This window comes from Trichosurus vulpecula, chromosome 4 (genome assembly GCF_011100635.1).
Source record: "Trichosurus vulpecula isolate mTriVul1 chromosome 4, mTriVul1.pri, whole genome shotgun sequence".
In the NCBI taxonomy this organism is placed as follows: Eukaryota; Metazoa; Chordata; class Mammalia; order Diprotodontia; family Phalangeridae; genus Trichosurus; species Trichosurus vulpecula.
Window position 1 is genome coordinate 354100472 of NC_050576.1, and position 72089 is coordinate 354172560.

A 72089-nucleotide genomic window follows, 5' to 3' on the forward strand; every position below is an offset into this window, starting at 1 on the left:
AAATTAGGATGCCAAATTAATGGAATCACGACCTTAGATTAGATATTGAATTATTTGGCCACTAATCAAGAATGTATGTAAACTGCCTTTAGAACAAAGCTTGGGGGAAAATATATGTGTATGTGTATACATATATGTGTGTGTGTGTATTTTCTATATGCATGTATAATTATATGTGCATGTATATTTTATATATGTGTGTACACACATATATATACACATATGTATTTATGTGTGAGTATATATGTGTATTTTGTGTATTTAGAGCTAATAGCGATAATAGATATAATTCAGTCCAACACCTTAATTTTATAGATAAGGAAATTAAGGCCCAAGGAAGCTGTGAATTACATAAGATTATACATTTCCTACTGACAAAGTCAGAATTCAAACCCAAATGCTCCAATTCCAAATCTAGTCTTTTTCCCCATTGTGCCACTCTACTTTTGAACTGATTATATAGATAGCAAATTTTATATGTAAATTTTGTTGTATTTGTATTATTAACCTGTATATGCATATATTGTAATACTGTATATTTATTTCCTGGCAGCTAGATGACACAGACCTGAGTTCAAATCCAGTCTCAGTCACTTACTATCTATGTGGTTCTGTAGAAATCACTTGAATTCTATTTGCCTCAGTTTCCTTTACTATAAAATTGGAATAATAATAGTACCTACCTTCAGGGTCATTATGAAGATCAAATGAGATTATATTTCTAAAGCACTTAGCACAATGTCTGGCACATATTAGGTAACTAAGAAATGCTTGTGTTCTTCCTTCTTTCCTTCTTTCCTTCCTCCCTTCCTTCTTCCCTCCCTTCCTCTCTTCATAGCAGTCATCATAATTACATAATTTAAAAATATTTTCCTTCCCCAACATTGATAATACATATATATGAATCTATATATATGTACATATACATATATATATATATATATGATATATATATATATATATATATATGATAGCATAAACACATGGAGCAACTTTGCAATTGAATATACATAGAGAGCTGAAATAATTTTAATACTATTGGTTACATCTTAAAAGACTTGATTATTTTCCTTCTGCAAAAGATCCATGCTTTTGTTGTTGTTCATCCTTCCTTCCTGAAGAAGACCAATAACATCACTGGTGACATCTTGACTTTACATGAATTGGATTTAAACTGAGGCAGAGTTGCACAAAGTCATCAGTCTTACCCTCTCCTTCTGAGTTACCAAAGCCCAGCAGCAGGATGGAAGTCAAGATGACTGGCAACAGTCCAAAATGCAGTAGATGACCTTAGTTTCTTAGATGTCTGACCAAGCTTTAAGCACTCCACAGCATCTGCTTCAATCACCTTCATGGCCTTGGAACAAAGTATCCTCATCCTCCCATTACACTAGGGAAAGTCTTCACATTCTTGGAGTAGACATCTCCCTATATCACTGATGGGTTTAATCCCTGTTGGTTACCTTCAACCTGATTTAGCCCATTTGCCAAGATGGTGTGTCAGGGAGTGGTCACTGCACATGCTATAGCTTCTTGGAGCCCTAGGTGAGAGCTGAGTTAAGGGGAACTGCAAAGGTGGATGAACAGTCTTGAAAAGGACTCAGAGAGCCCTTACACCAAAGATGCTGTCCTCCCTGAATACCCCACACAAAAGACAACATAAAAAAAACTAAGCAATATGACTCCTGTGACATCCTGTGGGTCCAATGAGAAGGAGGCTAGGTGGTCAAAAAGGAACTGTCAGTGATGAGAGGAAGATGATGAGTAACCAGTCAAAGGAAGCAAGAATGAAAAAAGGATAAAGGAGCCCAGAAGATGTTAGATTTTATAAATTTGACTGACCTGAGAATTTGGTACAGGAGAAAGGATATAATGAAGGATTTCTACTTCTCTTTGTCTATGTAAATGGATAGAATGAAAGTTCAAAGGAATTGTCATAATTAGTGGCAAAATGGTTATCAGTATGAGAGGAGATGATGATGATCATGATGATGATAAATAGCAGCTAACCTTGATATGTTCTCATTTGATCTTCACAACAACCCTGGGTGGTATAATCCCCACTTTATAGATGAGGAAACTGAAGCAAATCGCATTTAAATGACTTGTACAGATAGTAAGTCTCTGAGGCCAAATTTGAACTCAGGTCTTTCTGTCCCCGAGTATAGCACTCTATCCACTGGCATGAAGATTACCTATTAATTATCAATGAGGCTGTGTGAACAATAAAACACAACATCTCAGACTCCAGGAACAATCATAGATGAAGTAAGTTTCCTTACATTTGTAAAGTATTATTGGCTCATAGTTGACAAAGTTCACAACTTGTCATGTACTCTGGTAACGTGGAGATAAAGTTAGGGATCATACATCCTTTTCCTTTGTTTCATCAGAGTGCAATTACAGCTTAATTTAGAGTGAAATGAATTAATAAAGTAAGGGCTTCATTCAATGTAGGCAATGAAAGGCATTTAAAAATTAAATAGAATTATGTTTTACTAACTATTAATAGCTTTCAAATTGGTACAGTTTTAGAATGAAGTAAAGTAACTAATATTTGAAGAAAAACTAAATTTATCATAAAACAGAAAAGCTCTTAATATATAAAAATCATTCTAAAGTTTAACTTCCTTTTACTTAAGAAATGGAGCAGTTAGCATCATTTTCTGAATGAAAAAAATAGGAAGTTCTGTATTGACTAAAATGTTCGTTCTTTGCAGAAAATACCTGGATTTTTGGTATATATTCACTCTTCCCTTCATCACAGCCCACATAATTAGAGTGTTTGACCATTATTAAACAGGTACAAAGGTTTGTTGAGGTTTGTTTCTGAATAATGAATCAATCATAGAGTCATAAGATCATACAGACTTATAGAATAAGGGGACCTCAGAGCTCATTTATTTTGATCTCCTCTTTTAAGAGATGAAGAAACTGATCCTAACAGAGATTAATGGAAATCTTCAAAGCAACCCAGGAAGTAATTGAAAGGGTCAAGATTTAAACTTAAGTCTTTTGTCAATCAAAGAAGAAATTATTGGACTAAAATATTCACAAGCAGGAATGCGCAAACTGAATTATAGCCATCTGATTATGCTAAATATGCCTTTTGCCCTGCTTATAACACAAACATTTTGAAAGATAGTTTGTATTCCTTTTCCAATGATGTTAGTCCAATGGCCTACTTTCTACTATTGCCCCTTCATACATAGACTCCTCACCAACCACACAAACATCTTCCTTAGGTTGATGATAAGCATCCACATAAAATAATGATGTAATAAATATTTATAATATCATATCTAATGAGCTACTAAGTAGTTTCTGTTTACAGATTTTTCACCTCCCCAAAATTAAAAACAACCAACATGCATACACATTAGCTTTAAGGAAGAAATATATTTTTTTAAATTTCTGTACTTCTTTATAAATGTCTTTCTTTTTTGTCCTTTTTTATTTATTTAATATTTTTAGTTTTCAGCACTGATTTCCACAAAAATTTAAATTACAAATTTTCTCCCCATTTCTACCTGCCCCCCCTCCACTCCAGGATGGCATATATTCTGATTGCCCTGTTCCCCAGTCAGCCCTCCCTTCTGTCACCCCACTCCTCCCCATTCCCTTTTCCCTTCCTTTCTTGTAGGATCATATAGATTTCTAAGCCCCATTGCCTATGTATCTTATTTCCTAGCTGCATGCAAAAAACTATTTGTTGAACATCTGTTTTAAAACTTTGAGTTCCAAATTCTCTCCCCTCTTCCCTCCCCACACATCCTCCCTAAGAAGAAAAACAATTCAACATAGGCTATACATGTATCATTATGTAAAACACTTCCACAATACTCGTGTTGTGAAAGACTAACTATATTTTGCTCCATCCCATCCTGTCCCCCTTTACTCAATTTTCTCCCTTGACCCTGTCCCTTTTCAAAAGTGTTTGCTTTTGATTACCTCCTCCCCCTATCTACCTTCCCTTCTATCATGCCCCTTTTTTATTCCCTTCCTCCTTCTATCCTGTGGGTAAAGACACTCAATTGAGTGTGTATGTTACTCCCTCCTCAAGTCAAATCCAATGAGAGCAAGATTCACTCATTCCCCTTTACCTGCCACCTCATCCCTTCCAACAACTGCTTTTTCTCGCCACTTTCATGTGAGATAATTTACCCCAATCGATCTGTCCCTTTCTCCCTCTCTCAATATATTCCTCTCTCATCCCTTAATTTAATTTTTTTAGATGTCATCCTTTCATATTCAACTCACCCTGTGCCCTCTGTCTATATTTACACACACAAACACACACACATACATACATATGTTCCCTTCAGCTACCCTAATACTGAGGTCTCATGAATTAGACACATCACCTTTCCATGTAGGAATGTAAACAAAACAGTTCAACTTTAGTAAGTGCCTTATGATTTCTCTTTCTTGTGTACCTTTTCATGCTTCTCTTGAGACTTGTGTTGGAAAGTCAAATTTTCTATTCAGCTCTGGTTTTTCACTGAGAAAGCTTAAAAGTCCTCTATTTTATTGAAAATCCTTATTTTGCCTTGGAGCATGATACTCAGTTTTGCTGGGTAGGTGATTCTTGGTTTTAATGCTAGCTGCGTTGACCTCCAGAATATCATATTCCAAACCCTTCCATCCCTTAATGTAGAAGCTGCTAGACCTTGTGTTATCCTGATTATGTTTCCACAATACTCAAATTGTTTCTTTCTGGCTGCTTGCAATATTTTCTCCTTGGTCTGGGAGCTCTACAATTTGGTGACAATATTCCTAGGAGTTTTCTTTTTGGGATCTTTTTCAGGAGGTGATCAGTGGATTCTTTCAATTTCTGTTTTATCCTCTGGCTCTAGAATAACAAGGAAGATCTCCTTGATAATTTCTTGAAAGATGATATCTAGGCTCTTTTTTTGATCATGGCTTTCAGGTAGTCCAATAAATTTTAAATTATCTCTCCTGGATCTATTTTCCAGGTAAGTGGTTTGTCCAATGAGACACTCCATATTGTCTTCCATTTTTTCATTCCTTTGGTTCCATTTTATAATATCTTGATTTCTCATAAAGTCACTAGCTTCCACTTGCTCCAGTCTAATTTTTAAGGTAGTATTTTCTTCAGTGGTCTTTTGGACCTCCTTTTCCATTTGGCTAATTCTGCCTTTCAAGGCATTCTTCTCCTCATTGGCTTTTTGGAGCTCTTTTGCCATTTGAGTTAGTCTATTTTTAAAGTGTTATTTTCTTCAGTATTTTTTGGGTCTCCTTTAGCAAGTCATTGACTGCTTTTTCATGGTTTTCTAACATCACTCTCATTTCTCTTCCCAGTTTTTCCTCTACTTCTCTTACTTGCTCTTCCAAATCCTTTTTGAGCTCTTCTATGGCCTGATACCAATTCAATTTTTCTTGGAGGCTTTTGATGTAGGCTCTTTGACTTTGTTGACTTCATTTGGCTGTATGTTTTGGTCTTCTTTGTCCCCAAAGAAAGATTCCAAAATCTGAGTTTCAATTTGTGTCCATTTTCACTACCTGGCCATGTTCCCAGCCAACTTACTTGACCTTTGAGTTTTTCTTATGGGTATGGCTGCTTGTAGAGTAAAGAGTACTTTGTCCTAAGCTTGAGGGGCTGTGCTGCTATTTTCATAGCTACTTCTACACAGCAAGCTCTGCCACACCAGTGCTCCTTCTCCCCTAAGCACTGCCAACCAGGATTGTGGCCCCGATCCAGGCAGGACAAAGCAGGGTTTGCACACCCTCTGTAACCCACTGCTTAATTCCTCCCACCAGGTGGGCCTGGGGCCAGAGGCAACTACAGCTGTAGCTCTGGAAGCAGCCTCAGAGCTGTACCATTTCAACCACCCTGGGTAGGTGCCTCACTGCGAATTCCTTTCACTCTGTCCCAGCAGCTTTTCCTACTAACCTTCTCTGTTGTCTTTGGCATTTGTGGGTTGAGAATCTGGTAACTGCCACAATTCACTGATTCAGGGCACTATGCCTATTCTGCCCAGCTCCCAAACTGGTTGGTCCTGGTGCTGCCCATGCTGGGCTCTGCTCTGCTCCCAGCTCTGTGAGATAGACCCTTCCCAGCGACCATCCAGGCTGTCCTGGGCTGGAGCCCTGCTTCCCTTTGCTATGTCGTGGGTTCTGCAACTCTAGAATTTATTCAGAGCCATTTTTTATAGGTGTTTGGAGGGACCTGGGGCGGGAGCTTAAGCAAGTCCCTGCTTTCCAGCTGCCATCTTGGCTCTGCCTCCAAGAGGTATTTTATTAAACTCATAGGGAAAGGCAATAAGAATTGGCATGGAACATTATGCTCCACACAAAAGGTAGCCTACTCTCACACAGATTTTGATGATCCTTGTTGAAAGAAGACATATTCTTCATAAACGAGTATGCATGACTAGGTGTATGTAAGGAGGATTTTGTTATCCTTTTCAGAGTTCAATTTCTCAGGATGCATGGCCATGGCAATGTCTAGTTTCCAGGTATTAGATAATAAATCCCAGAATAGTTCCAATGATGCTAGATAGTAATTCCTAGAATCTTGTGACAGACAGTCCTATTGAGTTTGTGCTGTGAGATATGGGGTGGCATAATGTGATATTTACTACACTTGCGCAGAATTATATTATTGCTAAAGTTGACCTGCAAGCTTAATGTTAGAAGATGCCTTCTTTGTCTGTTGCCCTATACAGCAAGTGAGCACTGGTCAGTAAGTGGAGAATCCATGGGAAATACATAGGAGAATCTGTGTATACCTTGACCACCCACCATCAAAGCTTGAGGGGATTTAGGGGAGTACATGAGCCGTGCCTGTCTCGATTGACCCCACTGAGACATAGGGGTAGTTCTTCCTCTTCTCACCTGCCCCTGTGAGAAAGGTTGTTAAGGAATGCTGTAGGAGCTAGTGTTCCCATTATCAGCAACCTTTCTGAGAAGACTAGACTAGAATAAATTAAGATTATTAACCCTTCCAAAGGTGTCTGCCTGTCTGACCAGATCCAGAGTGAACCTGTTAAAGGCTGGAGTCCCAAAACTCCAGTGCCTCCTGTGTGTTATCTGTGAAATACTGTGTGTGTGTGTGTGTGTGTGTGTGTGTGTGTGTGTGTATATATGTATATGTATATATATGTATATATATGTATATATGTATATGTATATATATGTATATATATGTATGCATATGTATACACACACACACACACACATATAGTTGTATTCGAGTCGGATAGTGATTTGGTTCATACTAAGGGGGCATTGTCCTTGGCCCTGTGGAATCAGATCATCCATTAACTATCACTGTTGTTCTTTTTATATTTAAATCTACTTTTGGGCCACTCAGAACTTATTCTTTGCTTTAGACTAGAGTTTTCCTCCTGTTGTTTTTGTTTTAGACACCACAGAACACAGAAGTGAAGAAAGAAACTGAGGAAATATCAGAGCATTCCCACTGCAATGTGAGAGAAGCTGTCTCAGTAAGAGAAAGCCACAGTCCCACTGCAGTGAGTTCATTCTGGAGCTACTGTTGAGACAAACAGGGAGAACATATACCACCACTGCTGAGCACCACAGAATGCCAAAGACATTGGCCTAGGGAGGAAGAAGAGGAAAATGCAGAGAAAATAAAACAAAGGCCTGGCAGGGAGGGGAGAGAAGAGGGGTAGAAACTAGTCTATTGAAAGACAGAGTTGATGTTTAATTGTGCTGCTAAAGTCTGTTTCTGGTTATACCCTTTCTTGTCCTTTTTCTTCCCCTCCCTATTCTGTCCCTCCCATTTTCCCAAAGGAGATATTAATATTTTTCCAATCTTTTTTATTTGCTTTTAAGCTTTTTTCTTATTATTTTGTTTTTAAAGAAATCACTTTCTCTATGTTAATGTCATCATTCATTGCAGTGATTGTTTACATTTGTCCCTAGGGAGTAAAAATAGGGCTAAAAGAGAGGCTATAATTGGTTATGTGAAGGAGGAAGATTGGTATATACATACACACACATATATATAGATACACACATATATACATACATATACATACATATATACACACATACATATATGCATACATGCATATACATACATACATACATATACACGCACATTACTGCTGAGATGTACTTGTTGGCAAAAAATGAGGGCTCTGAGCAACAAAAGTGATTTTATTGATACATATATCATAGCTTACCAAAAGCATAGAAAACAGGAATCTGAATATTTCAACCCAATAGGTCTCAGGCACTTGTGGTAGGTTAAGGTTTATAAGTGAGGGGTAGTATTAGCTTTTCTATGCTAGCCGCTTAAGGCAGTTTTCTTTCATTTTGTTGTTCCCATTGCAGATTTGAAAGGTAAAAAGAAATCTCCAAAGGGCTTAACTGAGTGTTTGCCTGAGAGAAACATTGTACCTGCAAGAAAAGACCTGAGAACAAGTGGTGCTGAACATATAAGTATTGGGCCAGAACTAGCTCTCGTCCTTGACCAAAAAACTGTTTTCCTCTAAGCACTGCTAGACATGTGTAGATAAAACAACTGACATACTGATATTTCTGCACCAGCTAGGGTTCCTTTCATTCTCTAATTGGAAATCTCATTACAGAGCTCCTGAAATCTGCTATGGACTTCTCTGTTCCACTATTTGGCTATTCCTTCTACTTCATAAGTATCTTTGTGGTTGGCCTGCTGTCCCTGTAGTCCTCCTTCCATTTTCTATTGCCAATGGCTGATTTTCAGAATTTATGAAGTCTTTTGTCTGTTGTAGGCATGAACAGTTGCTTACAGGCTTTTGTTTATTCACTTGTTTTTTATTTTAAATTTCTAGGTTTCTTTCTAAGCTCCCACTTCTGGGCCTCTACCTCCTATTTGAATTAGAGAAGTGGTTCTTTGTCTTTTTTTTTTATTTTTCTGCCAAAGACCCATTTAAAATTCTGAAACCACAGAAATTCCCAAATGGAGATGGAAAACATCTTTACAGTATGACACACATTACAAAAAAGTTAAGAGGTATCTGTTAAGGTTAAAAGGTGCCAGAGATAGAGATAAACATTTTCTTAGAAGTCCATGGGCCCCAGGTTAACAACCTGTGACTTAAGGTAAGAAAATTCCTTTCAGCTCTTTTCTATTGGTAAGTCCAGGAAAATCACCCTGAGAACAAGAACAAAAGGATCTTTATTGAGCCAAGTGCCTCTGTCTTATTTTCTTATCAGTTTCAAAGTTTTTGTTTGACCTATACTTATCAGGAAAACAACCTATTTCCCATCTTCTCAACCCCCTTACCTTCTAGATGGTATTTTAGGTTCATTTTACTTATAAACAGATTTCAATATGCCTGTCTGCTTTTTAGGGAACTTAACATCCTCTACACAAAGACACAAGTCCCTGGCACCTCCTCCACTTAGAGAAAAATATAAAATTTTAGGATTTTTCATCTTATTTGCCATTTTCCTGTTTTATCCTTTTTGCAGCAGTATCTTGAGATTTCTTGCCTTTTACAACTAACAACAGCAGGCCTAATTTACACATAATGGATTAATCACATGATACAGGTCATATCCTGACTATTCCTAACTTATTCACTGTATTTTCCTATTGTTCCTTGTTTCTCCCTCCCTCCATTTCTTCCTTCCTTCCTCCCTGCCTCCCTCCATTTCTTCCTTTCTTCCTTCCTACCTTCCTACCTTCGTTCCTCCCTTCCTTCCTTCCCTCCTCCCTTCCTTCCTTCCTCCCAGTGTTTCCTGCATACTAGGTGGGAGGGGAACCAAGTCATGTATTTCCTACTTCTTCATATATGTGAGTGGGTACAATAGATTGTCTTTGTATTCTCTATCTCTACTATTAAACTAAGTTGCAAATTTAGCAACAGCAGTTTTATCTTCTCTCCCTAAGAAATCCCCAGGGATAGTTCTCTCTTCTCTGGTTTATAGAAAATATTCTTAAAAGCAACTTCTACATCTGGTGCCACATCATGTTTAGAATAGTGATGATCGTCGCTTGGCTTCTTCCCTTGAAAGGGCATTGAGTCCCTAGCAAAGGTGTTCCCTGCCTTTAACTTTTAAAATCATCATATCCACAAGAATGATGTAATACCATACTTTTTTCTGCTTTCTTTTTATTCTCAAACTGTATGAGCACTAGCATTCTCACACTTGCTAAATACTGAGGAGAGGTAAACATGAGAAGATGAGCCTAATTGCCAATGAACATCAGAATCCTTTTTCCTCCTTAATTCCTGATCCTGGGTACCCTTAAATAAATCATTTGTTTTCTAATTACAAGTCTCTACTGATTCCATCTTCTCTATGATTTGCAGGTAAGCACTGATCAATTTGTACATCAGGCTGCTACAAATTTAAGGTCTTCAAAGTGGACATCTCAGAGTTGAACTGAGTCTTGAATAAATATAATTATAATGATAATGATAACAGCCAACATTTATATAATGCCTATTACATTCCAGGCACTGCGTTAAGCACTTTACAAATGTTATTTCATTTGATCATTATACAATCCCTGAGAGGAGGTTGCTCTTATTATCTCCATTTTACAAATGAGAAAACTAAGGCAAGCAGAAGTAAAATGATCTTCCTAGGGTCACACAGCTAGTGAATGTCTAGGGATATATTTGAACACAGTTCTTTCTGATTCCAGGCCTCATTCTCTATCCACTGCACTACCTGGCTGCCTAAATAAAAATCCTGAAATGCAGACAAGAAAATTAAAAATAGACTTCATTCTAGACTTATAAAAATATAAGGAAGTAGGAAATACAATGTCAGGTTTGGACGAAATATGAAAAGTCAGTTTAGCTGAGACTTGGAATTCACAAAGAGGAATAATATTAATTAAATTTTGAAATAAATAGTGGATGAACTTACATGCCAGGCTAAGAAGTTGGCATTTTATTTTAGAGGAAGTAAGAGTTTTGAACAGAAGAATTAGTCAAATTTGTGTCTTTGGAAAATTATTTTGCTGAATAAATTAAAGACAAGCTAGAGTATATTGAGACAAGAAGCAGGGAGATAACTTAGGAGGCTATTATAATACCTCAGAAAAGAATGGAGAGAGTCTGAAATAGCATGTTCACTGTGCAAGTAAAGAGAAGGGGACAGATTATGGAAATATTGTGAAGGGGGAGAATTGGTAAGACTTAGTAATTTAAAAAGGGAGGGATAAGAGAGTCAAAGAATACTCAAAAGTTAAGAACCTGGGTGATTAGGAGATAGATGGTCCCCCTCAAGGGAAACAGGGAATTTAGAAGGAAGAGAAGATCCAACAAAATAAGAGACAAAGATAATTTGATTCTGAACATGTTGAATTCGAGATGCTGTTAAGATATCTGGGAGGTAAATGATAAATGAGTTCATGAGGTAGATCAGTCCTAAGTATATGAAATAGAGAATCATTTGCATAGGGATGATGATTGTACCCAAGGATGATGATGAGATCACCAAGGCAAATAGCTAGAAAGAAAAGTGAAGAGGGGCTGAGAATGGATTCTTAACAACTGTGTGTAGTTGGTAGAAGAAGAATAATGATTCACCAAAGGATGCTGAGGAGAAGTAGTATTTGAAGGACAGAATCAGGAGAGAGAAATGTCAGAAAACCAAGGGAGACATATTCAAGAGGAAAGAATAGTCAAAAAAATTGAAAGTTATAGGGTGTTCAGAAGATGCCTACTGATAAAAGGTTATCAGAATCAGAAGATAAGATTTTTTTTTATCATCCCATGGAAATAAGTTTAGACCATCACCACTACCACCACTACAATGATGACTACGACTACTATTAATAATAACAGCTTATATTTACATAGTACTTTAAGGTTTTCAAAGCACTTTAGAAATATAATCCCATTTTATTCTTATGACTATTGGAAGCAGGTATTATTCTTATTCTTGTTCTCATTTCACAAATTACAAAACTGAGGCAAATTGTGGTCAACTGACTTGCTTAGGTCAATCATCTATGTAATTCATTGAGACCAGATTTGCACTCAAGTTTTCATGACTTCAGGCCAATTATTGCATCCACCATCCTCCCAACTACTACAACTTTAATCATCTAGATCCCTTTATTTATTCATTGTTCCAAATATTCTTATTATCCAAGTCCAGAGAAATCTCACATCTCTCATCTTGGATTTGGGAAGAATGTTGCTTGACTCCTGCTTGCCTGATTACCTCTTCTTACTGAGGCTTTCTAATTAACATCCTTATCTCAACATTATGGTCACACTTGTTTGCTACCCCTTACCAAAAACACTTCTTATTTAGCTAAACTTGCCAGATATTTGATTGAATTAAACCATCTAATAAGGGGAAAACATTGAAACTGAGTAGTATTACCTGGGTAAATAAAAAGCATCCCTCTCAAGGACCTGTCTTGTTCCATTATCCCAGTCAAATGGCTACTAAAATGAAAAAAAAATGGGGTGGTAACTTATTGATGTAGTAATTCCTCTAGCCTCTTTTCCCTGTTAATTTGAGGGGGCAATCATTCAAGAATCTTTGGGTTGAAGTTACTTTATCTTGAGCCAATTATACATGATTCAAAGTAGATAAGTGCATTACACTTTTGAAATAAATTCTTTAATAGTTTCAGTTTTCAGGGACCAGTAGTGGGGTCATCAAAATGACATATAAATAGCAACAAGCAAAAGGGATTTGGGACAATATTACTGTGGGCAAGGGCAACAAAGGAATAAAGAATCTATCTACTGACAAACTGGAACTCTTATTAGATCCAGTTTTCATCAAGTATCCTTAGTTATTTGCACTTTGCTTTACAGCTGTAGGCAGCTAAGGAAGACACACACACACATCTCCATTGTGTTGTGTCATCAGTCATTCTCATCATCTCCATTCCTGAGGTTCAAGATAACTTTCTTAGTCTTCCAGAATAGGAGTGGGGGGTGGGGTGGAGGGAGCTTGAAGAAACTGGTTTGGAACAGTTGTTTCTGGGACCATGTAAGAGTCATGAGAGTTAATTAAAGAAAACAAAAGGATCGGCCTGTTTCAGTGAGGGTCCAGTTGAGAATATACAATACAAAATTGTAATGGAAGCAGTTAGAAATGTTGCAGGACTGCCTTTACCAATCAAGGTGGGCATGAGCAAAAGTTTAGGATTGACAAGAGTGAGTTGAGGTTAAGGCAACATAGGAAAGTAATTGGTTCTATATTCTGAAGATGAGCATTCAAATATTGACTTGGATGGTTGCTTATGATGTGTGTGAATTTGGGCAAGCCACTTAACTCCATGGATCTCATTTCCTTGTATATAATATGAATACTTTGTACTCAATGGCCTTTGTGGTCACTTTCAGCTCTGTAAATAGAAGGAAAACAGAGCAAAAGATATAAAGGAAGAAGACAGTACAAAATGTATAAATTCTTGTCTAGGAAATGTCTAGTTATTTATATGATCACAAAGTTTTCAATTCAAGAACAGACACATATTAAAATTATTTCCTGGAAGCAAGGTGAATGACATTTCTCTCATCATTTTTGAAGTAGTTCATTTCTTTCAGTTTCCATTGAAATGAATACTCTTTGTTCTGTAGCATTAAGTTCCTTGGAATTGTTTTCTTCTTAAAAGGCTATATAAACTTTGAAGAACATTCTCTCAATAACTTCAAAAGCTGTACTACAATGTCTGCAAGGAAATGCTAAATGATGTATGAGGAGGAAGGAGATATAGGTTCACACCTGAAGTCCTAAGCACTTAAAAATTAGGTTTTGCTATATTTCTAAATGTCATGTAGCCAGTTTAGGATGTACTAAGTTTAACATGAGTGGTATATCAGTTTTGACATGCAAGAGACAAATAACCTTTCTGGTAAGGCATAGACCTTAGCCTAAATCCATAATAGGAGAGGAGGTGAACAAGTTTGGGTGAAATGCTGGATCATTTGATTATCTGATCAGAAAAAGTAGGGACCTTTTACAATGTAACTCATCATCCTCAGGGAGATGCATTTGTCACTCTTCTCTCAATCTAGAACGAATGAAAGATATTTTCTACTCTAGTTCCCCATCAAGTTGAGACTGAATTCTACTACTTAACTGTTGGCCAACTGCCACCCTAAGTATGGAATCCAAAGAGGGGATTAAATAGGCTCGTTATGTACTGATGGTGCTAGTTTTAGTACAGAAGTAAAAGGTATTATATAGTACTGAAATTACTGGAATGGGAGTCAAACCTAAGTTTGAATTCTGTCTTTGTCATTTAGTAATGGTGCTGAAAATTGCTAAGTCACAACTTCTCTGGGGCTCAGTTTCCTCTTTTGTCAAATGAGGGGGTTGGACTAGGCAACGTATGTTATCCCTTCCAGTTCTAAATTCTAAAGTTCTAAGTACCCCATATGTCGTTATGTGTACATAAAAATCTATCACCTGTTTAAAATAGATGACGTATGCTAATTCATTTTTTCCTTAGTATCTTCAATGGGTTAATATCCTCAAAAGTCCTACTGGTTATATTCCTCAGTAGAAAACATGATGATAATCATCTTGTTTACTCTAGGAACAGGAAAAAAGTGAAAGTGAGTTTGCCATTTTCTCTTTACCCTGCATTCATGCTTTGTATGTGTATGTATGCATTGGGGCTGGGGATTGTGGTAGTGGTAGTTGCAGTTCTTTTTCTGAACATCACCTGAAGCTACAGGCTGTTAGTCTGGAGAATATGTAGAGAAAACCACTTTAAATTAGTCAACAAGAATTATTAAAAAAAAGAAATTATGAATTACTAAAAAAGACAAATAGTTCCTTTAGGAAAGCAGGAGAGGAAGTAAATGTGTTGTGTATCTATAATTCTGCCTGTTTACAGACTGCTGTGTTCCTGGATGCTGTTTGGGGCTTTAATGCACTCTGGTTGAATTACTTTATGGGAGATTGCTTTAGTGGCCTTCTTAGAGTCCTATTACAGAAGTGCTCTTTTGCAGAGTAGAGATCTGTTTCTCACCAGCTGGGACAGTAAGAACTGTTAGAATAATAACTCCTGAGCAAACAAATACCTTGTCTTTAGAATAACAGTTCAAGAAGTTTAAACAACAGTGGTAAAGCCATGGGTGTTCATTAAAAAGGGACAGACTGTGTCACAGGTAAAAGTAGAGATTGGATTTATCTGGGGCCTCTGGCGAAGCATGGGAAGATGTGAAGTGCTTTCAGATCCACTAATAGAAGGAAATAAGAAGTGTAAAAAAATGGATATTTTGTTGCTAATACTTCACTTGTCTCACAATTTTTAGAGCAGAAACACAATAAGTTTATGAAGAAAAAACTGCTCAGATGAAAAATTCTCCCCTTGATAACAATTTGGCATGTGATACAAGAGGGAATGTGTGCAACTGTTTCCTCAAATAAGCATTTAAATTATAAATAAATATCTAACCAAATATTTCATTATTTAACTATTTATCTGAAACAAATATTGAAAGAAATATTTAAAATTAATGAACAAATATTTAGTTATAACAGATAGTTGTAAATGATAGTATAGTGATCTAGAATTGTAAATGAATAGAGAACTTCAATTCCAATCTTATCATTTTACAGATAAGGAAACTGAAGCTGATAGACATTTAGGAGATTAAGTAAATTACCTTAGGTCAAACAGAGAAGGAATCACACCTTAGCACCCCACTCCAAACCCACTGATAGTTCTACTATGCTGAATTACATCATTATAGGTCCTAGAACTGACAACGAGGCAAGTCTTCACTTAGTCCAATCAATCGGATATTCTTTAAGAATCTGAATTCTTTGGTATTATTATCTGTCTTATTAGGCCTTGACATATGAACAAACTAGTTTAAGGAAGAAGAGATAATTATTTTAGCCATTGTGTCCTTTGTTACTTATTTTTTTGGTCATAAAAATGAGGAGTTCACTAGAATGAAGGAATTTTAGAATTTGAATGTACGTTAGAAATCCTCTTGAAGTCTATTTTTTTTTCATTTCAGAGAAAGTGGAGATGAGATCCCAAGTGGTTAGTTGATATAACCAAAGATGCCTAGCAAGCAGCAGAAATTACACTGTGCCATAGGTTGTTCAATTCTGAAGCTAGGTCTTTCAATTGTACCACATCTATCTCTACATGGTAAGGGTGGATAAATGAAAAAGATGAATACAATGTGGCAGAAACAGGATTATTTTGAAAACTTTTTTGTTTTGTTTTCAAGGAAGGTTTTTTTTTTCCTCATTTTAAATCCATTTTTAAGGATTCATAAAATCACAGATATAGAATTGGGAGGGTCTTCCAGGCCATCTAGGATGAACTCTTTATATGAAGATAATGAAGCCCTGGGAGTTTAAGTGACTTCTGAATGTCACATAGGTAATAGTTAGCATAGATAGAATGTGAACCCATGTCCTCTGACTCTAGTCAATTCTCTTTTTACTATGCCATGTTATCTTGTAGACCTCCTCCAATGCCTCACTTTCATGTAGAAATGGTTCTGAGTTCTCTAAGACTCTCCCAAAGAATATTTATTTTGGTTTCTAGCAAATGAGAAAGATTTTGTAAATAATAGGCTATGTGACTATTGCCTGAAAAGCAGTTAAATTATTTTATTCAGCATGGATATTAGATCAGTTAATTATTATGACAAAAAAAGTATTCATCACATGTGGACCACCTGTCACCAAGACTCCTCTCATTTAGCTATGCTGATTACCAGAAGACAGAGGAGCAATCATACCTGCACCCATTCACAAGCCCTTGCACCTTGATAAACTCAGGCAGAACTTGTGCTCCACTATCATAGCCAGAGATTATAACCTGTGGTATAATTTTCAAGATCTCAGAGTCACTGCTGTACCAAAGTTGTATAAGAATGAATGAATAAAATATTTATTAAGTGTTTACTATGTTTAAAGCAAAACACTGTGTTATGCACTGAAGAAAAAAATAGGTAAGACAGTCATTACTCTCAAGGAATTCATTCTTACGGGGGCAGGGGGGTAGAAGATTTAAGTAGAAAGTCAGATGGAAAGGTCCCATAGTCCTCATGATGGAATGGCAAAATAGATGGTAATACAATCTCTTTAACATTATTTCTGTTGATAAAATCATGTCTGGTTTTGATATTGAAACCTTTGATAATGCCAAGGACTTTTGTGGCAAAATCCTTTTCTGGATCTTCAAAAGATATTGCTGAAGCACCTAGAGGAGCAGAGTGACAGGCTGCATTACTACAGGGATTGCTTCCTAGGATGGGGGCTGTAGGCCCTGGCCTGGAATGATTGCTATCCCAAAGGCTCTTGTGTTCATGATTTGTAGCACTTTTCATCAGTGTCTGAGGAGAGACAGTGTTCAAGGTGGTAGTAGTCATTTAAATTGCTACCACATGCTGCCTCCTGCCTCTCCCTCAGAGTCCCTTACTGCTTTAACTAGGCAAGCCTGCATGGTGAGTAAGAGTTAGTTGACACTTGGAGAGGTTGGCATGCCCCTTCTCTGAAAGAGTAGTTTTTAATGAATCATGGCTGTGAGAAATGTGCTATAAGTAGGACTAGTGGTCAGAGGTAGGGGGTGTGGGTTTCCCACTCCTGGAAATCTTGTGCCTATTTGCCTGTGGGAGGCATTTGTTCAGTAATTGTTGCTAGTAGTGATGAAGAAGGTGGGCCCTTCTCTATAAAAAAATTTCTCCTCTTGATAATGTCTTCAGGATTTGGCTGGAAACAGTTCTAGTGATTTGCTAGAAACTGCTATTCCCAAGGCTCTTGCATTCTGGGTCCTGGGATATCACCATCAAGATCCAAATGGAGATGGTAATCAAGGTAGTAGAGTTGTCTGGAATATGCTGCCTTTCATCTCCTCCTCAGGACACCCTTGTTCATCAGCTAGGCTGCCTTGCCTGACACTACAGTATTACTACAGTAATCCTCAATTTTATAAGAAAGTATATGGGATTTACAAGAGGATTTATAGTAAAGAGAGCATGGAGAAAGGGAATTTTTAAGAAAGCTACTGCAATTATACAAAGAAAAGAACAAATTACTTGGTATCATGGCAGTAGGAAGTCAATCAGTAAATCATGAATTTATTAAACACTTAAAATGTATCATGCACTGTGCTAATTTCAGAAGATATAAAAAAAAGCAAAAACACAGTCCTTATCATCAGAGAAGTCACATTCTCATAGGGTGAAGTAACATACACACACTTAAAAATGGGCATACAAGAATACACACACACACACATCTATACAGATACATACATAAACACATGTATATAGTGTGAATAAAAGGTAATCTCAGAGGGCATACAATAGTAGAAGGTAAATGAGTAGGGGTAGGGAGGGTATATGAGGAGATCTGGAAAGATCTCTTGAAGAAGGTGGGATTTGAGCAGATTCTTGAAGGAAGTCAATAGGTAGAGATGAAGAGGGAGAGCATTCCAGGCATGCGAAACAGAGAATGGGGAAAACAATCAAACAAAGACATAAATGTGAGAGATGTAGTTTACTAAATGAAGAACAGAAAGTCAGCCAGAGTAACCAAATTATAGTATATTTGTAGAGAAGTATAAGAAGTCTAAAAATATAGGAAAAGGCTAGTTTTTGAAAGGCTTTATAGCCCAAATAAGAAATTTTCTAACTGATCTAAGATGTAGTAAGGAGATACTGGAGTTAACTAGTGAGGTGACACAATTAGGCCTGTAGTTTATTTATGTATGAAGATCACCTTGGTAGTTGAGTGAAAGATAGACTGGGGTGGGGAAGGACTGAGGAAAGAGGACCAATCAGAATATTATGAGAATAGTCGAGAATAAGGTGGTGAGCATTTGCACCATGGTGGCTGCTAAGTGAGTAGAGAGAAGGGCACATGTGTACAGCAGTAAGACAAAAGTCATGACCTCAGATAGGGCCACAGACATGCCTGAGTGGTTCAGAATCATTAAGCATAAGGAATTCTCTAGGCAGAAGGCAGAGGAAGTATAACATTTATTTAGACTCCAGAGGATCAAATCCAAGGACCAATGGCCTCAATTTGATATAGTAGCAATAACGTTCCAAAACCAGTAAGCCCACCTCACTGTAGTAACAAAGAAATTTTAACAAAATATTATAGCAAGGAACCAAGCCATATTGTAGCCTACCCCCCACCCTTGCTGCTGGGGCCTTCCTATAAAAGATCACTCCCTAACTCTCTGCTCAGCACTCTCTCCTGCAGTTCTGCTGACTCTGAGTTCTTTAATCTCTGCAACTCTCTCTGGTTCAACACTTTCTGCTCTATAGTCTATTTATGATGGCTCTCCCTTTGTGTCTGCTGCCTCAATGTCTTCTTGATGTCTGCTTCTGAATCCTGCTGTCTCTGCTGCTCCCAGTTCTGGTCTCTCTTTTTATACAGTCCTAGCCACCATCTGATTGGCTAGAACTCAGAGCACATACCATTGGCTCTGGTCTTAGCAACTCCCCATAGGGCCCTGAAGGCTTCATGCCTCTTGGGGACTAGCACATTAGTTTGCTAACTAGCAAAAGGGTGTAAGCCTGGGGTCTCACACTTAGTTAATGAAAGGGTGTGGGCCTGTCTCTAATCAGGCCTCCTTTTGTTGCCCCCACCTGAGGCCTATTCAGTGGGCAGGTAAGATTTTTCACTTACTGATTGGCTTTACAATGTGCAAGAGTGTTAAAAAGTTAGAAATAGTAACAGGAAATGAGAGTCAGATATGTGGGATCAATTAGACTTGGCAAGTTATTCAATGAAAGACAAGTGGTAATACTATATATATATATATATATATATATATATATATATATATATATATATATATATATATATATATATATACATACATATATAGATATTGATATCGATATAGATATAGCTATAGATGGGACATTATGAATGGAGTTCCCATATACAGAATAAAAGAATTCAGAAGGATGAGCAGATTTAAGGGGGGAAAGAATAAGGTTAGTGTTAGAAGCAGTGAGCTTGAAGAACTGCTTTGACATATAGGGAGAAAGGCATGGAAGACATTCTGAGCTATATTTCTGGCTCTGAGGAGAGAGATCAAAAATGGGTATACATAAATGTATTTTAGAATCATCTATGTACCACAGATGTTTTGGATTAAACTGTGTAAATAAATGAAATTGGCTAGAGAGGTGAAGAAAATAAACTCAAAGAATGACCCTTAGAAATAGGCATATAAAGAAATTAAGAACAGGGAAAACATGATTGAGGGAGACAGGTGTATAGTAAGCAAATCAGGAGAAGAACCATGGGAGTGTAGTCACTCTGAAGATGAGGGAGAATAGGGTGGAAAACTAAGACCCATGCAGTGAAAAATGGATGATGCCATGATTCAGCCATGCAGCTCAATGTGTAGTTCATCAAATGAGATAACAACAGTACTAGCAGCAATAGCATTAATATAAAATTTAAGGTTTGCAATGCTCTCTACAAATAACCTCATTTGATCCTCATAGAAGTACCATGATTTGTTTCCCACATATTTCTCTGCTATCTGCCTTTAAAAGAACAAGGAGAATTGTGAAGTTTTAAGAACGTTTTTAGAGTTTCAACACATGACATGTCAGTCAGTCGTTCACCAAACATTATTTAAGCACCTACTCATCTGTCATGCACTATGTTAAGTGCCAGTATAGGAAGGTTACAAACTTTCCCTACTTTAAAGGTGTTCACAGTGTTGTTGGATGAGACAACATATGAGGAACTATGCACAAATAAGAAATACAGACAATAAATTGGCAGTCATTTCAGAGCGAAAACACAAAGTTTAAAGATCCTAGGAAACGTCTCTTGTGGAAGATGGGATTTTAGCTGTGACTTGAAGACAAGGAAACGAAAGAGAAAGAGATGGAAAGGGAGAGCACTCCAGACATGAAGGATAACAAGTGAAATCAAGAGAAGTTGGGAGATGGGGTGTCATGAGGGGAGAATAACAAGAGGGCCTATGTCATTTCAAAAACAGAGTAAGTGTAAGGGAGTAAGAAGCATAAGATTGGATGAGTAGGAATGGGAAACATTATGAAAGAATTTGAAAAAAAAATTTATATTTGATCTTGACAGTACTCAGAAATCATTAAAATTAATTGAATGAGGGTCATAGGTTCAGACCTTCTGTTTTAGAAAATCATTTTTGCAGCTGAGTGAAGGATGAGTTGGAGTTGGGAGACAACTGAGGCAAAGAGACCAAGAAGCAGGTTATTTCAATAGCACAGGCAGCAGGTGATGAGGTAGCAGTGATTGAGAAGAGAGTAAGGGCTTATATGAGAGAGATTATGAAGGTAGAAATTATAGGACTTGACAACTGATTGGATATGGGAGTGAAGGAGAATTAAGCCTTCAGGATTAAACTTAGCATGGGTAAGCCTGGGTACTTTGGAGACAGAAATACACTTGACAGTAATAAGCAAGTTAGGAAGATGGGAAGATGTTGAGGAAAAGATGATGAATACAGCTTTGGATATTGAGAGGTACACATGTATGGGACATCTAGTTTGATATTTCTAAAAGGAAGTAGGAGATGTAAGACTAGAGGTCAGGAGACAAGTGAGAGATGGACAAGTAGAGCTGAGAGTCACATACAAAGAGATAATAATTTAAACCATGAGACCTGATAAAATCACCAAGTGAAATAGTATAGAGAGAATAGAAGCGCTATTGTGATTGTGCTATGATTCTCCTCTAGAGACCTTCCAGATAATGATAGTGTGAAAATACTAGAGTCTAGTTACCCAACACATTATGAAATCACATAATGGTATTATTTTGTAGCTAAACTTTCCTCAATTTGCAAATACCTTAATGACTTTCAAAATTAGCAGATTTTTTTTCTAAGATTAGAAGGAAAGCAGAAAGCTGGGAAACATTTTTAATGGTGTATCTCTCATAAGAGCATCATTCTCATATAAATATAGAACCAAGTCAAATTTGTAAGAAACAAAAAAAAAAACATTCCCCAATTGATAAATGGTCAAAGGATGTGAACAGGTGGTTTTCAGATGAAGAAATCAAAGCTATCTGTAGTGATATTTTTTTGTAAATGCTGTAAAACACTTTTGATTAGAGAAGTGGAGATTAAAGCAGCTCTGATGTACCACCTTACACCTATCACGTTGGCTAATATGACAGAAAAGGGAAATTACAAGTATTGGATAGAATATGGGAAAATACAGACACTATTACACTGGTGGTAGAGATGTGAGCTAATCTAATCATTCTGGAGAGGAATTTGGAACTACATCCAAAGGACAATCAAACTACTACTTTGTATCCCAAAGAGAAAATAAAAAGGAAAGAGGACCTCCATATACAAAAATATTTAAAGCAGCTCTTTTTCTGGTGGCAAATAATTGGAAATGGAGGGGATGCTCATCAATTGGGGAATGGCTGAGTAAATTATGGTATATGAATGTAATGGAATACTATTATGCTATAAAAAATGGTGATCAGTCAGATTTCAGAAGATATGGAAAGACTTACATGACCTGATCTAAAGTGAGCAGAACCAGGAGAACACTGTATACAAGTAGCAGCAATTGGTGTGATGATCAACTATGAATGATTTAGCTCTTCTCAGCAATACAATGATCCAAGTCCAAAGGGCTCATGATGGAGAATGCTATCCACATCCAGAGAAAGAACTGATGAAGTCTGAGTGCAAATTGAAGCACACTATTTTCACTTTATTTTTTCATGTTTTTTCTTCTTTTGGTCTGTTTCTTCTTTCACAACATGGCTAATATGGAAATATGTTTTATATGATTGTTCATATATAACCTATATCAAATTGCTTGCTGTCTTAAGGTGGGGGAATAGGGAGGAAGGGAGGGAGAAAATTTGGAACTCAATTTTTAAAAAAATGAATGTTAAAATTTGTCTTTACATGTTAGAAAAAATAAAATACTATGAAAATTTTAAAATTTAGCAACTTTTATTGTGCTTTCCTTTTCTGTAAGTTTAGCACCTATACCAATCTTGCACATACCAAAAATCTATGGAAATGACATGTACCATGTCTAGTCATCTACATCTCTTCAGGGCTTGCCTTGCCTCAGTCCTTACATTGGGCCAAGTATACATCTGTGGGCAAGTACAGATACTTAGAATCTGTTTTCCAGACACACACAAATGCCTAGAGACCTGGGACAATTCTACTCTAAGATGAACCCTAGAGGACAAGGATAACCTGCCTGAACTTCAATGATTAACATACTTCCTCTAGAGAAGAATCCCAGGGCTCCCCGTATGAACCTGTCCAATTCCATATTTATATAAATTACTTTAAATCATAGATGGATTTCCCCATAACAAGAAGTTGACCTAAAAAAATTACAAAAAATCAGAATTATAAGCCAAACCTTTATGATTTTAAAAAGACAAATACATAGTCCTACACTTGGATTCAAATAAATGAATTGCTCATATACAGAATAAGGGAGACATGGCAAGACAATAGTTTTGATATTTAATACTTCACATCAGGAGAGTTTAGTAGATGAAAAGTTCTGTATGTCCAAGGTGTGATTTAGCAGCCACAACAGCTAAGGCAATCCCATAATTTATTAAAAAAAAGGGTGATAGTCCGGGTCTAACTACCTTCTGGGGTAGATAGGTGGTGTAGTAGTAGATAGAGCATTGGACCTGGAGTCAGGATTACCTGACTTCAAATCTGGCCACAGGCATTTACTGTTTGTGTAATCCTGAGCAAGTCACTTAACCCTCTTTACCTCAGCTTCCTAATCTGTAAAATGAGCTCAAGAAGGAAATAGTAAAGTACTCCACTATCTTTCCTATGAAAATCCCAAATGAGGTCACAAAGAGTCAGATACTACCGAACGACACAAAGTAGCTTCTTCCAGACTAAGACACCATTTAATAGAATAGGGTTGGGTTTTCAGGCCTAGGTATCTAGATTGGATCGATCAAATGAATCCAGAAATAAACAAGGCCTTAGCTAATTCAATAGGATCATGGGGCCAACTGATCATTGAATAAAAGCAAATATTCCCATATAGGAAATATTTTGTGATTGGCTGAAAGAATCAAACACACATCTGGGCCTGATTTAAAGCATGATTTAAAGTAGCAGGAAGTAGAATGGTGATTGTATCCAGTTATAACGTACTCCTGGATGAAAATTATGTACTCATCATTGAATGAAATAGGAATATTCTGCAGAGCAAAGCAAACATTTGGCAGAAGTAACTGTGATGCTAAAGCTAGGGACTAAACCTGTGATTTGATTTGTATAAGGAACAACTATTCTGCCTCATTTAAATTCAATTCACATGCAAGGAAGGAAAGTACCCATGATGTCATTGGTCCTCTGAAAATGAAGGATGAAAAACAATAACAATAATAAGGAACTCCTAAATGAAGAAACCTTTTCTACCAATGCAGGTAAGTATCTCCTCTACAATTTATAGTCTTGGAGAGGACAAAAAGTTATAAGAATCTATGATTATATAATTCCTTAATTTTATATTAGCCCATGCCACAAATATGGAGAAGGCAATGGCAAACCATTCTAGTGTCTTTACCAAGAAAACCCTATGGAATATTGGCATGCTATGGTTCACAGGGTCATGAAGAGTTGGGCTTGACTGAATGACAACAACAACGTCATGAATATGAAAAAAGCATACAACAGTTGCAAAACAGAGAATGATGGAGAAGCAGAAACAACCAAGGTAGCTAAGAAATCCTCTATCACAAAGAAGTTTCTTGATAAAGGATAAAGGTTAGTGATAGCCACTTTCCTTCTTTTCTACCTATTCTGGGAAAGCCCAATTCAAATAATACATCTTCCACAGACTATCCTGGTTCCATGGACTACATGACCTTCTTTCGAGATTCTTTGAAGTAATTATTATATAATTTTATGTGTTGTCACTGTTTATGTTGGTATCTTATTCCTCTCCTCTTCTTTAAGCTCCTAAAAGTCAGAGGCTGTATCTTATCCAAACATGGTATCTTCTTCAATGCCCAGCAGAATTTGTCTAAAAATATGATTACAGCATGTGCTAAGTGCCTATTTCTATTGTTGCCTTGGGGATTTTCTACTTCCATATGTCAGTAGCCCAGTTTAGATTCAATTCATATTAAGTGGATTTTAGAATTATGTTACAAAGTAATATTGAGAGAGATAAATAACAGGTAATAAAAAAAACGAAATGACACTACGGACTCACAAAAGGGAGTACAGACCTTTGAATTCAGGTTTAATGGAGGAGAAGGAACCTCGGTATCTGGATTTCTCCATCTAGGAAGAGTCTTATAGTCAAAGGGGTTATTTTTTCATTGTTCAAAATCAAAAGCCCAGAGGATAAAAAGAAAGATTACTGTCTCTCTCTATGAAGTAACCAAGGATCACCTAAACTAAATAAAAGAACCAAAATATATACTTAAAGTACTATATAAGAGGATTATGCTGAGAAATCTGGTAGCTTATCTTCAGTCCTGCAAAAATTGCCAACACTACCAGGCAAGAGGAGCCTGGGTAGTCTTATTCCAGAAGGTACCAACTTAACTCTGTATCCATATACTGTACTTACTAAGAAATCTTTTAATCTTAATGGTATGTCACAAATAGACTGCCCTTCTGGAAAGAAAATGTCTTGTCTATTCAACATAAATCAGCCTGAGAATTTTTATTCTCAATGTAAATTATGAAAGTGATTTTTTTAAAGGAGATAATGTCTTGAGTTTGGGAGGAATAAATCAGTTTTCATAGGACTTGATTTCTGCTGACTTAGTTAACCCCTGAGGCTGCATACCTGAAGATCTCTGCCACCAAAATTGAAATACAGAGAAACATCAATTTATTTGCAGTCTTCCCTGACCATCAAGCAGCTCTTGTGTGCTGGGCAGTAGCTATGACTAAGTGTTCCATGGCATCATAAAGATTAAACTCGGTGGTTTAAAAGAAACCTACTAAAAGTTCATGTTTCCACAAGGAGACTCATTTGTATCAGAGCAAAGAGCCTTAAAGACATTTATGAGGTCATTTTCCAAAAGGGGAAACAAATTTCCCTCCTCTGTGATGACCTTAACCAATGCAGACTTCCAAATGACACATTTATAGCATGACATTTCCTTGTCAAAAGAACATTAAAGTAATTATCATTGTCTGCATAATCTGACAGGCTTCTTTAGGGAGTATTCCCATTACTCATTACGAGAATAGAAACCACTTCAAGGAGGCTGTTAATGAATTTTAGTTCCTCTAGTAGTCAGATATATCAGAACGCTGCTATGTATAAACTACTTAGAAGCTTAAGGTGTAATGTAGAAGAAGCTTGGAATCATGGATATAATGCTAGGCTTGCAGTCTGGATCTGTGATTCATATCCTTCTTTTGATGCTTACTAGTTATTTACCCAGGTCATTCCATTTAAACTTTATGTGCCACCTTTGGCTTCCTGAAGAGCAATTTACTAAGTTATAGACTGTTATAATCTGTGTCCTTAGTGGAAGGACTTCCCACACTGAGAAGAAAAAATAATAGATCCCATATCCAGTCATGTACTCATTATGGGAGCATATGAGAGAACTTAGATCCTGACTGTTTGTGTGATCTTTGTAGTGTCAGTGTCTTCTAACCTGAAGGGATCACAGTTTCTTCACCTAAATAAAGGTATTAGAATAGAGAGAGTTGCAAGCCCCTTCTATCTCTGCATCTTATGATCCTCTGATACTGATTCAGTCCTACTGCCCCATCTGTGAGTGACAAGGTATTAGCACACCAAGGATAAAGGACATTTTCATGCTAGGTACATTTTGTTTAGGGGGGGAAATTGTGGTTTTGTCTTTCTTTCCTACTATTGACAGGTTTCTTATTATCTTTTCAGAGATATATCAATACAGATTAGTAATGGATTCTACAGTTGATTCACTTTACCTCGAAAAAAAGGTTCTAATCATCAGCATTTCTATATACTACAAAGAAAGTCCAGTAACAAGAGATAGAGAAATTTCATTTAAAATAAATGACAATATAAAATACTTGGGAGTCTCTAGTATTAATGTGACTGAAGATCTTCCCCTAGCTTCAATAGGCCTCAGGTGAGACTAGGTAGGAAAGCTTGATTATGTCTTTGTTTTTAAGTAGGCCTAAGGCCCCTACTTACTAGGTGCTAAGCTGGAGTGAGTATGAAGCCCTCAGGACCCTAAGGAGAGTTGCTAAGACCAGAGCCAATGGTATGTGCACTTAGTTCTAGTCAATCATGAATTCAGGCAATCAGAGACCTGAGTTCTAGCCAATCAGATGCCAGCTAGGACTATATAAAAGGAGAGCCCAGAATTGGAAAGGAGCAGAATTGAAGACAAGAAGAGAACTGAAGAGGAACAGAACTGAGAGCAGCAGAACTAAGAGTAGCAAAATGGAGAGCAGCAGGACTGAGAGGAAGACACTGAGGCAGCAGATATCCAGAGGGTGCTTAAGAACAGAAATTAAGAGAACCGGCATAGGCAGAGCTGTAGAAGAGAGTGTTGAGCAGACAGTTAGGATTCCTGAATGAGTGTTTACAGGAAGACCCTAATGGGGGAAAGGTTACAGGATGACTTGGTTCCTTGCTATAATACTGTGTTATAATTTCCTTGTTACTACTTTGAGGTGGGCTTATTGGTTTTAGAATATAATTACTATTGCATTGGGGGTATTGGTTCTCGGATTTGATCCTCTGGAGTCCTCTGCCTTCCACATAAAGAGTTTTTCATTCTTTGTGATTCTGAACCATTAAGGCATCCTCAAGGTCATGAATCTTGCCTTAATGATATGAAGTCTAGCTGCCAAGACAAACTCAGGAACTATGTGAGCACAATTACAAAACACAAGTAAAGTTAGAGATAAAGAAGTGGCAAAGTATTAATTATTCCTTGGTAGGCCAAGTCAATATAATAAAATTGAAAACTCCATCTAAACTAATTTACTTACTCAGTACCATACCACACAAACTACCAAAAATAATTTCATGGATCTGGAAAAAAATATAAAAATTTATCTGGAAGGAAAAAAAGTCAAGAATACCAAGGGTATAACTTTTTTTTTTAAATGAGAAGGGAGGTTGTCTAGCAGTATCCAATCTCAAACTGTATTATAAAGCAGTAATCAACTGATATTGGCTAAGAAGTAGAGTAGTGGAACAAAGAAATAAATTAGGAACACAATACATGGTAGCAAATGATAAACCCAAAGAACGAAGCTTTGGGGACAAGAACTGAGAACATCACACACACACACACAAAAATGTATATAGTATATATGCATATATGTGTATTCGTGTATATGTATGTGTGCATATATTTATTCATCTAAAGACTTATATGTACAAAACATATTTACAGAAGTCCTTTTTGTGGCATCAAAGAATTGGAAATTGAGGGGATGTCTATCTGTTGGGAAACGGCTTGTAGTAACAATTTAGATTTGAAGATCTTTCCCACCCATTAATAGGCCATGTGTCCTGGTTATGTCACAGGAAGCCTAAGTCATGTGTGGTGGGAGAAGCTTCAGCAGTTATGGCTGCTAATGGCCATCATGATAGCTAGAGCTGGACAGATTGTGACTTAGCTGTACTGTGAGTTTGTTTTGGGGAAGACCTCAGCAGGGGGTAGGAGAGGTTTTGGGATGGCGAGGTTCCATGCTGTGATAATAGGTATTGAATGTTTTACTGCTCTTATTGATTGGGTAAATGGCTTGTGGGATATGGTTCTCTGGTGTCTGAATAAATGGTTTACCTCTTCTACCTTCTATGTGGAGAGTCTCATATACTTTCTGATACAGAACCACATAGGCATTTTGACAATTATCATCTACATGGTTATTATTGCCTTACTGATACATGGCTGAACAAGTTGTGGTATATGATTGTGATGGAATACTATTGTGCTATAAGAAATGATGAGCAAGATGCTGTCAGGAAAACCTGGAAAGACTCACATGTACTGAGGCAAAGTGAAGTGAACAAAACCAGAAGAACACAGCACACAGTAACAGCATACACCTCCAAAGAAGGAACTAATGTTGTCTAAATACAGATGGAGGCATACTTTTTTTTTAAACTTTATTTTTCTTGTTTGTTTGGTTTTTGGTTCTGTGTTTTCTTTTGCAATATGGCTAATAAGGAAATATATTTTACATGAATGCACATCTATAATTTATATTAAATTGTCTTCTAAGAGGGGCAGTGTTGAGAAAGAGCAAAAGAAATTTGAGCTTAAAACTAAAATAGAACAAATGTTAAAAATTGTTATTATATACAATTAGAACAAATAAAATGTTTTAAAAATGAAGAAAGAAAGTACAGCCCCCCAACCCCCTAAAAAAGTAAGGCTGGGATGTGGGTTGTATCTGTATGTGTGCCAGCAAACTGATTCTCTTTTCCTAAGGTAACTACTGTGTTAGGAGCTTTGGATTTAATACGAAAAAGTTACTATAAGAGAGCATCTCTTTAAAGGCTTCTTTGTTGTTCTATTCACACCTCTAGGAAAGCAAGCTATATAACAATACAAGTGCATTTTTTGCTTTTTATATATCACAACAAAATACCATTGCTATCATCTTGCAAGGCCATCTTGTTGTGCATAATGAGGAAACCAAGGAAATCAACCAGATTGAGTAAAAATGAGGTACTCCCTTGCTATAAGACAGAAAGTCCCAGATTCTAAAGGCTAGAAGGTGGCATTAATACACATCAAAATTCTTTATCCACCCTAAGGGATTTTAACAGTTGATCAGGGCTACATGAACATAAAGTAGATCTGGTTTTCGTACTTTCAAAATCCAAAGAACCAGAGGCAACTGCTTGAGCTGATTATATCTACTAAGGCTTTTTTATTTATTTATGTTTTACAAAAGATATAGGGAGCTATTCTTTTGGATATAATTTACAGATATGTAAAAGAAGCAAACTAATCTGAATAATATGAAAACCAAGATTTCTACAACCTTTAAAGCATCTGATTTTAGATACCTAAAAACAATCTTTGAATAGGCATGTAGAGACAAAGCCTTTTCCTCAACCTCAAGGGAAAATACAAGAATTTCTGCCTTCACTGTGTTGAGTTTATCATCATCTGAGGTATCCAGGGGGAAATGTCAGAAATTTTGCAAGACTGGAAAAGAGACTGGGGCAGAATGAGAGATCAAAGATTTTACTACAGACTTGTGGTTGTCAGTGTCAAGGAAACAGATAAGATTTCTCAGTTGGAATCACAGAATATATAGATAAAAAAATGGGGAGCTTAGGAAGTAGATGGGGAATCATCCCTTGGAGACATGTTTTTGCAGTGTAATGAAAGAAGACAAAACTCTGGTCTTAGTGATAACATTATTATATATTATAGTTACGTATAAAGACGCCTTGGGAAGTTAGTAGAGAGGATTCCTATGCAGGTAGAGTTTGGACTAGCTGATCTAGAAGGTTCTAACAATCTATGAATCTAAGAGTCCAAGAGACTTTTCACAATCTATAATCACGTAACAATGTGAAGAGAATGATGCTGGCACCCAAAAACTACCATATAAAAGTTAACTGTAGTATTATTATGTATACCCTGACATATTATATGACTCACAGTATCTGCATGACCATGGAAAAGTCACTTTACCTCTCTGATCTCCAGGGAACACTATACAACTTAAAAAATGTGTTGTGATCTGCATAGGTAGAAATTATTCACACCCAGCATGTAGAATGGAAGTTCATTGAGGAAAGGAGCAATCTTCCATTTTGTTGTTGTATCACCTAATACAGTGCTATTCTTACAATATGTACAGAATAAATCCTTGCTGCTTTGGGTTGTAAGAAGTTCCTCACAGTGGGATAAAAAACACAACAAAACAAAGAATCAAAACATCACAATTTCAGGGCATATTAACATTTGTATCCCAGGAAAAGTTATGCAGATGATATATGGGGAATAAGAAATCACAGATAGATAGACAACTTCGTATATTTGTAACTCAAGATTTTGAAAGGCCTTCATTTCTCTGAGTAGATACTCTAGGGAGAATTTAGTGAAAGACATAAATAAAAATCATATAAAATGAGAAGATATGGGACCATCAGAGAGGATGTACCTACTGAATAAAATCATGGATCTACCAGGCTCTTTATTAGAACAGAGAGATACAACTATGTGATTAAAAAGAAACAATTTATGTCTTCTTAGTAAATTATGGAATCATTATGCTGTCACATATCTGATGATATTGACTATTTCCCCTTAAATAATTTATATTTAGAGTATATTCAAAATAGTGAAGCTGCAAGCCCTGATACATAGATAAGCTTGTCTTCATATCCAAATAACATAGTGACTTTGATCACTGATGCAAAGCTGATATCATATAACAGAGTCAATTTGCTGTTTATTAAAGTATCTTTCTGTTTACTTGCTCCATTTACTATGGTATATGTTAAAATGGAATTCTGCTTGCTGTAGAACATAGAAGGGAACTACAATAATTATGATGTACTGTATAATCTCTTTACTTCTGCCTATCTTAATTGTGTAGAAATGGTTCTTGTGAAAGGTTAGAGTTTTAACTTTGATCTAAAATGTGAGAAATATAAGTTTGATTTTCATTAAAAAAAATAAATCATTATGACTAATTTCTAGTTTGGTACTGATTATTGTTCCATGATGTAGAATGTTATTCTGTTTGGCTATGTTGATAACTAAAAGGTCCTGCTAGAAACCACTACTGATGAAATGGGGAAAAGAGATGCAGATTATTCTATAACTTACCCCCCAAAAATTAAAATGGGTAATAAAAGAAAGACATTCTCTCCTATAGCTTTGAAAGAAAGGTACATTTAGGGTATTGAAAGGAAAGGTGTATTTAGGGTAACAGGGATCAATAAATCATAAGCAAGTCCAATGGAATTACTAAAAACATATAGCAAATATTTGATTATCCCTAAAATATTGACAGGATTTAAAAATCTTTTGACCACACAGTGTCATATATGTTTTATATAAATAGTAATTCAATCTTTTAAAAAGTAGAATCTTCAAGAGTCATTTTACTTACTTATTTAGACCCATATAGTGAATGGTTACCAGATCCATCACAGAGCATCATTTTTTCATAGTTGTTGGAATTTACTGGGCCTGGATGATATATGAACATTTATAAACCTCCCTGACTGACTTCTGAGTTTCCAGATTGAATTTAAATGACCTTTTCTTCTTACTGTATTGCAGGTAGCATCTTAGACTGGTCACTGCCATTATGAATAGGGCTGAAAGTATATTTTATGATACCCACTGTGCTGCTTCTATTTTGATGGCCCAACATTCTGATACCTATGCTTTACTATTTTGGTTCAAATTTTACAGAGGGTCAAAATGGCTTTTGTGAATTTTGAGGATGTAAGCTGCTTAAGTCCTAAAGGACATGCTAGTTTTTTACTTGATTGTCATTTGAGCACACCAGACTGAAAGATTTCTATCTGATTTGGACAGAGAGAAAATTCTTTTCACATTGTATTTCTTTGGACAACTCAAGGTCTCTTCAGATGATAACTAATCTATCACAGAGTACATGAAGAAGACGATTAGAGTCTCATTAATGGTACAATGTACAACAGGGTAACAAGTCACTTCATCTCTCATTGTCTTCTGTCATCACAACTTCCTTATTCAAAAATCATATTTCACTACAACATGTAATATTCCCCATATTTTGCTTTCTGTGACTCCTATGTTTGTCTCTCTTCCCTATGAAATAATAAAATTCATAAAATGTTTTTTCTCTGCTTCAGCTCCTGTATAAAAAGAGGCTGTGTTTATTTGTTCTTTTATAAAGCATTAATACATTATTCTATATAATGGGCTCTTGTCAAACTTATTATAAGATTAAAACATTCTAACATTTATATAACCTTTTCTCATTCATAATACTAATATGGAATGAATATATACAGAATCAGGGCTCAAACTCATTTTGAAAAAAAGACTATTTTAATAAAAAATATATGCATTATACATAAAATATGCCTCCATGCCTGTTTTTAACATCCATATTTATGTTTTTGTGATTCTAGTTAAAATATAATTACCAACATCTCCTAAAAGATAGAATCTAAGAAAGTTGAAATATCATAAAGTATTATGTTCAGAGTTCTGTAACGACTTTTGTTAAAGTGACAAAGATAAAGGAAAAAATCAAAATAAATGACACAGTTATACATATATATATATATGTACACAAATATATGTATATAAATATAGATATAGATATAGTAGGCAGATACATGGCTTGGTGGATAGAATTCTGGGCCTGGAGTCAGAAAGACTTCAATTCAAATCTGGCCTCAGACACTTACTAGCTGTTTGTACCTAAGCAAGTAACTTAACCTCTGTTTGCCTTAATCCACTGAAGAAGGGAATGGCACACCACTCCAGGATCCTTGCCAAGAAAACTCCATGGACAGAATGCATCCATGGGGCCACAAGGAGTCAAGACACAACTGAATGACTGAACAACAACAACAATTATGCAAATATAAGCATAGAGCCAAGTGTTTGTATAAATGTATGTACACTTTGAATGATAAATCTTTAGTTTCAATTTTAATAAGAAGGAACACTCTGTCATTCTGTATCAGTTTCTGGATGACACTTCTTCTGACCAGTGCACTCATAGAGGAGGGCCTCTTACTAGGTGTATTAACAATGCAATAAATACAACATCAGAGATAATTGTGAATATGCAAATTTAGTTTTGTACTGCAAAATATGAGAGATTCTCCATATAGAAGGTAGAAGAAGTCTTACATTTATTCAGACACCAGAGGACCAAATCCCATAACCAATAAGTCCAACCCATCCAAGCAGCAACCAACTCCCAAAACCAGTAAGCCCACTTTATCACAACAGCAAGGAACTTAAAACACAATATCACAGCATGGAGCCTTACCATCCCATAAGCCTTCCCGCTTCCCTGCTGCTGGGGCCTTCCCACAAGCACACTCACAACACAGCTAGCTTGCCTGCATCTGTTCTTTCCCTCAGCTTTAATTTCTCTCTCAGCATTTCCTGTGACACACTTTCCTTTTCCTCTCAGCAAGCTCCTCCTACCACATGTGACTTAGGCTTCCTGTGACATAAGCAGGTCACATGGGCCTATTAATGGATGGGAAAGACCTTCAAATTTAAATTACCATTACACTATGCCACCTCTGTCATTTGATCTATCTTTATTAGTGTTTTTGTGATATCATGTCAAAACTGATATGTGTACATCAAGATCTCATTCTTTAGATCATCTAGGGTAAAGATTATAAGAGCAATCTCTATAGTCACCAAGTTGTACTGTTGAACATTTTACAATGCTTGAAACTTTTTTCTTTTTTTTTCTTTTTTTTAATGCTTGAAACTTGACTAGAACAATAAAGTGAATTTTAATAAGAAACATTTCAATATTGTAAATTACAAAAAAAAAGTTTCAAATGTTGTTTTTTGTAAGTCTGTAACTTATTTCTATTACTATCAAAGTTTAAATGTGCACTACAAGGTTTGTTACATGCTATATCTATACAAGAACATGCATTTTCACATAGACAAGATAGGTCATTTAAAAGAGATTTTAATTCCTTAATTTAATACAAGATCTTTATAGATTCTTCATTTTCTCACTCACAAAATCTCAATATGGAAAGTCCAATGAATCCAAAGTCATGCATTATATACAACTTGAGAAAAAGAATCAAAAACAATTTTATTCCAGTTCATCAACTGGAAAACAAGTAAATGAAATAGAAAAAATATATAATGAAAAAAGCACTTAAACTCACAGAACATCAGTGTGTCTTCCTTTGTAAATTAGGGTAGTTAAAGTAGATCATGGCTAGAGTTGTTGATCTCTTTTGGCTCTAAAATTCTATGATTCTGTATGCAACTTATGGGTATTGAAAGTGGGGAATGAGATAGGGAGAATGGAATAATGATTTTATATCTATATATGAACTGAGGCATTTTTAATGATGCTTAGAAAAGTGTTTTCCCTCCTCTGTCAAATGGTGTCTAAGTACCTGCTAATTCTCTTCTGCAATACAATGTATTGTATGCATTTTAAAACATTCTGATAATGAATCCACAGTTTTACCAAACTCCCCAAAAGGTTAAGAAACCATAATCTAGCAGGTTTTTGTTTACCATGCATACCAATAAGGGCCATTTTGTGTTTTTATGACCTCCAAAGGCAAATATATGCTTAGATCACTTAAGCATATAGGCATCTACTTGGGAGATTCCAGGAAACACATGTACCAATTCTTATTAACCAGATACAGGTCATAATATGGAAGCACTCACATGCATAATATGAGGTACCCATGTCTGGGAGGCAAGTGGATTGGTTTCTTTAGATTTCCCAAGTAGGTGCCTCCATCTTAGATGATCTAGGCATGTGTCAAAATCTATTACAGAAAGAATGGCAACCTAGTAGCCAATCTGCTGATGATAGACATCTTCACACTGAGATTGTTTCCCAGAGAACTAAAAACAAATGTTGCCAAGCCTATACTTGAAACCTTCATAGTTTGGTAGAATCTGCCTGAGCTTTCAGTCTTCTGCCTTAGCCTTTGAGAACTCTGGTTTACTTCCTTATCATGATGGGGAAATGGATTAGAAGTGGTTTTTTTTGTTTGTTTCACAATTAAAGTCAGGTGTATTCATAGATGTACACTTTGAGGTAGTATTCTGTGAAAACTCCACAACTGGAATGAAAAAGTGACTGTTTAAGTTTATCATTAGGTATCTTTGCTATACAGTTATAAATTGCAAATCTTACAGTTTCTGGGAAGGGATAGCAGCTGATCTGCAGGTGTTGCTGTAGATGAGTTTTTTATTGTCATCTATAGCTGTGTACAGGAGTCCTGATGCAGGATAGGGCATACCTCTCTGAAGAAGAGCTGTAATCAATTCACAAGTTAGAAGGCAAAATGCTGATCTAGTGATTAGTGTATGTTTACAATTATTTCTTTTAACAAAGAATTGTTTTGTGTTGTTATTCTGAAAACAGATAATTAAATGGAAAAGAGGCAGCTCAGTAAACCTAGGAGGAACTTGGCTCCTGTATATTGAGATCTTAACAAAGTAAAAACTACAAAGGAGGAAAGGGGCAAGTGGTCACCATTTGTCTAACCCCTACCTAGAGACAGTGTATTCAAGATGCTTTAAAGCATCTTGGAGGGAATAATCTTTTTAAGAGCTTAAGAGGATAAAAATGTAACTACTATGGGGAAAAATCAGTAAAATTTTTAAAAATTTAATGGAATATCTAGTCCCTACTTTTCTCACTCTTCTCCTCAGTTGATTGGATTTTGACTACCTTGTCAGAATTTTATGAACTCAATTTGATAACAATTCATAAGCAGAGGAAAGGGAAGAGTTAAGAAATTACTAACACGATTTAAAAAAAAAGAAAGAAAAACATAAGTTTCTTAATGATCTGAACACTTTATATACACACTTTCTTTTTAAATTGAACTAAACATAAAAGTAAAATAATAAATATGGATATATGAAACATGCAGGAAACAAATGAAATAAAAACAGTTTAAAATATGTCATGAGTTCATATGTATGTATACATTATAGATCATCATTATTAGGGGATTCTGTATTTACATATTTGCCTGCCAGATAAAATTTGTTTGTAAACCCCCAAATCAATAATTGCCAAGCTTTCACATTTGCAGATATGCACATGCAATTCAAAATTTGAATTGCCTGACGGCCATTCCTTGCCGAGGTTGAAAAAACTGTCCTTTTCACATTTATTTAGTGCCAAGTCTTTTTGTATTTTTATGTTTTCTGTTGGTTGTTTCACTATTGAAAATAGCCTCCAAGCTTAGTGCTGAAATGCAGTCTAGTGCTCCTATGTGATAGTGCTGTTGGCTATGAGTTCGATGTTAATGAATCAACACTACGGTACATCTGGAAAAAGGAAGGGGAAATTCACTAATCTGCTATACATGATGTTGCTCAAGAAAGTGCTAAAGTAAATCTGACTAGAAGCGCACAGGGACCTAATCCTGTATTTAGTATTTACTAATTCCCTAATAGAACCTAACTATTGCAAATAATGAGAATTAACTGCGTATCATACATACATACATACACCCCCCTCTGTCTATCTCTATATATTTGTGTGTACATATACAATACATACATATGTGTTTGTATAAGGAGAAACAGCTAACTTTTTTTTCAAATTTCTTTAAATTCTACTTATTAAATTTGTTGAAATTGTTTCTATGAATCACACAATTTCAGATTCGGAAGGTGTTTTATAAGTTTCACATATAATTAAGGTTTGATAATACCTATTATAACTACCTGTCCTCTGGCTGACTATTGTAAGTTAAAACAACAGTAGTAACTAATGATTTATATTTTCTTTTTTTGAATGGACATAATCCAGAGTACTTTGAATCTTGGCTAGCTTTTTTGGAAGCTCTACATGCAAGAATGGAACATGCCCAACATAATACATATGTGAAGAATTTTATAATCTTTAAAGAAGTATGTACATTATAATTCAAACATCTTCATTTTAATTCTCACATGTATCATTAATATCCTCTACCAACCACCCCCAAAAGGGCACTCAAACAAGTGACTATCAAAACAGCAAATTTCATTGCTGGACAGGTCTAATTTTTAGGGTGGGCTTTCTTATTTGAGCCAAAATTTCCCTTTCCTTACTTTCTGTCCATGTTTCCTAGTTATTCAATTAGAAAAATAATGTAGTTTCAGACAGCAAATTTCTTTTGACAATGTCAATACAAGTAAAGGTAAGCAATTAACTTGTTCTACTCAATGAGGAAAGTCATTATGAAATTAAGCTTAGAGCCAGGAGGAAGGCAAAATAATAGAAAGGAAGGAAAGAGAGAGGACAGAGTAGTACTAACTCATCAACCAGTTGTATATTCAGTTCCTGTCCATTTTATCCTACATTGGATAAGAAATCAATGGGTTCAAAACAAAAAAAAATCTTTTATGTTTTATTTAGCTGAACTTAACTTAAGCTGAAGTGCTTATGAAAAGACATAGGAAAACTTGTAGCCACAACAAATATAATGAATGAGAACAACTCATTAGATAGCCTAAATAAATAGTTAATTAATTTAAGAGCATGACAATGTTACTTAATGGGATTAGGCTCAATGTCATTTCTAATGCTCCACAGTACACCTGCCTCAAAGACAGACCTCTTGGACACAAAGATGATTGGTTACAGAAGACTTTAAGGAAAAGAAATTTTAAGGCAAGTTGACAAAATGTCTCAGATGGTGTAGATAAGCCTTATAAAATTGAGAATAGAAGTAGAAAGTAGAAAGAAACCAAGTTTCTTAGAACATATATGAAGACCTCATCCTCAAACAACCTGTGGTGTATTTAGTGAAGTTTGGAGCAGCAGAGTGGTCTTCTGAGGACTGAAACTAGTCCATTACCATTATGCATAAGGAGGAGAGAAACTGAGCTGCCATCTTCAGTTTAGTATGCTTATACAAGCAAAAATTATCAGGAAATTCTGGGCCCCTCCCTTCATGTGTGAGTGTTTTGCAATAATCTAGGGTTTGTCCAGACAGCCAAATGGGGCAATTTATAAGTCTGAATCTTGAGAGAGTAGCCTATGGAAGTGCCTTTAACAAGATTTGTCCAGGGCTATGGGAATAATAGCAATGACTCATGGGAATACTAATAATAGGGAAAATGTCAGTGATGAAATGAACTGCTCTTAGAATCAGTCCCATGTGATCTACTTGATGTATCCTTCTAAAGGCAAGCAAAGTGGGATTTTTTGCTATTCTCAGCACTAAGCCAATCAAGTGCCTTTGATTGAGTCCTGCCTTTGACTGAATCAAGAGTCTTTGATTGAACCAAGAGTCTTTGATGGGAAACAGTATATATTGCTTGGAGGGAGACATGTAGGTAGAGAGAGAGAAGCAGAGCAGAGAGCGCGAAGCAGAGCTGAGAGGGCTAGGGTAACTTGCTTGTGGGGAGGTCTAACAGAAGATGTTGGTGCCTTGTCTGTTGATCTGTTAATTTCTTAGACATAAACCCTGTCTGTTAATCTGTATTGATTTTTCAAGCAGAAGCCCTTTCTGTTGATCTGTGTTAATGTGTCAATTGGTTAATATGTTACTGGGTTGACCTGTGTTAATGATGATGCTGGTAATGTTTGTAAACATTGTTGTAGCCCTGTTAAGCTTTGCTTTCCCAGAAACAGAAAGTTTGGGCAGGAGCTCCAGGAGCCTGCTGTCAGGCAGAAGCAGGAAGAACTTGGAGTGGGGCAGTCCCCATGAGCTAAGACAAGGAGCAGGAGCAGAGCACTGCCTTGTGTGATTCCAGGCAAGAGCTGGGAGTGGTCAGCCCATGGAGGAGGCAACATAGGGTTTGGAAGTTAGCCTTGAGTCAAGATAAAAGAAGACTTAACTTGGACACTCTGTATTGATTGAAGAAACTGTAACTTACTGTCACCTAGGGGTGGATGGTATCTGTATTTTCTGCTACCCCTTAATAATGATATGTCCTGCTAGGGAATACCCTGGCCTGGGACCCCCTGCTTGTGCAAATAAATATTTTGGGGAATGCTACTGAATGCAATGACACATGTCATGTGCCACATGACATACTGAGTATTATGATATATGTGCGTATGCATATATGTATGTGTATACACAATATACATACACATATGTACAAATATATGTGTATATATGTGTATACATATATATGTATATATATGAATGATATATTTTGCTTAAGGATGTTGCTATGAATATTATGCTTTAGTTTCTTGAGTAAGGTTTAGTCCTGAATAAATAGAGAGTTCCTTATAATATGCGACTAGACCCTTAAAATTATTCACAGCAGCAATCCTCAGCTGTGCTGCCTTGATTGGCATTACAATCCTCAATAATCTTTTCACTACCCTGAAGACAGTACTTACAAAATAGGTCCCTACCCTCTAATGTAGAATAGTTAGGAAAGAATATCAAGGATCTTCTAAAGAAAAATTTCTAGAAAGTTGAACATTACTCTTCTGAACATTATAATTAATACTTATATAGTACTTTAAGGTTTCCAAAGCAATTCATATGAGTCTCGTTTGATCTTCTCAATACCCTTGTTAGGCAGATGTCCTTGTTATCCTCATTTTATAGATGAAGAAACATAGGGGTTAAGTGACTTGTCCAAAATTACACAATTAGTACTTATCTTGATTTGAACTTATATTCTCCTGCCTCCAAAGGCAGAGTTCTATACACCTAGCTTCCTCAAGATATTAATCTTTCTGTTTTCCAAGAGAATTTCTATGAATTATGCTTCAATTTTTCTCAATTTATCAACAATTACTTATACAAATTTAATGTTACTTATTTATGTAAAAGGCATTACCTTCATTTTCGAAATGCCTAATTATTATAAATGGCAAAACAAAATGGCTAATAAGGAGTCAATATGAAAAATAAATATGTAATAAAATAATACATAGTTGCAGCATGTTAATTCTGCTTACCTGGACCAGATGAACTACTGCTAATAAAACAACTATGGGAATGACTGACATCAATATTTGAAAGAACATGAAAAATGGAAGATGAACAAAAGGAGAACAAATACCCATAAAAAGGGAAGATAACCAAATGCTTAAGTTTAAATGAGTAATTATGAATTCAATTTCTGAAAATATTCTAGAACAGATAATTAAAGTGGTTTTCAGTGAATATCTTTCAAGGGAAACAGTGCTGAACTGATAGTAGTACTAAGTTGTTAGATGAAAAACATTGTCATAGAAAAATTTTACTTAGGTTTTAGGAGGTTTGGTATATTATCACATATTATTGTTGTGGAGTTGACAGAAAATTGTGGCCTTTCTTGTCATCTAGTTAGATGGACTAAAATCTAGGTGTATGGATAAGTTCAAAGTCCAGTTGTTCATTTTCATCTTAGACAATCAGCAACTTCCAATACTTTAAGGACACATCGAAGGAACATTTTCTGTTTTGTTTTGCTATTGATGACCACATAAGACATACAACTTTTCCCATATGTAATTAAGAATAACATAGCCTTACTCAATTTTGATGCCATCATAAAATAGTGATACCAGAGGAGCTGATAACTCAAGAATACGTATTAAAAGCCTAGGAGGAACATCAGACACAGCTGAATTCTAACATCCATCTCCATAATTTTAGGACATGGACAGCTATGCTAAATCAATTGCTAAACCCCCCTTGGTAAGTTTTACTTTAGTTCTTCTTTCACTTTTTAGCAATCTGATCATAATAGATACTAAATTACCATTCATTTAGTGATCATTCGCTGCAAAATGTCAGGAAACATGCAGGAAACACATCACCTATCTAACCTCTGAAATTAGCCAATCAAACAGACAGCAAAGGAATAATAATGACAATTTTGTGGTAATAATACACACTGTATGAAATATAATATAGCTTCAGTAATATGAACCCCTTCCTCAACTAATTGGAACTAAGATTTTCTGAATTTCTTTGAAAAAAAAATAAAGCCATCTATAAAAGACTGGTGCTGAACATATCATGTTTTAATAGACAGAGCAAGCTAGCAAGTCAGAAAGAATTTGGTTCTAGTTTCTAAGCTGCTATTTAATAGATATATGATTTAAAAGAACTGACCTAAATTCTTTACCATCACTTTCTTTATTTATAAAGTAGAGAAGTTATACTTATTCTCCTGACTTCATAAGGTTTATTTATTAGCAACTAATAGCAATGTGAAATGGAGTAATTATTATAAAGCTGGGTCATAACACTGGAGACTTGAAGGGAGTGTGAAGATTTTTTTTGTTGTTTAGTCATTATTCAGTTGTGTCCAACTCTCTGTGATCCCATTTAGGTTTCTTGGAAAAGATACTACAGAGGTTTGCCACTTCATTCTCCAGCTCATTTTACAGATGAGGAACTGAAGCAAACAGGATTAAGTGACTTATCCCGGGTCACACAGCTAATAAATGTGTTAAGTCCCATTTAAACTCAGACCCTCCTGACTGCAGGGCCAGCTCTCTCTATCTACTGCACCACCTCGCTGCTCCATTGAGATTAGATACTAAAGGGGAAGGGAAGGAAAAAAAAATATTCCTAAATGTTCTTGCATGAGAGTAAAATATTTTTTTTAATAATAATAAACCATACATTTATTATTTTCTTTTTTTTTGTAGAAAACCCAAAACTTTTAGTATAACTCACAGAAAAACAATTGTTTATCTTTATGATCACTCATTGATATTTAAAAACATGTAAATAAACTATTTTTTAAAATACAGGACAACATGATTTTGAGAACTACAATTTCTCATTCCCAAATCCTGAAGATTAATGTCCATCAGGGATTTGGAAACACTGTTGAAATACATGAATGGATTAAAAAGCATTTAGTTTAAGTGCTTACTGTGTGCTCTGCTAGGTGCTGGGGATACAAACAGAAAATTGATTTAATGCCTGATCTCAAGGAACTTCCATTCTAATTGGAGGACACAACACATAAGAGTTCAGGGCCAGATCTTAGTTTAACACACCAGCTCTTTCCTTCCCTTCCCTTCCCCTCCCTCCAGCTCTTATCTTCCTGGTCCTTCTCCCATCAATTCTTCCAGGTAGCTGTAAGCTCTCCCTTTGGTCACCAGCACTAAGGGAGTTAAACCAAAGTTGAGGTCAGGAAGGTAGGATCCTAAGAGCACTGAGTCCTCATGTCAGGTGCCCCTAGCTGCTCACTTTGTGGTAATATTTGTTTTCCTAGGATAATCTCCCACCTATAGGCAGGGAAAGCCTGTGCCAGCTTCTCTCCCCTTCCTAATACTATTTTCGTCTCCTCTAAGCTAAACCTCCACATGTAAGAAAACACACATTTATTTTCTCTATGACCCCATCCCAGGTTTCTTCCTTTTTTCCCTACCTCAAAGTAGCTCAGCATTTAACTTAGTCTCTTTATTGTAAGAACTAACATTAACAACTCTACACCAATTAGTATGATATAGCTGGTAAGTTTTGGAGCTAAAATTTGAATCCAGCCCTTTTAACTCCAAATCTAGCCTTTTCCACCTGTTGAATAAAAATTATTAAAAATCCCCCCAAGCTAGCTGGAGGTGGAAAGTAAAACTAGGTTCCTGGGAAGCTTAGGTCCATAGGCAGAAAAAGATGACTGCCTAAGTCTTCATTTCATCCGTCCAGTGTGTCTCTTCAAGGTCAGATTCTACCTCTTCCAGATTGCTAGGATATGCCTGGTATAGACGGATCAAGTCTCCCCACAACAAAGTGTTCCTATAGCCTGGGCAGCAGCCCTTCAGGGGCAGAAGCTGTTGAGGTTCCTCTTGAAGGAATTCTTCAGCAAGGCAAATTAGGTGAGCATTCAATGGACAGTTGGGGTGAGGACAGCAAAGGGGTCCATCCTTATCCTGGACTGGCTGTTGGCAGAGAGAGCAGAAGACGTCATCTGCTTCCTTGCCTACCCCTCTCCTTCCTCCTTGAGTGAGGCCTGGTTGCAAAGGCCCAAAAGCAAGAGGCATATGCTGGGGAGGTGGAGGGCTGAGTTCCTGCTGGAAGTCCTGTTGTAGCCAGCGCACGGTGAGGGGCAACCGATTCCAAGGGGCCACCTGTAGCATCTGGGCCAGTACCCGAAGGTGGAAAAAAAAGGCCCCCTCCTTCCTGGCTTTGCCACTTATGTGAGCCAGGCGACGGGAGGCCCCAGGGTGCTGCCAGGCCCACTCAAACCTAAGGGCAGCCACATCAGAGGGAAAGCCGTGGACGATGAGGACCATTTCCCATGGTCCTCGCCCGCTAGTCCTCCACGCCCCTCCCTTCTTGCGCCCGGCGTTGTGCTGCTGGACTCGCCGAGAGGGGTTCACCGTGAAGCCCACGTAGACGCGGCCTCTGTATTTGGGGTTGAGACAGTAGAGAAGGTAGACCCCGAAAAATGGCTGCGGCTTCTTCGCCGCCCGAGAGTCTTCCGCGGGCCCCATCGTTCCCAAGCCACGATCGTGACATCGAAACTGGGCCAGGAAAAATACAAACGCGGCGGGGGGGCGGGCCTTTCTGAAAAGAGCGAGAGTAAAATATTTTTTTAAAAAAATCGGTATTATCTATCTCATACTTTTCTGAACTATGCTGCTTCACAGAAAAGTTTTGGTCATTATATTGAGCTGTGATTTATCTAATTCTACTATATGAATGCTACCAAATTATGAAAGGAATGGGTACTTTTATTGAACAATAGCTACAATATTCTGAATTTAGGAAGATTTTGATTTACTATTTGTTATGTAGCCCTTATCAGTTGTTTTGGCTGACAGTAAACTTTTTGTTCAGCTTTCTAGTTCTGAGTCTCTCCAAACTTAGATAAGCTGATGTCAGACAGTCTTTCACAATTAAGACCTTTCCTTCTTGGCAAATCCAACCAGAGTTAGTGCTCTGCTGCTCTAGTCTTTGAAAATCCAAGGATACTACCAAGACACAGTAAGAAACATTAACAAAAAATTTTGAAGGATGCTTGATTTAAAAATCATAATATAAAATTTTAATGTATATGTAAATTATTATTTACTATCAAAAGACCTAATTCTCAAAATGAAACACATACAATTTTCAGTTTCACGTTAAAGAACTTCAAAAGTTATCTAGTATTACCCCTCATTTTAAAGGCAAGGAAACAGTCCCAGAGAGAGAAAAAAAGACTTTTCCAGGGTCAAACATTTAATTAGTGGCATATTTTAGATTCCAATTATGATCTTAACACTAAATATTTAGCACTTGACCCCGTATCATACTTCCCCCACCTTAGCATCCATGAATACTGAGGAAAATGATAATAATAATGAACTGATTAGGTGCCAAGCACTGTGCTAGATATTAAGTGAGGTATATGTGATCAGGAGGACTGGCACCTCTGGTGTGAGGGATTTTAAAGCCCTTTTCAAGGCTGCTCATCCACCTTTGGTGTCCACCTGATTCACCCAACTCTCACTTGTGGCTCAAAGAAGCTATAGCATATTCACTGGCCGCACCCCAGTAAACAGTCTTGGCAGATGGGCTGAAACAAGTTGAAAGTAACCTATAGGTTTCAAACCTGTTGAAGAGTAAGGGGGATATTTCCCCTGAGCATATTAGAGAACAATTTGTTCCGATAGCCATGAAGGCTGCTGAAGAAGGAATTGTAGAGTACTTAGAGCTTGGTCAGAGATAGAAGATGCCAAGGTCAACCACTGCATCCTCGGCCATCACCAGTCATCTTGAGTTTTGTCCTGCCACTGCATTTACATGACTCAGGAAGAGATTGAGGCTGGTGACTTTGAGCAACTTTGCCCTACTTAAATCCAGTTTACATATAAGTCAAGACATCATTGGTCTTCTTTCAAAATGAAGGACAAACAACTACATCAAGGTACTAAGTATGCAAAGACAAAAATGAAACAGCATTATTGTCCTTGAAGAATTTACATTCTACCTTGATGCTGTAAGAAAACAATCATTTTGAAAGTCATGGAATATGCATTATATATTTTAAGAATCATTGATTTATCCTTCCCAAGTCCAAAGTTTTGTGTTTTGTTTTGTTTTTCTGCTTAGGACCTGGCATGCCAGCCCTTACGAGGAACTGAGTTATGGTATAGCAACAGTAAATGTTCATCCATTTTTAAAAGAAAAAAAATGATCAGACTGGCATTTCATTTTTCTTTTCAAAATATTCAGTCCAGCAGATTGAAAAAAAGTATCTCTACTTTATTATTTGTTAGCACATGCTAAATTAAATTACAACTTCCATCTCATCTCAAGCCAAAAGTAAAAGCTCTCTACAAAATTGAAGTTCATTTTTTTCACACGTTAATAGATGTGTTGGTACAGAGTACAAAGGACTACTTGGCTATACAGATAGACACACAGGTCACCCCTACTAATCTTCTCATAGTATAATCAAAAGGTGAATTATGTGACAAATGCCTGCCAGCCAGTAACATGTGCTTTCTTGTACAATACCAAGTACAATTTTAAAAAGAAGTGTGAAAATCCCACATTTGACCTTGCATTAAAAGTCCTTTTAAGTTACCTGACCATTTCAGAGCGTAGAACAGCAATTTCCTTCCTCATTTTAAAGAATGGAGAAGGATTTGTTCCTTCTCTCTCACTGATCTAATCCATTTCTCTCTGTAAGCCTGCTGCCTGAACGCTTTGTATACCAGACTTTATACTAAGCCTTCAAGTTCCCAAACACCTCTGCTTCCACCAAAAAAAAATCCTTGATCCATGCTGCCCTCACATTAGTGGGATCATTTTATAGAGCAAGAGTCACTGAGTCTCTCTTCAAATTATATTTTAAAATGCTTGTCATGTAAGCCCTTGCCTTCTGTCCAATAAAAGTATCCCAGTGTTCCCTGCTTAGCTGTACATATTCAGATATTTCTTCTAAAGAAAGGTTCTTATTTTTTTTTCTATTGCAAAAAGGATTACTACAGCACCACTGTACTCCATACTCATGGGACCTTAAAAAGCTTTTGCACAGTCAGTGATCGATGAGTTAGGAAGAAAAGGTGAGAGAAAAGTTCAACTAACTTGCTATCTGACCTGCATTTCTCATACATACAGAAGGTGAGAATTCCTGATATTTCGATGTGCCAGGAGCAAATGAGAAAATGGAATGCACATAATACAGTTCTAATATAGTCATTTGAAATATAGTCTAAAAATCAAGAGCAGAATTTGCTGCAATTAAGTGAACAATTTCATCTTTCTGTTTAAAAATTATGCTATTGATTTTGATGACTTCTCAAATGTATCAGTGGCTGAAGCCATGAGCCACATGCCTTTCTGTGATATACTGTATATAGTGTGTTCAAGAAGACTTTTTTTAGACCTTTTTAGGGCTGCTCATCTACCTGTGGTGTCTACCTTTTACCCAACTCTCACCTATGACTCCAAGAGTCTGTATGTACAGCTGCAGCCAGGTAAAACCATCTTGGGAAGTGAGATAAACAAGGTTGAGGGTAACCAAGAAATCTTAAACCCATCAATGAGTTAGGGGGATTGTCTATTCTGAACATGTAAAGACTTCCTCTTGTAGAATAAGAGGATGAGAACAATTTGTTCCAATGTCCATGAAAGTGGCTGAAGCAAGCACTTTAGAGTGCTTGTTTTAGAGCTTGTCAGACATAGAAGATTCACCCACTGTGTCCTGGGCCACTGTCAGTCTTCCTGACTTTTGTTTTGCCATTGGACCTCAGCAACTTTGGAAGAAAGAGTGAGGCTCATGACTTTGTGCAATTCTGTCTCCCTTAAATCCAATCCACTCTCCAGTCAAGACATCATCCCATGATGTGTTTGGTCTTCTTAGAGAAGAGAGCATAAACAACACACTTATATGAAGAAGACATTTTAAGATTGTTTTTACTGTGATGAAAAAAATGTTCAATTTACTGGCTATATACATTACACATGTAACCTTTGTGTTATCTTGGTTTTTAAAAGTTAAATTGAAAGTGAAAGGTATTCACTCCATTATATGACCTCTACCCTTGTAACATGGCCATTACAGATTTTCTTTTTCCTCCTGACTTTTATTCTCACCTCATAGAGAAATTTTTTTACACATGCATGGAGGATGGGGCAAATATGGAAAAGAAAGGTGAATCACCAGCCCAGGCTCCCAGAAGTCAGCAATTCCAACTGACTCACCTTGGATCCTACTTTACCTACTCTGGGACATTCTACAATTTTTTTATAAATCCATATCATTTTCTCTCACATTTTACAAGCTCTCAATTGGTATTCGTATTTAGGAATATTACACTTTTACCAATATGCCATGAACATTCCTTGTTCCCACACTTTTGAATTGTCATATTTACAAATAAGGAAAGCCACAAATAAGAGATTTACCTTCAATTCTACTTTACTCTAGAGTAAGATGGTCTTTACATAATAATTAAATAAGGAATTAGGAACAAACTTTAAAGAACAACAGTTTTGGAGAAAATGTCTACTTGTCTCAGAGAAGGGAGAATGAGGACAGTTAAGGGACTTTGCTATCTTCTTTGTTAAGTGTTCTGGACACAACAGTTCCACAAAACTTAATTCATTTTAGATTTACCTGTAGTCAAGGATTTGTCAGAAAGAGGAAACAAGACCAAAAGATGCATCTACTTGAATGCCAACTTCCCAGCAGCTGTCTCAAGGACCTTAATAAAGTCTTCAATCCACTGAATTTGGCATGCAAGGCCTTTACCTCAACCTCTGCAGGTTGAGGAGCCTATGCATATCTCCTCAAGATAATAAGCAAAGAAATTCCATTCTATCCCACAGAACTTCAACTCAAAGCATGCCATTTATCCAAGTCAGGATACCATTAGTGTGTATAACAGTATATACACGTACATATATATTAACATATACATCCATACGTGAATACATACCCATTGTTTACCTGCATTATTTTCATATGTATAATGCATGTATACACAACTATGAGCATCTATATAAATGTGGCTATATATGAAATATGTGTATATACACATATACATACATACACACATATTTATACATATATTGGTACACACACACACATACACATATATATGTGTATGATTTCAGTGGTGGTGTAAACTCCCTATAGCAAAGTGGAACAGCAACTGCTTTTCAACTTATAGTCTTAGAGATTTCTCTAGAGTACAAAAAGATTAAATAACTTGGAAAAGATGAGAAAGTATCAGAGGTAAGACTTGAAGCAAAATCTTCCTGGTGCCAAGGTCAGGTTTCTATCCACTATTCTATGCTGCCTTGCATATATAGCAGTTACATACTATAAAAAAGAATTCAATTCATTTCAACAAAAAAAATTTAAATTACTACTATAGGTAAAGGAAGTTACTAATTTCCTGCGTATAGTAGACAGAGGTCTTCATATAACATTATAGCTGCAGGTCAAGTAGTAGGTTGAACACATTTATTTTTTCTTTATTTCCTATATCATGTATAATTGTGCATTCTTCTAGGAATTCACATTCTTAAGTTGGAAGTGTTGACATGAACCAAAGGAACACAGGAAAATATGCCACAGAGAAAACAGCACTAATTTAACCAATAGAGGAACTCATTTCCCAATTCAACTATTTTGCTACCTATGTGAACATAAAAAAAAATCACTTCACCTCTTGGCTTCATGTTATTTACCTATAAAAAGAAGGCATAGGACCTAAAGACCTCTCCCATTTTTTCCAGTTCAAAATCTGTGATCTTATGATGCTACTGCTGTATCTGTCAGAATGATCTTTTGCAAATGTAGCAGAATCTTAGTAGACATCATAATATTAATATTACTACTATGATAACTCCTACTGCTAGATAACTCTAGAGAGGCAGTATGGGATAATAGAGAGAGAGAGAGAGAGATATAAAGAGAGAGAGAGAGAGAGAGAGAGAGAGAGAGAGAGAGAGAGAGAGAGAGAGAGAAGCTGGGACTTCAGAAGAACACGTGTTCAAGTTCTACTAGTTTTTACATATCCTATGTATAGCATTGAATGAATCATTAACCTCTCAGCACCTCCAAGATACTCCCTAAGATTATATGTTGCAGAACAGTTTTTAATCTCCATTGGTAAATGCAATTTCCTTCCCAGGAATTTCCGGTATGTACGAAATCACACCAGTTTAAAAAAATGTAGATAGGACCCATCTTCTAGTGAAAAAGACCTGGATTCATGCCCTCCCTCTGATATCATAGCTGTTTTAACATAAACAAGTCAATACACCTCTTATTGTGCCTTGACTCACATCTGAGAGAATAAATTACAGAGGATTTGCTGATCTGCATGGATAGAAAGATTATCCACACCAGGATTATTTCACTATGTAGAAATTAAATATCTACAGGTAAAAAATAAAACCGTTGATCTTTATAGCATCTTAAGTTTTATAATAAAATATTTTATGGCCATTATTTCACTTGATCTTCATGACACATTTGTGAAGTTGGAACTATGGTCATTAAGTTGTTCTCTATGACCTAAGTATCTATGCCCCTTAAATATATAATGAGAGAACACAGCTGTCTGCTTTGAATAGCACTAATCATATACACACATACACACATACATACATACATACATATACATATGTGAGCCATTGTGCTAATCTTGTTGTATGCCTATGAAACCTGGATGATATACCGGTGCCATGCCAAAGAATTGAATCGCTTTCATTTGAATTGTCTTGGGAGGATTCTGAAGATCATCTGGCAGGATAAGGTACCAGACATTGAGGTCCCTTCTCAAACTAAACTGCTAAGCATTCAAACTCTCATTCAGAGAGTGAAATTCCAATGGGCTGGCCATATTGTTTGAATGCAAAATGTATGCTTGCCAGAAAGTCTATTTTATGGTGAACTCAGACAAGGCAAGTATTCACATGATGGTCAGAACAAGCAATACAAGGACACTGTCAAGGTCTCTCTTGAGGATTTTGGAATTGATTGTGTGACATGAGAGATACTGGCACAGGATCGCTCAGCATGGCATGCCCACATCAGAGAGGTGCTATGCTCTATGAGCAAAGCAGAATTGAAACAGCTCAAAGCAAATTCAGGATGCGCAAATTTAGAGAATTGAGCCCATATGTTCAGACAGACTATTTGTGCCTGACCTGTGATAACACATTCTGAGTTCATATTGCTCTGATCAGCCACAATTGGACACACTGAAACTTGACTCTGGCATAGTGATGTCATTTTGGTCCTCCTTGAGAACGAAGCACAATAACATATGTGTGTGCATGTATATATGTATGTGTATATAGGTATGTATGTGTATATGCACATATATACACACATACACATGTGCACACACACACATGCACACACATATATGTATATATATACACACACACATGCATACACACATATATCCTAAAATCGTGGATAACAAAGTGAAATAGAATGATCATGGATCTTAAATTCAGTAACTCTGGCCTTTAGTATGGTAACCAGTAAATTTTCCCTTGAGTGAACCTGTTGTATTGCTACTCAGTTCTTATTTAGCCTAAGCTTTTTTTTGGATGTGTTGCCTCCCTTATTAGGGCTCCCATGAAAATGAAACATGCACTTTATAAAAAAAGAGGCAAGATTCCTAAACCTCATAAAAATCCATAATATATTTAATATACTATAAGCAGCTATACAATTTTTCCTTGACCACTTAGATATTTTTGTTTAAAATTATACACTGATGCTTCATTGGTTATGTCAAAGTGTCCTTGGGTTCCTGTGGGCCTTGTCAAGAGAGTTCAGTCTCTGGTATGTCCCACTAAACTATAAAAGCAATACAAAATGTCTAGGCAAGGTAGTATTTTTGTATCATCCAAAGATTAGTTTGGGCAACATTAAAGATTTTCTTCATGAAAGGAGTGGATGGGCACTAATTAATCAAGATTTTTTTTAGCTGTAGTAACTCACAATATAATTTACGAAGGTTTGAAATCCAAATTGATTGAAGTGGTAACCATAATGATGAAATCATGGATCCTTGTAAAAAAAAAGAGAAACCAGACCTCAATATAGTCTGATCTTTACAAATAACATCATACTTTTTTTTTAGTAGGAGGATCATTCTTTTCATTAAAACTCAAATAATCCAGAGAAGGGAGGAGAATACCTCTACTTAAATTTGGCTTATTAAATCATTTCATAGTTTGGGATCAGGGATTTTTACACATATATTCTCATGGGAATTACTGAATCTCTTTGATTGTTGGAACAAAAAGCTAAAGCATGAAATAATTTCACCAAATTATCCTACTTAGTGTGCTATATTCTTATTAGGACATTAAATTTGCATTAAAGGTTAAGAAAATGACTGTTTCAAAAAGTGGTTTTCACTAAGTAAATTATGTAAATTAATTGCTAAAAATGAGCCTGCATTGAAGAACTATGCTAATTTTTATCCTGCTGACTTGTTCTTATAAAATTGTTAAATTCTGAAAATGTCTAAACATTTCAATTTGAGTGTATTATTAAAAATGTAATGATAGATTCTGTTATTCAGCTTTTTCTTCATAAGCAACAGGGTTATTCTGTGTAACAGTAATTAAACTCCTTAAATCTCTCATTGGATAAGTGATCACTCTGTAATTACTACTTTATTAAAGCTAAATAAAAATTATATGGATACTTGAAGCATTATGTTAACATTTCTATATATTATCTCTAGAAGCTAGATACCCTTACCCATGCCTCAATTTACTTCATACTATTACTACTGGGCAACTTCATGATTTCTTTAAAAGTAAATTAATCAACTATTGCTCTAACATATGAATGCAATTTTAAGCCAATTAGAGTGATGTTTTTATACCTTTGCATCAGAGGTAGTCAGAATAACTGTCTTCAGGTAAGCCTAATTATTAAGCATCTGAGCCAAAAGAATGTATGTAAAGGACTGATAAATATTCCTCTCAAAATTCTCCATATCCTGAAAGCAAAGGAATATTTTAAGTCAGTGTGTTTCATTATACAAGATCTTAGAGTTTGAAGGCAACTAAGAATACTGTGACTTAATTTATTATCATCAAGAGTATGTCCAAGAGGACATACAACTTCAACAAATCAATCAATTAATTAATTATCAGAATCGGTTATTTTCTAGGCACTAGGGTAAATTCTGAGGATAAAAATACAATGATGAATTAGTCCTTGCCCTCAAAGAAATTATATACCTCAAGTATCATATTCATAGTACCAAACTGTTTTGATGTTTACTATTTTATAATATAGTTTGAGATACAATACTTCCATTCTTTCACATTTTTTTCATTGATTCAAATATTCTCAACAAATATTCTTAACAATTTCAAATATTCTTGATAAGATTTTGTCATTCAAGATACAGACACAACTAAGAAAAGGTCTAAGACTGAATCAAGGGATATGAGCCAACAATTCTCAAAGGAATTATAAAATATTAACATCTGCATTAAAATGTGCAAAATGGCTAATGATAATATAAATGAAAATCAATTTATATCACACCCAACAAGCAAATTGGTATAGATGATAGATATTGGAACAGTTGATGTTGGAGTTTGGTTAGGGAAAAAGGGGCCTTCTAACATGTTTTTCATGTAGCTGTGAATTGGGGCAACCATTGTGGAAAGCAGTTTGAAATCATACAAATAAAAATTTCTAAAATGTCCATACCCTTTGATCTAAAGACTGCCCTGCTCATCATATTCCCAAAGGAGGTCATTGATAAAAATAAACAAAATATCTCTGAATACACTAAAAGATCTATAACAGCATGTGTGTGTGTGTGTGTGTGTGTGTCTGTGTGTGTGTGATAGTAAAGAACTAGAACCAAAGTTGATGCAAATTAGTTTCCTTTATCCTCCTACGTATTTTACCTTATATATCAAAAACATGTGATCTTCGAAGGTGTATGTAGATTTCACTACACTGACAAAGAAGTCTATGACACACATGCAAAAAGTTTAAGGATGTTTTCTCTATACCACTGAAGATGTTAAGTTGAGGTTCTCTGCATCATTTGCTCCTTATTTCAGATATATGGGTGTCTTCTTTTATACAAGCCTAGGACAGTGGCCAGCAGAATAACATTTGACAAAAAGTGAAATATAGCTACAACAAATCTCTCCAAACTCCAAAAGCAACTCAGGTACTAACTTGTTTTCCTTCTGTTAGTCAATCAATAATTATTATTAAGTGCTTACTATATTCCAGGTACTGTGTGCAGTACTGGTAACATACAGACAAAAATTCTGTTCCTCAGGTGAAGGAGTTTGCACTCTCATGGGAGAAATGACACTAAAATAATAATGTACAATAAACACATGCACAGTATTCATGTAAGGTAATCTCAGAAGAAAAACTAACGGTGGGATCACAGAGAACGGAGGACTCTGAAAAGTTTTTTGTAGATGATGTGATTTAAGCTGAGTCTTGGAGAAGTTCAGGGAAACCAGTAAGTAGAGAAGAAGAGAAGGAATAACAATTTTATGTATGCGAGTTCAAATTTCAGGATTGTTTTGATTTGCATTTCTGTTATAAGTGCTTGGGAGCATTTTTTCATATGGTCCTCAAGAGTTAGTAATTCTTTTGGGAAGTTTGTTCACATTCTTTAATCTTTCATTAATCTCAGAATGAGTTTTCACCTTATATAGTTCTATCAGTTCTATCAGTTCTCACATCTCAAACACATAATATCTTAAATTTTCACATGATCACTTTCCTTCTAAAGCTAAATATACCAATTTTTGTTTATGCAAAATATTTCAATTTCTTGTAATCAAAACAATCTTTTTTTCTTTTTTTTTTTTGGTATAAAATATCTTTTATTTATTGTGAGGAGTACAGGCTACTGATTTTAAAAGAACTGTTGAAGGATGGATGTTAAAATTGTGTGCATCGACTTTTAAAGTCACGGTCACACCAGGTGGCAGCGTTCCTGTGTGAGCAGGACAACCGTCCCCTTTCAGGGATGCTGTCCGAGTGGTGGGAGGATCCCTTTACTCAATCATCTTTTACATTTTTTACCATGTTTTGAGAACACCTCATTTGGGAGGCAAAGTTTTTTGAGGGAACAATCGTAAAAGCACAAACAGAACTTTGTCCAATAGTTTTAAAACAAGAATAATCATTTTTTGAGGTTTATGAAAAGCAGGAAAAAAAATTGATGTTTGCTATTTAGCCAAAAGATTATTCACAAGGTATTCAGACCAGTAAGTGTAAAAATGTTTTAAATGTATTGATAATTTGTACATATCGTTTACAAAGACTTTGTTTATTAGAATTGTTATTTTGACAATTTCTGTACATTATTCAGAAGTTCCCCAATTTGTGTGAAGACATACTTCCTTGTTTGTATTTATTTTATAAAGAAATATAACTGTTTACTAAAGTAACACATTCAGTGATGTACAGTTACTTGTCCTCAATTATGATTTTGTATCACATTTTGTTTTTTTACTCACTGGTCAGAAACATATTTTTGCATCAAAATATTAAGACAATAACCACAACGAAGTAACAACCCTGAAATCCTTAGTGGTTGAAGTTCTGTTGTGCTTAAGTCTTTCTCTAGGCCAGATATGGTCTCACAAAACCACCAACAAAGTTGGGTGCCAGAAAAGTCAAGGAAGAGATACAGTGCCGCCTTCTCTGCATCTCTCCATCCAATAAGCATGGCCTAATGTTCTCCATTCCCTCCTTCTCCTGTCAGACACTGGAGCCAAGAGATGAGAGATAGGGAAACCACAGTTTTGTTGTTAAGCAAAAAGAAAATCCAAACAATTTTGTGAAGAAAGTTAGATTTTTCTGAAGAATTTCAATTACATGGCCTCTTCAGAATAGCACTCCTGTCTACATTGTCCTTTCCTGGAGGTGCTGGCTATTTTTGTGTTAACAGGCAGGGAGCAAGGCTCCTAATTCAGTCTGTGTTGCTATCACTGAGCACAGCTATTATAAACATGGAAATTTGCTCTGGTGGGTGTGGCTGTTAGAACAGGAAAGGGATGGGGGGGGTGGTTGAAGAAAAATGGAGATTGAAAATTTTAAAAAAACCCTCTTAAAAATAAAAAAAAATACAAAAGCATTCAAAAATCAGTGACCAGAACTGCTAGCTAAATGACCATATCCTAGTTTAAACATTTTTCCTTGGAAAAAAATGTACTTCTCCTAACGGAGTAATTGCTTCCCTACCTCTTCCTCCGTGTTAGGGCTGCTTGCAGCTAATGTTGGGGCGATGCGGGCCAAACCATACACATGGTATGTGTGCACTGACTAGCCTGACTGGGCCCATGAGGCTTTATTCTGTACCTTCACACACAGCTCTAAGCATCTGCTCTGTAGGGCCATAAAAATACTGTCAACACCAATAGAAAGAAGTAGAGGAAAAACAATTATTTGGTTCAACCAGAGAAATAATTGGCTTCATCCAACCGCTGGGGTGGGAGGGTGGGAATTGTGTTCTTGGTGTTATCTCCTAGGCCTGAGTGTTTTGGTACACTTCAGTCTAGTCCCTTCATTCCAGTCATGCCCCTCCTATCTTGTGGTAACCAAGGTGCTGAATTCTAGTCTTGGTCCTAAAAGGAAACTCCGGGAAGCTGTAAAGGTTAAATACATCTCATCAGTACCTCATTTGGGAAAAGCAAATGGAAACCCAGGCTGAAAACAACAGGTAGAAAACTTTTTCAGGGTGTTTTGTTTTTTAAGCTAAGTTTAAAATATTTGTATTTTGTTTTTCCTCTACTTCTTTCTAACAATCCTTTTTTCTTTATAATTCCCTCTATGGTTTAAAATTTCCTCTCTAGTCATAACCATCAAAGCTATACGATCTATTCATCTTCCAATTTGTTGTAATGTGCTCATCATTAATATTCCAGTCACATAAATCTTATATTTATTGTGGTATACGTTATAAAATTAATTTTTGCCAAGAGTACTTTCCAGTTTCCCTTGAAATTTCTGACAATCGGGAATTTTGGGGGGAGAATTTATATTTGGGGGTTTATTTTGAAGGGGTTAACTTGTTCCATACATCTACTTTTCTATTTTTAAAACTGTATCAAATATTCTTTTATGAAAATTGGTTTGTAACATATTTTGAAATCTGTAAATTCTATTGCCTTAACATTCCTACATATTTTCATTATTTACTTTATATTCTAGATCTTTGGTTACTTCAGGAAGTGATTCCATATATAACTGGGCATTGATTCCTAGGACCTAGTTATAAAATATCATGTCTTAGACTTTGTGTATTATGATACGAATGATGTTGTGTATACAGGTTCTTTTTGTACTTTATTCCAATTATTTTGTTTTTTTTGTTTCTCTCTTTACATCTCCTAGGGATGCCAGTGTACTCTTTGGTAAGTGAAGAAATAGAATAACATGATCATTTGAAAATGGCAGTAACCATTTTATATATAATATTTAGGGTACATGTACAAGGAAAAAAAATCCAAATATTTTCATTTTTTTGATACTTAAGATTTTCCAGCCTCAGGTCCTTCTGAGCTATATGATCTAGGTGAGTCATTTAACCTCCATATCCTCATTTTCCTCATTTGTAAAATATGGGATAACAATAGTACCTACATACAATGGTTGCTTTGAGGATAAAATGAGATGTTGTGTGTAAAGCACTTTAAAAACCTTTAAGTTTTAAATATAACATTTATCCTATAGGTAAAGGAGCCACTGAAGTTTTTTGAACAAGAGGATCTAGCCAGATGTTGCCAAAGTGAGCAATACTGCCCTTTGGGGAGTTCTGGAATGATCCACGGTGAGTGGAAGTATCGTTGGCTGCAATTGGGGGGCATTGAATAAAAATAAGGGGGTGGTGGAAGCATAAGGAAAGAAGATAAGAAAATTTTGAAAAAACCGTTCATACATGCTTCATCTACTGTATAACAGAGTTAAAGTCATAGTGATTACATTATTTTCCAAATAAACACACAAAATGGAGGTTATAATGGATCAAGTACACAGACAGGTCTTAACAAGCAAGTGCTGACAGGCAAGCATGCTGTGGATTGTCAGGAAGCCCGGTATACATTGGTAGGAATATGTGAATGTAATGACTTGTTTACAATATGATCATATGTGTAACATGACGCAATATTGCATCATCAAAATTTCAATGCAGGAAAAAAACCCACAAATTTACAATACATTATTAAATTTAAGATCTGTCATTTTAAAATATATAAAGAATGAAAAAATAGGAAAAAATGTGAAATAGATTGGAAAAACAACTGACCTGGAAAATAGATCCAGGAGACACAATTTAAAAATTAATGGTCTACTAAAAATCCACAATTAAAAAAAGAGCTTTGAGAGTATCTTCAAAGAAATCATTAAAGATAACTGTCCAGAGGTCCTAGAACCAGAGCGTAAAATAGTCATTGAAAGAATCCACTGAGCACCCTGTGAACGAGATCCCAAATTGAAAACACCAAGAAATATTATAGCCAAATTTCAGAATTACAAAATCAAGAAGAAAATACTACAAGCAGTCAAAAAGAAACAATTCAAATATCGTGGAACTACAGTCAGGGTCATGCAGGATCTCTAAGCCTCTACCTTGAATGAGAGGAGAAATTGGAATATGATATTCTGAAGGGCAAAGGAGCTGGGACTACAACCAAGGATCAACTACCCAGTTAAATTTTCAGGCAAGGAGATGGATATTTGATGAAATAAGGGAATTCCAGACCTTCCTGATGAAAAGACCAGAACTCAATGGAAAATTTGATTTTCAAATACAAAACTCAAGAAAGACATAAAAAGATAAACAGGGGGAAAACCCAAAAAAATTGTTATTAATAAACAAGGGCAAATTATTTACCTATTTATATAGGATTATACCATCTTATGTATGTTATATATATCAATCTTGAGAATAGTACAGCTATTATGATAATTGAAAGGGATACACATAGACTGTGAATGTCTGTATAAAATAAATGATATAAGGATAAAAAACATAACTAAGAGATGTAAAGGGAAGGTTATGGGAGAAAAGGTAAGGAGGTAGTAGAAAAGGGTAACTTACATCAAATGAAGAGGCACAAAAACACATTATACTTGAGGGAAAGAAGGGAGGGAGAAGAACAGTATTTGAGCTATACTATCATCTGATCTGGTTCAAGAAAGGAATAACATACCCTGATAAGTACAGAAATCTAACTTGCCCTACAGGCAGTAGGAGGGGAAAAGGGGAAAAAAAGGAGGGGGGTAGTCAGTAGGGAGGGAAGAAGTAGCAAGTAGAAAAAGGTAAGATGAGGGAGGGGAAGCAAGAATGAGGGTAAGCTGAGGAAGGTGGTGGTCAAAACAAAACTTTGTTGAGGAGTGGAAGGGGAAAGGGAGAAATAAAAGCATAAATGGGGGAAATAGGATGGAGAAGAAGACACAGATAGAAACTGTAACAGTGAATGTGAATGGGATGAACTCTCCCATAAAACGGAAGCAGATAGCAGGATGGATTAAAAACCATAATCCTAAAATAAGTTGTTATAAGAAAGACATTTGAAACAGGGGGATACACACAGGGTAAAGGTAAAAGGCTGGAGTAAAGTATATTGCGCATCAACTAAAGTTAAAAAAAAAAAAAAAACAGGTGTAGCAATACCAAACTCTGACAAAACAAAAGTAAAGATAGATTTAATTAAAAGAGATAAGGAAGGACACTACATCCTCCTAAAAGGCACCATAAACAATGAAGCAATATTATTGTTTAACATATATGCACCACATGGTATGGCATGCCAATTCTTAGAGGAGAGGTTAAGGGAGTTACAGGAAGAAATAGACAACAAAACTATAATAATGGGAGACCTCAACCTCCACCTCTCTGAACTTGATAAATCTAACCTCAAAATATATAAGAAAAAAGTTAAAGAGGTGAACAGAATTTTAGAAAAGGCAGATATGATAGACCTCTGGAGAAAACTGAATGGAGATAAAAAGGAATATACTTTCTTCTCAGCAGTACATAGCACATACTAAAAAAATTGACTATGTACTAGGGCATAAAAACCTCACAATCCAGTGCAGAAAGGCAGAAGTAGTCAAAGCATTCTTTTCAGATCATGATGCAATAAAAATTATTTGTAATAAAGAACTATGGAAAAATTAGCAAAAGAAATTAATTGGAAACTAAATAATCTAATTCTAAAGAATGAGTGAGCCAAAGAAAAAATGAAAGAAACAATTAATAACTTCATTCAAGAGAATGACAATAATGAGACAACATATCAAAACTTAAGGGATACAACAAAAGCAAATCTTAGGGGAAGTTTTATTTCTCTAAATGCTTCCATGAATGAAATAGAGAAAAAGGAGATCAATGAATTGGGCATACAACTAAAAAAGCTAGAAAAAGAACAAATTGAAAATCCCCAATTAAATACCAAATTAGAAATACTAAAAATAAAAGGAGAGATTAATAAAATTAAAACAAAGGAAACTGTTGAATTAATAAATAAAGCAAAGAGCTAGTTTTATGAAAAAAAATAAAACTGAGAAATCTTTGGTCAATTTGATTAGAAAAAGAAAGAAAAAATCAAATTACCTGTATCAAAAATGAAAAGCACGAATTCACCTCTAATGAAGAGGATATCAAAACAATAATTAGGAATTATTTTGCCCAATTTTATGCACATAAATTTGACAGCCTTAGGAATGTGAATGAATATCTATAGAAACATAAATTGTCCAGGTTAACAGAAGAGGAAGTAAAATTTCTAAATAACTCCATCTCAGAAAAAGAAATTGAGCAAGCCATCGATGAAGTCCCTAGGAACAAGTCTCCAGGGCCAGATGGTTTGGTATGTGAATTTTATCAAACATTTAAAAAACAATTAATTCCTATACTTTATAGACTTTTTGGGAAAATGGGTGAAGAAGGAGTCCTACCAAATTCTTTTTATGACACAAATATGGTACTAATACCCAAACCAGGTAGAGTCAAAACATAGAAAGAAAATTATAGATCGATTTTCCTAGTGAATATTGATGCAAAAATTTTAAATAAAATACTAACAAAAAGATTGCAGTGACATACCACAAGAATGTTACACTCTGACCAGTAGGATTTATTCCTGAAATGCAAGGTTGGTTCAATATTAGGAAAACTATCAGCATAATTGATCATATCAACAGCAACACTAGCTGAAACCATATAATCATCTCAATAGATTCAGAAAAAGCCTTTGACAAAATACAATGCCCATTCCTATTAAAAACATTAGCAAGCACAGGAATAAATGGAGCCTTCCTTAAAATTATAAATAGCATCTACCTAAAACCATCAACAAGCATTGTTTGTAATGGGGATAAGCTAGATGCATTCCCAATCAGATCAGGGGTGAAACAAGGATGTCCATTATTATCCCTACTATTCAATTTGGTACTAGAAATGTTAGCTGTAACAATAAGAGAAGAAAAAAGAAATTGAAGGAATTAGAATAGGTAAAGAAGAAACTAAATTATCACTTTTTGCAGATGATATGATGATTTGCTTAGAGAATCCTAGAGAATCAAGTAAAAAACTAATTGAAGTAATAAACAACTTTAGCAGAGTCACAAGATATAAAATAAACCCTCATAAATCCTTGGCATTCTTATACATTACTAATAAAGCCCAACAGCAAGAGATAGAAAGAGAAATTCCATTCAAAGTTACTGTAGACACTATAAAATCTTTGGGAGTCCATCTGCCAAGAAAAACCGAGGGACTATATGAACGTAATTATGAAACAGTTTTCACACAAATAAAGTCCAATCTAAATAAATGGAAAAAATCAGTTGCTCATGGTTAGGCCAAGCTAATATAATAAAAATGACAATTTTACCTGAATTTATCTATCTATTCAGTGTCACACCAATCGAACCACCAAAAATTATTTTACAGAACTAGATAAAATAATAACAACATTCATCTGGAAGAACAAGAGGTCTACAATATCTAGTGTATTAATCACAGGAAATGCTAGGGAAGGTGTCCTGGCCATACCAGATATTAGACTGTACTATAAAGCAGTAGTCATCAGAACTACCTGGTACTGGCTAAGAAACTGAGTGGTAGATCAGTGGAATAGGTTAGGTACCCATGATGCAGAAGTCAATGACTACAGCAATCTACTCTTTGATAAACCCAAAGAATCCAGCTTCGGGGATAAGAATTCACTACTTCACAGAAACTGCTGGGAAAATTGGAAAATGGTAGGGCAGAAATTGGGCATAGACCAATATCTTACACCATATACCAAAATAAAGTCAAAATGGGTTCATGATTTAGGAGTAAAGGCTGACACTATAAGCAATTTGGGGGAGTAAGGAATAGTTTACCTCTCAGATTTATGGAAAAGAAAAAAAATTCATGACACCACAAGAGATAGACAGCATTACAAAATGCATAATTTTGATTATGGTAAATTAAAATGTTTTTGTATAAAAAAAGCCAGTGCAACAAAGATTAGGAGGGAAGCAGAAAATTGGGAGAAAATCTTTACAACCAGTGTCTCTGATAAAGGCCTCATTTCTAAAATATACATGGAACCGAGCCAAATATATAAGAATACAAGTCATTCCCCAATTGAGAAATGGTCAAAGGATATGAACAGGCAGTTTTCAGAGGAAAAAATTAAAGATATCTATAGGCATATGAAAAAATGCTCTGGATCACTACTGATCAGAGAAATGCAAATCAAAATAACTCTTAGGTACCACACCTCTCCTGTCAGATTGGCTAAAATGACAAAACAGGAAAATGATAAATGCTGGAGAGGATGTGGGAAAATTGGAACATTGTTACTTTGCTGGTGGAGTTCTGAACTGATCTAGCCATTCTGGAGAGCAATTTGGCACTGTACCAAAAGGTCTATAAAAATGTTCATGCCCTGTGACCCAGCAATACCACTTCGAGGGTTGTATCCCAAAGAGATCATACAAGTGGGAACAAATATGTACAAAAATATTTATAAGGACTCTTTTTGTAGTAGTTAAGAATTGGAAATCAAGGGGATGCCCATCAATTGCAGAATGGCTGAACAACTTGTGGTATATGAAGGTAATGGAATATTATTGTGCTATAAGAAATGGGGATGATATGGACTTCATAACAACCTGGAAAAACAACATGATATAATGCTGAGTGAGTGGAGTAGAACCAGGAGAACATTATACACAACCACAGATATGTGAGGACTAACCCTGATAGACTTTGTTCTTCTCAGCAACACAAGGTGCAAAGACAACTTCAAAGGACTGATGATGGAGAATGCTATATACATCCAGAGAAAGAACTATGAAGTATGAATGCAGATTGAGGCACACTTTATGTTTGTCTTTTTTCCCTTTTTTTCTCTCTTTTGTTTTTGTTTTTGGTTTTTTTTTGGTTCTGTTTCTTCTTTCTCATGATTCATTCCATTGATCATAATTCTTCTTCACAATTTGACTTGTGTGTAAATAATTTCAATGCAAAGTTATACATAGAAGATATATCGGATTCCATGCCATCTCGGGGAGGGAGGTGAGGAGGGAGGGAAGAAAATCTGGAACTCAAAATTATGTAAAACTGAGTGTTGTAAACTAAAAATTAAAAAAATATATATATATATATATATATATATATATATATATATATATATATATATATATATACATTTTTTTTTTCTAAATGACACAATTTTTTTTAAAAGTTAGATTTCCGGGGCAGGTAACTTAGTATTTTTTATTTGAAAAGGAGGTGGTAGGTCAAATAAGTTCAGGAACCTCTCTGATCTAGCAGATGTGTAGCTTAGGAAGATTATTTTGGCAGCCACGTGCACTATGGATTGGAGAAAAGCAAGAAAGGAGCTAGTTTGAACCTTTAGCAGCCTGTTGCAGTATTACGAAATTGCTATGTGATCAGAGAGAAAAGAATGGATAAATGTAACACCTATCATTTATAGAGCACTTACTATGTGCCAGCCACTGGGTTCTGAGAGTTTTTTTGAGAAGTTTTTCAATAAACTTTGAAAATTAACTGGATATTGATTAGTATGGTGAGGTTTAGCTCATATTTCATTCATCCCTGACCCCTCTTAAAACCTAGAATCATGGATAATTGAGTAAAGGAGATCATGGTTCTTAAATTCAGTAACCTCTGGCCTTTAGTAAGGTACACAATAAAATTCCTTAGAATGAACCTATTATCTTGTGACTCAATTCTGATCTTTCTTGGATGTTGGAGGCTGCTTTGTTAATAAGACTCCTATAGAAAGGAAACATATACTTTATGAAAGGGAGGCAAGATTCCCAGGCCCCACAAAATGTCTTTTACCCATGACATATTTAGTATGTTACAACCAGGTTATGATGGCACTCTGATGAATGATAGCTGCTTCTTAATATGTTGTATAAATAATGATATTTTTGAACTACAAAGTTTCTGTAGGCTAGTATGTGTGCCTGGTTATGGTTCAGATATCATTTCTACGAGAAACTATTCTGAGTTCCAAACAAGTGACCTAGGGCCTGATATTTCGAACAAAAAATTATTTCTAAGTCAGGAATCATTGGTAATTTTTTGCATTTTAAAGTGTCTGAGTAATTATGCCAATAGTCATACTTCCTCCTAATGAACTTGTTCAGTATTATTATCCCCATTTTACAGATGAGGAAACAGAAAGGTTAAGTGACTCATTTAAGACAAGAAAAGGTTATGGTGTACAGTTTGAAGTTTCAGGGCCAGTTAATGGATAGACAAAGGGAGAACACAAAATTTTTATCTGAACGTCTATGTACATAGTTTAATAGTGTTCTCTATAAACCATTCATTTGAATTGTTCTCTTAGATGAGAAGCAAAATTTAACTTAGAGTTTAACTATGATCATAAAAAATAATATCATTTTCTGACCAAATTCTCCTTATGGCGGCTATATTTAAAAAAACCTAATAAAATTATGATTTTCTCTTGCTTTTGTAATGTTTTGCTGATATAAATATATAAATAGGTAAATAAGTGGGTAAATTGCTGCAGCATTCTTGTACATGAAAATTGCAATATTAATGTACTTTCATTGCTTTAGAAATGTTATTATCCAGAGCAACAATTCACACTAGGATATCAAAGCATCCTACTGGGTCCCAGGTACCACACTACAATAGCATAAAATTACATAGAATAAAGCAAAATACAGAAGATGTAAATAAGGGCTATGAATTAATGATGATATTTTAGAATTTAACTTGCAAGTAGAAATATTGTAGAAAACATAATTTAATCATTCTTATATAAACAGCCACAGAAAGTCTAAAATAATTTGAATTGCCAGGGCAATTTCTAAGGATCAAATAATTTTTTTTTGATATTGAGACCAACTGATCTCAGATATGTATTAAAAAATAGTCTGTTCCCCTACTGTTGTCTGTAGACATAGATTAGCTTTAATACACTCTTTTGGCCACTGCCTCTGTCCTTTGTTGAGCAAATCTGATAGAAGATAGTTCACAATGCTCCTGAACTTTAATTAAATGAAAGAATAAAGAGGAACAGAGATTTAAAAGTGATCTCTCAGAAACCAATATGATGTGAACAGATTGTCCATCCTGGACTCAAGCAGAGACACTGCATCTAAATGCCACAATATCTCATGTTGAGTTTTGATTAATTAATCATAATGTATCTTCAAATGCTTGATTTTTAAATGCCATAACCAAGGAAGCTACTCCCTACTGGTATGTAATTTGGTGGACACATTACAATTAGTAATTAAGTTCAATTTTTTTCTTCTATTATCTAAAAGTGTCTGACTGACAGACACATTGATACTCGTAGAAATAACAATAATATATAAATACAGCAACTATTAAACTTATTAATAGCTTCTTTTCTCTCTTAAAGTAAGAAATAGATCTGAAAAAAGCTAACCTAACAATAGAAAAGAAAGGTTTGCAGAAATATTGGATGAAAACTGTCAAACTCATTTTTTATTAATCCTTTTTTTTAATTGTATTGGTGTCACATAGACCAAAGAATAATTAGTTAGAGGCTATCCATGATTATAAAAGTGATTAAATCAACCACATGAAGTTTGAAGAACAAGCAATGGAATGAATCATGGAACGGTCATTTTAAATCACCCTAGTCATTTCAAAAACCTGTATCAGAAAGTAATAAGCGGTTTTACTTGTTATCATAATTACACTGGATCTGACACTTGGTGTCTTATTTAGTGATAAATTATCATGAATAGCTAGCAAAAAAAATCTGCTACCATAATTATAGGAGTACAGACATGATCTTTGTGAGAGAATATTTCTTTTTTTTTTAAATTTAGCATTTTATCTGCCCCCGTTACATGTAAAAACAATTTTCAACATCTGTTTTTAAAATTGAGTTCTAAATTCTCTCCTTTCCTCCCCACTCTCCTCATTAAGAAGACAAGCAACTTGATATAGGTTATATATGTGTAGTCATGCAAAACATATTTCCATATTAGTCATGTTACAAGAGAAAACATAAACCAAAATAAAAACCCAGGAAAAATAAAGTTAAAAAGTATTCTTTGACTTGCATTCAGACTCCATCAGTTCTTTCACTAGTGATGGATAGCACTTTTCATCACAAGTCCTTCAGAGTGGTCTTGGATCATTGTATTACCAAGAATACCTAAGTCATTGACAAGTGATAATCCTACAGTATTGCTATTACTGTGTACTATGTTCTTCTGGTTCTACTCATTTCACTTTGCATCAGTTTTCAGGTTTTTCTGAGAACATCTAGCTCATCATTTCTTGTATCACAGTACATTTCCTTCACAATCATAAACCACTAATTGTTCAGCCATTCCCCAATTGATAGCCATCCCCTCAATTTCCAATTCTTTTTTTTGTTTAATTTAATTTATTTAATATATTTAGTTTTCAGCATTGATTTTCACAAGAGTTTGAATTATAAATTTTCTCCCCATTTCTACCCTCCCCCCAACTCCAAGATGGCTTATATTCTGGTTGCCCTGTTCCACAGTCAGCCCTCCCTTCTGTCACCCCACTCCCCCCCCATCCCCTTTTCCCTTACTTTCTTGTAGGGCAAGATACATTTCTATGTCCCATTGCCTGTGTATCTTATATTCTACTTGCATGTAAAAACTTTTTTTTTGTTTTTGAACATCTGTTTTTAAAACCTTGAGTTCCAAATTCTCTCTCCTCTTCTCTTCCCACCCACCCTCCCTAAGCAGTCAAGCAATTCAACATAGGCCAAGTGTGTATCATTATGTATAACACTTCCACAATACTCATGTTGTGAAAGACTAACTATATTTTGCTCCTTCCTAACCTATCCCCCTTTATCCAATTTTTTCCCTTGACCCTGTCCCTTTTCAAAAGTGTTTGTTTTTGATTACCTCCTCCCCCATCTGCCCTCCCTTCTATCATCCCCCCTTTTTTATCTTCTTCCTCCTTTCCTGTGGGGTAAGATACCCAATTGAGTGTGTATGGTATTCCCTCCTCAGGTCAAATCTGATGAGAGCAAGGTTCACTCATTCCCCCTCACCTGCCTTCTCTTCTCTTCCTACAGAACTGCTTTCTCTTGCCACTTTTATGCGAGATAATTTAACCCCATTCTATCTCTCCCTTTCTCCCTCTCTCAATATATTCCTCTCTGACCACTTAATTTGATTTTATTTCTTTTAGATATCATCCCTTCTTCTTCAACTCACCCTGTGCCCTCTCTCTCTCTCTCTCTCTCTCTCTATATATATATATATATATATATATACACACATATATACATACATATATACATACATACACATACATATACATATACATACACACACACACACACACACACACACACACACACACACACACACATATATATATATATATATATATATATATATATATATATATATATATATATATGCATATTCCCTTCAGCTTCAGCTACCCTAATACTGAGGTCTCATGAATCAAACATATCATCTTTCCATGTAGGAATGTAAACAAAACAGTTCAACTTTAGTAAGTCCCTTGGGATTTCTTTTTCTTGTTCTTTTTCTTGATTACCTTTTTATGCTTCTTTTGATTCTTGTGTTTGAAAGTCAAATTTTCTATTCAGTTATGGTCTTTTCACTGAGAAAGCTTGAAAGTCCTCTATTTTATTGAAAAATCATATTTTGCCTTGGGGCGTGATACTCAGGTTTGCTGGGTAGTTGATTCTTGGTTTTAATCCTAGCTCCACTGACCTCTGGAATATTGTATTCCAAGCCCTTCATTCTCTTAATGTAGAAGCTGCTAGATTTGGGTATTCTGATTGTGCTTCCATAGTACTCAAATTGTTTCTTTCTGGCTGCTTGCAGTATTTTCTCCTTGATCTGGGAGCTCCGGAATTTGGCGACAATATTCCTAGGAGATTTCTTTTTGGGATCTATTTGAGGAGGCGATCTGTGGATTCTTTCAATTTCTATTTTGCCTTGTGGCTCTAGAATATCAGGGCAGTTCTCTTGATAATTTCTTGAACGATGATATCTAGACTCTTTTTTTGATCATGGCTTTCAGGTAGTCCAATAATTTTTAAATTCTCTCTCCTGGATCTATTCTCCAGGTCAGTGGTTTTTCCAATGAGATATTTCACATTGTCTTCCACTTTTTCATTCTTTTGCTTCTGTTTTATAATATCTTGATTTCTCATAAAGTCACTAGCTTCCACTTGGTCCAATCTCATTTTTAAGGTAGTATTTTCTTCAGTGGTCTTTCGGACCTCCTTTTGCATTTGGCTAATTCTGCCTATCAAGGCATTCTTCTCCTCATTGGCTTTTTGGAGCTCTTTTGCCATTTGAGGTAGTCTATTTTTTAAGGTGTTGTTTTCTTCAGTATATTTTTCAGTACTTTTTTGGGTCTCCTTTAGTAAGTCATTGACTTGTTTTTCATGGTTTTCTCGCATCCTTCTCATTTCTCTTCCTAAGTTTTCCTCTACTTCTCTAACTTGCTTTTCCAAATCCTTTTTGAGCTCTTCCATGGCCTGGGACCAGTTCTTGTTTTTCTTGGAGACTTTTGTTGTAGGCTCTTTGACTTTGTTGACTTCTTCTGGCTGTATGTTTTGTTCTTCTTTGTCACCAAAAAAAGATTCCAAAGTCTAAGACTGAAAATGAGTGTGTTTTCGCTGCCTGGCCATGTTCCCAGCCAACTTACTTGACCCTTGAGTTTTTCAGCATGGTATGACTGCTTTTAGAGTAAAGACTACTATGTTCCAAGCTTGGGGTGATGTGCTGTTGATTTCAGAGCTATTACAGCCACCTGTGCCACACCAGCACTCCTCATTCCCCAAGAACCCCCAACCTGGACTGGACTTAGATCTTCAGCAGGCTCTGCACTCCTGCTCTGATCCGCCACTTAATTCCTCCCACCTGGTGGGCCTGGGGCCAGAAGCAACTGCAGCTGTAGTTCTGTAGCTGCCCAACCTCCGCGTTTTCTCACTAATCTTCTCTGTTGTCTTTGGTGTTTGTGGGTTGAGAAGTCTGGTAACTGCTGCGGCTCACTGATTCAGGGCGCTAGGGCCGCTCCATCTGGCTCCTGGTCTGGTTGGTCCACTCGCCCATGCTGGGCTCTGCTGTGCTCCGCTCCCAACTCTGTGGGGGATAGACCTTACCCAGAGACCATCCAGGCTGTCCTGGGCTAGAGCCCTGCTTCCCTCTGCTACTTTGTGGGTTCTGCAGTTCTTGTCTGTTGTCTTTGGTGTTTGTGGGTTGAGAAGTCTGTCAACTGCCACAGGTCACTGATTCAGTGCGCTAGGGCCCGCTCCACCTGGCTCCTGCTCTGGTTTGTCCATGCAGACCACACTGGGCTCTGCTATGCTCTGCTCTGTTCCGCTCCCAGCATGCGCAAAAGACCTCACCCAACAACCATCCAGGCTGTCCCAGGCTCGAGCCCTGCTTCCCTCTGCTATTTTGTGGGTTCAGCAGTTCTAGAATTGGTTCAGAACCATTTTTATAGGTTTTTGAAGGGACTTAGCAGGGAGCTCACGCTAGTTCCTCCTTTCCAGCTGCCATCTTGGCTCTGTCCCCCCTGCCCCCACCCCAAGAATATTTCTTAAATCAAAATCTAGCAGTTCTTTTTCTTGGTTTCATTTAAGAAGACTGAGAGTACAAAATAATCCATGCTTCACTCTCTACCTATTGATTTTTAAAAGTACAGCTAATTCTAATCAGTTTATTGTTACTGACATACCTGTTACCTTAACTTAGCAGTTTTCTAAACCAGTTATTGGAAATATCCTTACCCCTCTTGAATTTTAAGAAACTAATGAAATACATCATTTATAGTCCTTCACAATTAAGACAGAATTCACGTATGAATTATGTTTGGAAAAAATAATAGAAATCATGCTCAAAAATAGTTTGTGACCTGCTAAATGTATAATAAAATAAATCTAAAATCTTATTTTATAATTACTAAAAGCATCTATAAAATGACTGAACATGATACTCAGTTCACAAAAAGAAAAACTCAAAACAACATATAAAAACATAATCATATAGCCTAATTTAATATGGTGTATAAAATCATCCCGTGGCCAGCGTGATAGTGATAACATTGCTCTAAAATGGAAGATTGTAGTATTTATCTTCATCTGGTTTATAGACAATTGACCTAAATGAAAAAATAATGAATATAGACTATTTATTTGCAGCATTTGTGTAACTGCCAGAAAGTTTTATTTAGTATTTAAAATAATTAGAAGATTGTGAGATTTTATCTTTACAGTTAATTGAAACCTAAAGCACCATTCATTTCAACCTTCTTAATTTACAGATGAGAAAAGTAAAGCAGAGAAGTCATATGACTTGCCTAGGGTCACCTGGCTACAATCAGGGACAAGATGTTAACTCAATTCTTACTCACACCAAGTCCTCTATATATTACTCATTTCTGAATCATATTTAATCTTGTAGGATAGTATCTGTTTATTAAATAAAAAATATGTGTTCTATAATAGTATCAGACTTTTTTTTTCTAAATGCTTTGCAAGCTATGTGATGGCCTTAAAACCACAATACGGGATATTTACTTCCTGTTACCTCTAGCCCACAGTGATAGTAAATGTTTTGCATCTTTCCTCTTTGTAAGTGCATTTATATACACAAAATGCCTTCCTAAAACTTTAAAACTTAATGTAGATAACAGCTTATATAATAGCTCTCATATCCTTAAGGTGTATAAACACCTAGCAAGACTTCCATTAAATTTTAGGAACTTACAAGCTTGCTTCTTATTTTCTGTTTCTCTCTCTCCCTCTCTCTCTCTCTCCCTCTCTCTCTCTCTCCCTCTCTCTCTCTCTCTCTCTCTCTCTCTGTGTGTGTGTTTGTGTGTGTATGTGTATGTGTTTTATATGGCCTTAGGCAATTCACAGCATTTCTCTGAATCTGAGTCTTCTTATTTGTAGAGACAATAACTGCCTTCACACACATTATTGTTGTAACAAAAGCTTTCTATGAATTGTAAACTATAATAAAAATATGAATTGTTGTTGTTAAAAATTTCCCAAGAGCCATTCTTAGAGATAGGAAAACCTGGCTTCATGTCTTGCCTCTGACTTCTGACACATCAGGTGGATAACCTTAGGTATATCACAACCTGTCAATGCTAGAGTTCCAGAGAAAAACAGCAATTTGAGTACTTCCTTATTTGCAAAAAGATTATGAGTCAAGAATGTTGCTGCTCTCTCCCCCCCATCACCACCCCCCAACCCAATATGTATATAAACACACAGATAAGTGTGCAGGTGGTGCTAATTTGGTATTTCTGGCAGCCATAAAATATGCATTTTCTTCCAAGGTTAAATTGAAGATTTCAGAGAAGTACCCTTTACCTAGACAGGAGGTGTCAGGGTAATGCCACCTTTTGATCTTCATCCACTGCTAAATAACTTTCCTTTTTTTCCCCCTTGTAATTGCATTTGAATCTGTGACTTGTAGGATGAAAAAAAAGAATAATTCAAGTTTGTGAGAGAGGGGAAATACACACATATACATATGTATGCATGCATATGCAGACATCTATATCTGAATATGTATGCATGTATTTGTGGAGCCCAAATGGGACAAAGCTCCATAAGGCAAATATTTGAAGTGATCTAGTATATCCCCTTGAGGATTCTCTAAACTCAATATCCCCAGGTCCTTTGATATATCCTCATATAATACAGTTTCAAGGCCCTTGATCATACTGGTTATTCTCCTTGGTAACCTCCAACTTTTAATTTCCTTCTTAAACCATGATATCCAGAGATGAATATAATATTACAAATGAGATTTGAAAAGGGTGAAGTATAATTGCACTCTCAACTCCCTTACTTAGGGGAAGGTAGATGGCATTGTGAATAGAGTACTGGGTCTGGAGTCAGGAAGACTCATTTACCTGAGTTCAAATCTGGCCTCAGACACTTACTAGCTGTGTGACCCTACGCAAATTGGTTAACCTTGTTTGTCTCAATTTCCTCATCTGAAAAAATGAGCTGGAGAAGGAAAAAGCAAACTACTCCTATATCTTTGCCAAGAAAACCCCAAATGGGATCATGAAGAGTTGG

The 72089-nt window shown here is 35.9% G+C and overlaps 1 protein-coding gene across 1 annotated transcript; it reads right to left on the bottom strand.

Annotated features, from left to right (window-relative positions):
• Positions 1 to 42155: 42155 nt before the first annotated feature.
• LOC118847834 (structure-specific endonuclease subunit SLX1-like) lies at positions 42156 to 44019 on the bottom strand. Its single transcript, XM_036756475.1, has one exon. The coding sequence runs from the start codon at positions 43976 to 43978 to the stop codon at positions 43166 to 43168; it is 813 nt and encodes a 270-aa protein (XP_036612370.1). The 5' UTR covers positions 43979 to 44019; the 3' UTR covers positions 42156 to 43165.
• Between the last annotated feature and the right edge of the window lie 28070 nt (positions 44020 to 72089).

What these genes read in the sequence shown, in the direction of transcription:
- LOC118847834 (XM_036756475.1), bottom strand. Translation starts at nt 43,978, where the DNA reads ATGGGGCCCGCGGAAGACTCTCGGGCGGCGAAGAAGCCGCAGCCATTT.